The 72089-nt window shown below is 45.4% G+C and overlaps 1 protein-coding gene across 1 annotated transcript; it reads right to left on the bottom strand.

The window, feature by feature from the left end:
• Positions 1-15715: 15715 nt before the first annotated feature.
• AEN (apoptosis enhancing nuclease) lies at positions 15716-27866 on the bottom strand. Its single transcript, XM_066592813.1, has 4 exons — positions 27781-27866; positions 23075-23728; positions 20743-20943; positions 15716-18814 (listed from the first exon to the last, which is right to left on the bottom strand). Exons 2-4 carry the CDS (start codon positions 23714-23716, stop codon positions 18635-18637), a joined length of 1023 nt encoding a protein of 340 aa, XP_066448910.1. The 5' UTR covers positions 23717-23728; positions 27781-27866; the 3' UTR covers positions 15716-18634.
• Between the last annotated feature and the right edge of the window lie 44223 nt (positions 27867-72089).

The following is a 72089-nucleotide window of genomic DNA, read 5'->3' on the forward strand; positions in this document are numbered from 1 at the left end:
TTTAAACAATTTTGTAGGTTACACATATTTAACTGGTGTTTTTTTTTTTTTTTACCATCCGTAGTTTAAAAAAATTCCTGAAATTTTTCAGTTTTCACATTGAACCTTACAATAGGCTAATACTTCCTGTTCTGTACAGATCACTTTACAGCAGTCATCTCATAGCATTGGATGATACTATGGAGAACATGTGATGGGAAGAGCTCAGCTTCTTCTTCTGCTTACCATACACCTCAATGCACAGTGCTGTTAGCAACAGAGCGTGCTCACAGCATTCTCTGAAGTCAATGAATCAGCACCTCATGGCAATAACGCTGCTATAAAGCAAGTCTTTGAATTGTTATTCACAGCTCAGAATAGCAGATTATTGCAATGGGCATCCTGCGCTCCATAGTATAGTGTAAGGTGCCCGCAGAGGACTTGTTCAAAGTCACAGCACACTTAGGAAGAAATCCACAGCACTCTATATCCATGCAATTATTCAAGTTATCTCTCCAGGCTTTGACGTAATATGACATATCTTCTGGGCTTTAAAATAATCTGCAGAGAAAAGCCGTGCGGGGCCGAAACGTTTGGTACTAACCAAAGAGTCTCATTAATACTTTCACTGTATGCATTTACAAGTCACATCTGGATGTTTGTGCCTCAATAAAACATTTTCTTGTGAATGATTGAGTGAATATGAGAGTGCAAGGGATTTCTTCCTCTGCATAGCAGATTAGGCAAAATTAAAGGCCTCTTAATTATGTTAAAGTAAGCAATAAAAATAAACAATCAGCAATTACAGACAAGTTATAGATTTTTAGTCTGTGAAAATATTATGAATAATATGATACATTCCCTTTAATGGGAACTAACTATTCTGATTCAGCATATGGGTAATTAAACCCTGATATAGTAATAACTGCTAAAGTTACTTGTCTTGTCCTTTCCTTGTGACCAAAATCGACATGTAACTCCAAGAAGGTAACATAGTAACATAGTGTGTAAGGCTGCATTCACACGAACGTATATCGGCTCGGTTTTCACGCCGAGCCGATATTTGTCATCCTCATCTGCAGGGGGGGAGGATGGAAGAGCCAGGAGCAGGAACTGAGCTCCCGCCCCGTCTCTGCCTCCTCTCCGCCCCTCTGCACTATTTGCAATGAAAGGAGGCGGGACAGGGGCGGGGCTATGTTTCCCCTGCCCCGCCTCTCCCCATTGCAAATAGTGCAGTGGGGCGGAGAGGAGGCAGAGAGGGGGCGGGAGCTCAGTTCCTGCTCCTGGCTCTTCCATCCTCCCCCCCTGCAGATGAGGACGACGTATATCGGCTCGGCGTGAAAACCGAGCCGATATACGTTCGTGTGAATGCAGCCTTAGGTTGTAAAATATTTTTGTCCATCTAGTTCAGCCTATTACCCCCCAATGTTGATCCAGAGGAAGACAAAAAATTCCATGAGATACAAGGCAGTTTTCTTAATTTTAGGGTAAAAAAGTTCCTTCCTAACTCCAAATCAGACAATCAGAATAATCCCCGGATCACCGTCCCTTCTGAAGTGACTATAACATGTAATATTGTTTCGCTCAAAAAAAACATCCAGGCCCCTCTTAAACTCTTTTATCAAATTCGCCATCATCATGTTTTCAGGCAGAGAGTTCAATAGTCTCACTGCCTGTACAGTGAAGAACCCCCTCTATGTCGGTATAGAAACCTTCTTTCCTCTAGACGTAGAGGGCGTCCCTTTGTTACAGTCATAGTCCTAGATATAAATGGATGATGGGAGAGATCTCTGTATTGATCCCTGATATATTTATACATAGTTATTACGTCGCCCCTTAGCCATCTTTTTTCTAAAGTAAATAACTCCAATTTTGATAATCTCTCTGGGTATTGTAGTCCGCCCATTCCATTTCTTGCTTTAGTTACCCACCTTTGAACCCGCTTAAGCTTTGATATGTCCTTGAGTACCGATGCCCAAAACTGTACACAATATCTCATGTGTGGTCTACCCGTGACTTATAAAGAGGAAGAACAATGTTCTTGTTATGTGCCTTTGTATGTCTTTTGATGGACCCCATGAACCTATTTGCCTTGGCAGCAGCTACCTGACACTTATTGCTCCGATGAAGTTTACAGTTAATTAAAATCCCCAAGTCCTTTCCCATGTATTGTCTGTATTCTTCTTTTTGAGGACATTGTCCCAGTCAATAAGGTTAAGGTTATCTCTAAGCAGATTGAACTCTGCCTTCCTAACGCTTAGTATTTTTGTAGCTCACTGATAAAACACCCTATCAAAATACACGTGGAAATGTATTACATTTTGGTCAGTATTTTCCAGGTGCCCCCTGACCTCTATCTGTTATTCTGTCAGGTCTATTAGTTAATACTAAGTCCAAAATGGCCGTTCCTCTAGTTGAATCCTGCACAAGTTGGATAAGGTAATTATCTTTAGTTATTGACAGAAACGTGTTACCTTTATGAGATCAGCAGGTTTCAGTTTCCCAGTGTAAATCCAGGTAGGTTAAAGTCCCACATAATAATTACCCAAGGGTTTAACTATGTATTGCATTAAACTAGTTTATTCATATCCTCCCACAAGTGTGGGTTTTCTGAATAAAGTGATAACAATATCTAATCTCAGTGTCCCTTTAACATGACTATCATGCCTCCATGGTAGTGTTGGATCAGGACCGGGCTGACATGAAGGCATCAACCATTGCCCACGTGATCCACAAGCTGGCATATGCTTAGTGTCCTTCCAGCATTGGATGCCGACATGAAAGCCTCTCTGTTGGTCTGTGGATGGATTGGTCAACTGGGAAGTGTATACCCCAACTGCCCAATCAGCACTTGCCTGTACACAATTATGCCAGCTTTTCCTCACTGAGGTGATGGTTATACTTCTGGTTTGAAGGCATTTCTAGTCAAGTCAGCGACTCCTGTTCTGTCTCACAGCTCAGATAAGCCTGTTTGGTGTTTTTGTTATCTAGGGTGTAGCAATATCTATTTCCTCAGTATTGCTATCTTTTGCATTGAACAAACACCTGATTCATAGTGTGCTTGCTTAAAATCAACTCACATTGTTGTTCATTGTAGCTAGCTTTATCCCTATTTCCAACTTAGGAGAGTCACAGTTGGCCAAGTTTCCTGATGTGTTGTCGCCCTCATCAGGGTGTGTGCTCTGCTTTTAGATAAGGTCTCCTGGCATCTTTAGGTTGGGGTCTGATTTTCCTTTTCACACTTTTTGATTGTTATTAATATATTGTGTCCTCCACATTAATATATTATGTGTATATCCATCCTTTCAGGATAACAAATTACACTAATCCGGACGAGGCATTTTGTGTCCACCTCAGACATAACAATTAGTTTCAGATTCAACATACATCCTTTCCAGGACCTTTAGTTAAAATAACATCTGTCCACTCTAAGGAAATGATGACTATATATTCTGATATACTTCATTTTTGACATTCGACAATCTCTATCAAACCTTCACACCCTAATGCCAGGAGTCTGGGCCCTTTCTATAGGTGTTTCATGTGAAAGCTGATAAATTTTTAAAAAAGCACCAAAGCTTGTTAAAGCCCGACTTCCTTTTTGCAGTTTACTTTGTGTTGCTAATTGACTTTACATTAAAAAAACGGTTTGTATCCCCACAGGGAGCGGAGGCAACAATACAAAAAGATTTTTATTTATTTATTTTTGTAATTTTTTTAAACCTACTTTTAAATAGACTTTTTTTTATCATTTAAATGCATTTTTAATGAAGTAATTTAACAGCTGCTCTGGTTCTGCTTATGTGATTAGAAAAGAGAGAAAATAAAATCAGGAGCTGTTGAAAACAATAGGTATTTGACAAACCAAATTACAACATAATTAGTCGTTTTTAGCTCTCTAAACACGACTAGCGTGGTTAACATTTTGCATCTGCATAATGCTTTACCACAAAAGGATTCCACATTTTTCTGAGCAGTCAATCTGCAAATGGAGAGGAAGAAGATTGTGGTTCATGCTACTGTGCTTTTTAGATTAGCGGTGAGTATCATGGTGTCGCTACAAGGGGGGAATACAGAAAGAAATACAATTTTCAGGATTAAGTATGTTGAATTAACATAAATTGTTTATTTCAAAAACATCTACAATGTTGGATGAACAAATAAATATAAGAATCCCCAAGTCAAATACTCATATGAGTGCAGTTCGTGAAACTTCAGGTCTAATAATAATGAGATCATTTTATTTTTAATTATCAAAACATATCCTGCGATGCATTACAGTCATGAAATGTAATAGATGTAACAATCAAACGCATCATTTTGTGTGCTTGAATTTGCTAAGTGTGAATCCATTGTTCAAGTGGACCATGAATTTCAGCGTCGATTTCAAATCCAGCCACCTTGTCACAAACACATTTTTACGAGTGGCACAGAAAATTTGTTGAGCTTGGTTGCATATGAAAGAAGAAAAGCACTGGTCGCCCACGCACTGTAGAACCAGACAGCCAGTGCTGCGATGTGGCAGAAAATGGAAACTTACGGGAATGTCATTAAAACTTTCAACCTTCTTCTTCTCAATGATGTGCAGATTGTGCACCTGTCCTTTGCAGTTTGTCTAGAATTAAATCTCCATTTGCGTCTTCTTTTTGAATAAGGATGGTTTTACACCATCACAGATGCAGATGAAAATGCCGGAAGAAAGAGCAGTGCTTTTTCCTCCATCCAAAAGCTGGCTAGCTGCATGGAAAGCGGGTAGGACTCTATTACAGTCAATAGGGTCCGCCCGGGGTTGTTCGGTTCCGTCTTTGGAAATAAAGCAGGAAAGCGGAATCCCCAGATGTGAAACCACCTGTTGGGTCAGTTTGCGCTGGACTGTTCATTTAGTCTTCTTTGACTCTGATGGTTGTGTCAGCTGTTGCTGCACACCTGGCGCATTTAGGGAGGGCTTTTAGTTCCTTCTGGCCTGGGTTCTGTGCTCATCAATTACAGCGCAGTCTCCTACTGAGTGAGGACATCTCTGAATCTGGTTTCCCTGATTATTTCAGCTGCTCTTTAGATAAGTTCTGAGATTTATTATTGAGATTTATTCTTTGAGGTTTTGGATTACTCTTATGTACTTCTTTGTTGTAACTTTTTTCATTCTACATCTATTCCACCATAATATCATATAATACCGCTAGGGTACATTCATGCTGCATTTCTGTTTATATTTCACACTTTTCTACTGTAACTGGAGCATACATAGTAGCCCCAGTTACAGGGGAAAACACCCCATAGTGTGATAGTAGTCACTGTCAGAGCTGGTCAGGGGTCTACTAAGATCCTGCTGCTCTGACATGCTGGGGGTCACCAGCTGTCATGTGATTGCCATGTCCCATGCAGGAAACACTAGTGCCACTTCCTGCATTCTCTAAATAGCTCTCACTGAGCATTATATAGCTTATAGAGGAGAAGGAAGAAGCTGTAAAAAAACACTTCTCCTCTAGGTCCTTGGCTGTGTGACAGACAAGAATTCAACTTGCAGGAGCTTTAATTCCGTGCTGTATTTTTTTTTTACTATTGGCTGTATAATTACAGCGCTTGGTCAATAATGGGTTAAAGTATCAAAAATGTCAAGAATACTTTAGAAATCTCTATGTGGCTTGTACTGTAAGGGCTCGGTCAGACGAGTGTGGTTTACACTCTGCTAAGCAACGTCTAAATCATGCTGCTGACATGCAGGGATTAGGCGCGTGAACGAGTTGCCCCTACCTCCGTGGAGCCACCCAATCACACATCTGTGGTGCGGGCAGCCTGCTTCCACGGCTCCTGTAGGAGCCTATGGAAAGCACCCTGCACCGCTACGCACCACGGAGCTGACAGGCGAGTCGGCACTTGCTGTTCATTCTTTTTTGGAAGTGCAGATTCTGCGCTTCTAAAAGGAGTCCATGTGAGCTCTTCCATAGCAACCTAGTGGGTTATATGAGCTGTAGCAGCGTGTAAAACACACTTATCTGACCAAGCCCTAAGGGTGCTTTTACATGGGATGATCTATCGGGCAACAGATAACAGGCTATCCCAGCGATAAATGATCTTGTGGTTTTACATGGGAACGAGCATCGCTAGTGAATGGAGGTGGAGAGGGTCGGGGATTGTAGCAGGCAGTGAACAAATATCTATATTTACACGGAACGATACATCATTCAGTTTTCTGCATGCACTGACACTGAATGATTGCGGGAATCCCAATGATAATCATTCTGTGTAAAAGCATCTTAAACCTTTCCACTCCAATGACTGACCTGTTCCGACATCATGAAATTCCTCTATAGTTCTGATGTCGGAACAGGCCCGCCACTGCAGGGGTGCATCTGCACCCGCTCGTAAGAGACGCATCGGATGCAGATGTACTCCTGCACTAGAAGGAGAAGGTAGAAAGGGTTTTTAACCCCTTCTACCTTCTCCTTTACACATTACATAGCGCTCAATTAGCACTACGTAATGCAGAGAGAATGCAGAAATAACACTTCCGCATTCTGCTTGGCGATCATGTGACCGCCGGGAGCCTCCTGTCCTCAGCTGTCACTCACAGCTGAAATCAGGAGGATGAAGAGAGAATGCGTCATTCTGCCTGGCAATCATGTGACCACCGACACCCTCCTGATCTCGGCTATCAGTCACAGAGATCAGAAGGGTGAAGGGAGAATGCCATTTTCTGCAGCTCCAAATAAATTGGAGCTGGGGAGAATGGAGGAAAAAAAATTGGATTGGAAAGGGTTAAATGGTGCGGAATTACTGGAAATCCCACAGCATTTACTCTACGTGTGAAGCTGTGTTTATAGTTTTAGTGAACATTACAAATACTTCTTAATAAGAATAATTTCATCTTGGTATTTTCTTTAGGCCTTCATTTGAGGTAGAGAATCTGACACTCACTTTCAAGGCCAATAGAATGACATTATTGTTTCACCAAGTAAAGCAGTGTGCTGTTTGACATAACTTCCTGATCATCTATCATTTCAGTCATATTACAGTTACTGTTTAATAAATAGCCATTTTGTTTGGAACATTGACCACTGCTCTTCACATTGAAAGAGCTGTCTTCAGATCAAAATATGCCACTCCACCCAAATGCAACCAAAAGATTGTTTGTGCTGAGGTTTCTGTCCAGTAATGGTGCGTGCTGTGTTAGAAATTAGTCGTAGTAGTGGCTTTTTGCCAAGCATATTATGACTACTCCTAGATGGTAAATGTGTGCTATTTCAGCTTCATAGCTAAGGTACGGCATGTGGTATATGTTCACCACACCCTATCACACACTCTCAAATGAGATCTCAAAAAGTGAAAAAGAACACTGTACTCATCTAAATGAGACCCTGTAAAGGGGGTTACGAATATAAAAACAAGAACTAGAAATATAAAAATACACAGAGCCCTCCATAGGCTACAATTACTTGTTTTTGTGTTTTTTTTACAAATTTTAAGTACAAAGACTGGAATGGGGTTTAGCAGAACTCCTTTGACTTCTGGCCGGAAAAACCTGCCTAGAATTAAAAATAGGCAGGGTTTCGAAAGATGAAGATATCTCCTTAAACTTATGAGAACATGATTGCAAACCAAAAGGAGAGTATGGATCAGTTTAGGAAGAACTGGGCAGCATGGCCCCAGATCTTGCCATTCCACTGTTCCTTGGGATTACCTTCCCAACTTGCATGTCCCCTCCAGCCCTCACTGTGTATCGATCTTCAGATCATCTAATTTAAAAATTTAAATGGCATGTCATATCTTGGACATGACCTCCTAGCACGTTGAAGTCTTTCCAGGAGAGCTCCCAACTATTATTTGTTCTATTATATGGAACCCTCTCTATTTAAAGAATGGTATAAATTAAAGAGGTACTTTCAAGGTGACCTCAACAACATGCAGTTCAGTGCTGAACGGATGCTGCTTACAGTGAATGGATGCGGGCAGGGTGGAGAACTCTCCTCCAGACGCCTCACCTCCCTGCTAGTTGCACTGTGAGTGATCAAGTGATACTTGCTCCTGTCTAACAGCACAGGAGCAAGTATACACAAGGATGAGCGTCGGGCATAGTTCGCCCAACACTCGTCCTGTGTAAAAGGGCCTTTAGAAAAAGTAATTGAAAAATTCAAGACAAGACCAAAAACCATAATATTAATGAAGAATCACCTTTTGAGATTAGATGCAAGTGATAACAATGGCTTTTGTAAATATAAGGCAAGTGTCAGGTTGTGCTTCTGGGACCTGCAGTTCTATGGGTTTCCAGGAACACACTGCCATAGGTGTGGGATGATAGGGCTGGCTGGGTGTGGAGTGCTCCAGCCAATAACCACTGATCTGTTGCACATGAATACCAGCCCCTCTGGCTTGAGGGTGCTGGTTTGCTAATTCCCCTCCTAGCACCCTTGTGTTTGCAATCATGCATGTTGTTCTGTAGGTGTGAACAGCGACATGATCTGTGTGTCTGTGCAGGTGGCTTGACATGCAGTGTGAACAGTCCAGTTTCATGTAGTATACATTCCCTAGTGTGTTGGTGTGAACTGTGTCTTGATCTGCTTGGATCGTTTTCCATCTAGGGACAGCCAGGCCCTTAGGTTCCAGTGCGTGGCCGTCCTTTTTGGAACGATCGCCCCACTAGCAGGCAGGACTCACAGGGTTGTTGTCTTGTTAGAGTAGGGACCCACAAGATTACGAGGACCCTTGTCACTGGCTCATGGGCTTACGTATATTGGCCAAAATACAAACCAATCCCTCGTATGTACTGTAGCAATTTTATCTGTTTGTGCATGCAGGTGTGCTAGGTAAGTGTTTTGGGTGTTTCTCAGTCGTTTTGTTATGTCTGCTCGCAAGTTGCGTTTAGAGTTCATAAGTTCTTTCTTTTGATGTCTTAGCAGGTATGCAGTTGCATGAGTATCCAAGGATTATGGATCCAGTGCGTCCTGTTTGAACGTGACAGCAAGTAATTTTGAGTAAGGAAAATCTTCGGCTTACAAAAATTTTATTTTTTTTCAATAGAAAAGTAACTGTACGTGCACAAACCCCTATCCGCTAAAAAATGGATTTGAATTCAGCAGTTCTTGAAAGCAACCAAAGTGCCCAATTCCCATGTGTCAAAAAAGTATTTTGTTCGAACACCTCTTTACTGTAGCAAGTTAGCAACACTTTCTATTTTCAACACTTCCATAGACATTTTAAGGTGTCCATATACAAAAGATAAAAGAACCTGAAATGGCTCATTTTGACTATTCTGGGCAACCATTGTCTAAAAAATGTAAAGGCCAGAAGACTTAAAAAATTTAACAACTTGTACTTACCCATCCTCAGCCCCAATGATCCAGTGTTGCAACACCGCAATTCTCCTGGTTTCTGTTCACAGCAAAAGTCAGGTGAACACTGCCTGCCAATCAGAGACAGCAGCATCCCCGTTCCGAAGTCCTGGCATCATAGTGCCCAGGATGTAATTGCAGATGCCAGGAGAACAGGCAGTGATGGTCTCTGATTGGAAGGCACTGGTCACCAGACTTTTGCTGGTGCAGCGCTAAATTGTTGGGGCTAGGTAAGTACACTTTGTTTTATAGTTTTAAGTCATTTGGCTCTAATTTAAAAAAAGTATGATATGTAGCCGGACAACCCCTTTAATGTCGCAGATGAAATCGCTCATACCAACAATACCATAGATGGGTGATTGGCGACTGATCATTATCTTATCTGTATCGCCGGCTTTATAAACTACTTTTCACATTTGTGGATTGAAAAGTACATTTCATTTTATGTACTGCTCCCTGGATTTAATGGGGCTTAAAAATAAATGATAGCAATTATAGCTTCTATTAGCCATCAATAGAAATTCTGTTACTTGACCCTTAGAAAATTCTGTTGCCCTGTTTGACCTTGAGCAAGTGGAGTATTTATTCCTAATTATGGGTTAGGTTGCTAATTCAATTAGCTACAGAAAGAAATTCCGAAAAGCAGATGTAATGCGTCTCCTTTAGATGACACCATAAAACAAGGATTACAAGAAAATATTTCATGCCATGTTAAGTATATAAAGCAAGGTAAATTATAACAGTTAAGTGGTTTTCAACATTTATACTAAAATCCATGCTGAACAATCCATGTGGATATCTTGTAACTGGTGTCACCGTGGATCAATAGCCTTCTTCAGGACCAATACTGTGCACAGATTTATGAACTGTGAAATGTAAGTTCATGAAAAGAAGGTTGATTTGCTGCAGTTGTTTGTGCAACTCCTTTTTTTTTTGCATCGGAACAACTAAAAAAAAGATGAAATGGGGTGTGCGAAAACACAAATGGTGCAATGAGTGAAAAACAGCAGGTATAACTGCGTCCTCTGTACTGTGCATGTGCGCTGGCTGGCACATCAGCAGCAGAGGTGAAGACAAGGTAAGCTGAGGTCACCGTCCGGGAACCGGGTTGAACTCCACTGCGGGAATCTTGTATGCGGGGTCCGACCCGCCCATGTGCAGGCGGCCATAATGATTACAGGTAATGTTGTTTCTGCTTAGAGTCATCTTTATTCAATTTTCTTCTCTCTGGCTCCACTGAGATTTCTTCCAGCCATGATTTACTTTTGCACTCCTTCCCCATCCTGCTGCTGCAACCCCTAATAAACTTCTCAGTGTACCCCTATCCTACTAATTAAAAGTGCCTATGCTGTGGTGCCACTAAATAATAGTGCCTTCACTTTGGTCCTATTAAGTAACAATGCATCCGCTATGGTCACACTAGGTGAAAGAACCTCTTTATGGCCCTAATCAGTTATAGTATGCCCACTGTGACCTCACTAAAAAAGTGCTTTTGCTGTGGTGTCATTAAATAATAATACTCCGGCTGTGTTCTTACTAAGTAATAGTGCACCTGCTGTGGTCCCACTAAGTAATAGGACCACTCTGTGGTTGCAATCAGTAATAGGATGCCCAATGTGGCCCCACTAAGTAATAGTGCCCCCAGTATCTTACACACACATACTAGACTGCTGTCTCCAGTCTCCTGCTATCTTATATACAGTGTTACCTCACTCCTCATCCCCGCTCTCATGTTTACTGTATTCTGAGTAAGGGATCTGGGGAAAGGAGTAGAATCATAGAATGGTAAAGTTCGAAGGGACCTCCAGGGTCATCGGCTCCAACCCCCTGCTCAGTGCAGGAGTCACTAAATCATCCCAGACAGATGTGTGTCCAGCCTTTGTTTGAAGACTTCCATTGAAAGAGAACTCACCACCTCCCATGGTAACCTGTTCCACTCATTGATCACCCTCACTGTCAGAAAGCTTTTTCTAATATCTAATTTGTGTCTCCTCCCTTTCAGTTTCCTCCCATTGCTTCTAGTCTTTCCTTATGCAGAGGAGGGGCTGCGGTAACAAGGAGTAAGGTAACACTGTATGCAAGATAGGACAAGGTGGACAACTAGAAACAGCAGTCCTGTATATGTGCCTAAGATATTGCAAGTGCAATATCTTAGACACAATATCTTAGATACATATACCAGCAATCAGATTTTTACAAGCAGATTGTATTAAACACTTGCTGGGGGTCTGGCCCTGCCTGCCCCTGGTCACCAGGTTCATGCTGCCTAAACAACAGGACATATGAGGCCTTAACAGGAGCCCACAAGACAGGGATGTATGTTTTATTCTGAAATGTTTCAAGTTTCAGAAAAGACCATACGTTAAAAAGCTGCCTTGAACAGGGGGAAAAGTCATGGGCGGATCTCTGCTGGCTTCTTCCCACCCAGATAAGCTGGATAGACAGGTTCTTCTCTTTACACAAACTAGCTGATCCTTGGGAGCTAAACCTCATGACAGGTCTACCTTTTTCCAGTGGATTTTTAAAGCATGTTTTTTTCTGAAATGCTGTAGCAATTTAGAATAAAACATACATCCCTGTAATGTGGGAGCCTGTTTGGGCAGCATGACCCTAGTAAGAGGTTCCCTTTAAGTGGGTCGTCTACAAGATATTTGTTGACCGAATGCTTGTTGAGCCAACATCTATCTCTCAGACCCTCCCCATATACATGCATGCTTGGCCCAATTACCTACACCTCATATCAAAAAGATCTCTGTATATCTATAAATGAATCCATGCAATAATGGTCACTTCATCCCCGAAGAAGCCTTAGCGCTGAAGTCCTAATTAGGGGGCCATATGTTATCAATTTTTAGATTGCTCTAAAATGAGAAATCCAGAGGGAAGGTCCGCTATAAATCAGAATAATTAAGAAAAAAAACCTAAAAACTGTGTTTATTAGGTGTCGTTTGTAAATAGGTTTGGAAAAGTGACTGCATGTTCTCAGATCACAAAGGACTGGCGAAGTAATACAAACCTGACCTGGCTGCCAGATACAGAAAAGGAATGTATCTGCAGAATAGGCTAATAATGGTACATTATTGTACACAATGCTTTATTGTGGATTTTAAGTGTGTGTTCTTGCAGTAATCGCAGAGACTTTTTTTTTCAATTGGAATCCCAGTGTGTTTTACTATAAGGCACAGTGTTCCCCGCAGCAACTCATTTAACAACAGGGACTGCAATAAGTAGAAAACATTGAGCAAAAATAAAACAGCTTTGTTTCACACATCTTGGCATGCTCTGACAGTTGGGTTGCCAGAAACATTGAAGTTATGGCTTCAAATCATCCAAGATGTAGTGAACATGAAAATACAAAAACGACTTGATAACATATTTATCCATTTTCTTCTTTCATTAATTAGTTCATTTTGTAGCTCATTATTCTAAAAGTATATTTTGTTGTTTTTTTTTTATTAGACATAGATGTGATCATCCTGAGTCGGTGGAATTTACTCCAGAGATAGAGATCATATTTGCCAAATCCTTTATTCAAAAGGGATTTACATGAACACGATAATTTATGGCTAGGTTCAGCGTCTCTTAACCACTTAGTGACCACCCATGCGTGTTTTCACAGAATAAATGTAGGAAAGAAGAAAAAAAAAAAAAAACGGTTGTAGGCGCAATCCCTTTTCTTTTTTTCCCCCCTACATTTATTCCATGTCATTGCACATCCTCCTGGGAAGGTGTGATGTTTCGGGGAATGGCTGCACCCTCTCAAACTCGCCAAGAATCGATCAATCTCGCTGCCAGATATAGTATCAAGGGAGGAGAAAAAAAAATACAATTCCCAAACCGAAACATCGGTTTATAGACTTCAGAACTCTCAAGTACATGCTTCGCTCCCTTTTTTTTTTCCTCATTAGATAGGTGTTTTCACGTCCTGGGTGTCTGGGGTTAACTCGACAGGGCCATAAAAAAAAAAAACCCTTGGCGATCACCTAGAAGTGTTAAAGTTTAAAAAGTTAAAGTTTTATCTCCCCTCACTGATTTGATTGGGGTAGGGAGATGAAACGGCTTACCCCAGGCCTCTGGATTTATCCCCACAAGCAATCATCCTCCATGTACCTTCCCTGGCTTCTGCTCATTCACTTGCCGGTAAAATAGCGGATGCATGCACTGAAGTCGGGGATGGCCTTGGAAATTTAAAATCTCCTTGCTCCCGACTACTTAAGGTAGCTGAGAGCCTGGAGCAGTGACCGAAGGCCATGGTGAGCAGTCCCTAGTCACGTGATCGCCAAGGGTATAAAAAGGGGATCTACCTTAGGGCTTATTCAAATGACCGTATATCGGCCGGGTATTCATGCCGGCCGATATACGGCATCTCTCTCTGCAGGGAGAGGAGGCTGGAAGAGCCAGGAGCAGTGCTCTGAGATCCCGCCCCCTCTGCACTATTTGCAATGAGAGGGGGCAGGATGGGGCTGGGCTAAGTTCAAGGAATTAGTTCCGCCCCCATCCTCCCCTCATTGCAAATAGTGCAGAGGGGCGGAGAGGAGGCAGGAGCTCAGAGCACTGCTCCCGGCTGTTCCAGCCTCCTACCCCTGCATAGAGGGACGCCGTATATCGGCCGGCGTGAATACGCGGCCGATATACGGTCGTCTGAATAAGCCCTTATTCAGATTAACTATAATGCCTATGTATTATACAAGAAATCCCCGGGAACACTCCACGAGCAGCTTCTTGAGCGCTCTGTGCGAGACCGCCGCATCTCAGCAAGCTAAATCGGAGGAGGTGCAAGGCTCACAGAGTGCCACTTTCTACACCCAATCCCTGCCACGGAGGTCAAGAAATACTCCCCCAAAAAAGATTCAGGTTTGCAGCAAGCATGGGAGGAGAAGGTATACCTGATGTTATTGCCTCATGTGCGCATCCCAACCAGGACTCCGTAATTACCCCTATTTTCAGAAATACCACACCGTTTTAAAGTTATTCATTTTATCTAAAACTTGGGGAATGCTAGAAGAGATGGAGGGGGAGGGGGGGGGGGGGGAATTGTTTTTAGGAAGTCTTTTTTTTTTTATTTTATTTTTTTTTAAGTGTGCAATGGGGCCTGGGATTTATTCAGTTGTGCCCTGAAATCCAATGGGTGCTCCCTCCATTATAGGCCTTGCAATGTGAGCTATAAGAAGATTGGGGCTACAATGGGGGGTATTGCCAAACACAGAAGAACCAGTGCTATAAACTTCTGGTGTGTCCCACCAGTTTTTTCAGATCGGATCCATGGGGCAACTGAAAAGCCTCACCCCGATCCTCTGTGAAGTCCCACAGCGATCGAGACCTGCTGTGGGCTTCTGCGCATGCGCCGCTATGGCGCATCTGTGCAGAAAGCCGGAGCCCAGCAAATTTAAAATCCGCCTGCGCCAGGCTGTCAAAAATAGCCTAGTGTAATGAGATGTCACCAGGGACTGCTGGGCGGTTCCCGGTCATACGATCACCGTTATCCACCGGATAACTGTGATCATGGAAGATTTAAAAAGAAAAAAAAAAAAAAGTTAAAGTTTCATCCCCCTTTACGGATCCTATCTGTAAGGGGAGATGAAATTACATAACTAAGGTTCCCGGATTTGTCCCACAAGTGGATCTTTATCCGCAGACTTTACCCTGGCTTTGGCGCATGCACAGGTGAGCAAAATGGTGGACACATGCGCAAAAGTCAAAGCTTGCCCAGGAAATTTAAAATCTCCCTGTTCCTCGCTACTGATGGGCTCACCACAGAGAACCTTCCGTTCTCTCCGCCTCACCCGTGGCCAGGTGGCCTTACGCGACCGGATAGGAATTACGGATTCCGCATGTATCTGATCCGCAGTGATACGTGGATCAATGAAATGCACTGGATTACAGAATTCCGCCCACATTAGTGGGTCGGAATTACGTAATCCACTCGCAAAAAAAAAAAAAAAAGGAAACAAGGTCGAACGGAGACCAAAGTTTGCACTCTGTCTGCCCCATTAGGGTGAATGGACCCGATGTAGGATACATTTGAATATAGTTTGAGTATTTAAATGTAACCCCCTGCCAGGAAACCAAGCTAAAATGCTATGTGAACCCAGTCTAAGACCCAGTTAACTCGGCGGAATGTTTGCTGTGGATTTGATGTAACACGGCGTTAGCACTTGTTCTACATCCGCATCCCATTACTTTTAATTTGAATCTAAGCTGTAGTTTATACAGCGTGCATTTTTCTGAAGGCCGATTTCAAGAAAAGAAAAAAGTGACAATGTGCAGGCAGATTTGCCCACTGCAAAGTACTTAATCCGTGTGCACATCCGCAGACATGTATAGAGAACGCTTGTGCGAGAGGGGCCTTACAGACACCAACACCAAGCGCCTCCACCACAACTATAGAAAACATAAAGCAACACACGACAATAAGTCAGCAAGTGTTTAATAAATTAACATGTGCATGTCAGTGGTCGTCCATAAATAACAAGTAAGAGCAGACACTGGTTCAGTAGCAGCAATTATAGTATTCAACCAAGTTCTAAAAGACATTTTCTTGGCCCCACAACCGGGCATCAACATTGGTTCACCCGATCCCTTAGCTGACGAATGAGCAGACCCATTGTTGATTGCTAAAAAGCAGCTATCAGCCAATCATAGAAACACCTCCGTATTCATCTCTCCATGCACACGGGAAGACGTAGAGCCGGCTCCATGGGGAAGAAAAAAACGTTAGTAGCTGCCGATCGCCCCAATACCAACGACTTTTAGCAGGTGTAAAAGAAATGTAAAAGGATTGTGGCCATACTTTATTGATTGGGGTTCGCTACATCTTGCTAAGAATTGGCCGCTGTAGGATCCCATGATCTAGTGGTCTGTAAAGTGCAGTTATCTTTATAAAAGGAGGGCAGGGTATCGGCTAATCACTTGGCATATGGATGATGCAGTAGGTCCTCTAGAGAGCAGCATCTATACTGGAGGGGGGCTTCTGATTTGGGAACTTATAGTCTATCACATACAAACCACTTCCTAGGGTGTATGGATAGGGGTTGTCTAAACTTTTTTAAAATATATAGAACAATTTTACCATTAAGTGAAGGGGAAACTGTAAATTTCTTCGGTACTAGTAGAGACAATTTATAAATACATGCATATTAACCATGTTACATAAGGCATTCAAACAATATATTATACAACTAACTCCTTAAATAGGTTTTCCAAGGTAATTTAATTTTTTTTTTTAATAAGCTGACCATTTAAAAAAAATTATATTCTATACTAAGTCGTCACAGGCCCGCGCAGCATCTCCCAGGTAGGTTTACATGCTACAGTCTGTGAATGGAAGGTCATAGAAGGCTACAGCCAATCACAGACCTCATCATTGGACCGTGGAAGTCTGATTATAAGTGTAGTCATGATTATAAGTGTACTCATTAAGTGTACTCATTAAGTGTACTCATTAAGTGTACTCATTAAGTGTACTCATTAAGTGTACTCATTAAGTGTACTCATTAAGTGTACTCATTAAGTGTACTCATTAAGTGTACAAGGCATGTCACAGACTGCTGCAGCCAAGTACTGGCCTCTCCCTCACAGTGTCTGCGTGCAGCATCCTGTACGCAGCGCAGATGCCGAGGGGAGAGGTCAGCGGCCACAGACTCAGCAGTGGCTGCCACTGCCGGAGCGGAGCTGCAGGCTGGCTTGAGTGGAATGCCTGTAGCGATGCTGGCCGATTACAGGCCAATAGGGGAGGGGATATTACTACTGGGGTCAATATAGCGGACACCACTACCACTACTGGGGCCACTATGAGGGACCTCATTACTAACTGCCCCCCCCCCTTTTGTTTTTCTTTTTAAACATGGCCAAATTAAAAAGACCTTGAAAATCCCCCTTAAGGAAACAGCTCTTTTGAGCCTTGAAGACGCAACTTCTTTTTTTCTATTGCATTTAACCTTCTACTGGTGTATCTGAATGAGCGCTTATGTGTTGTGGGAGGAGTTGTCATATTTAATGTGACCATTTGAGTGTACATGTAACTTCTTGATTAAGTGTAGACTAACTTTTTACACAACTTAAGCTCCTCTAACAGCCTATATGTGTATCACAACTGTTGTAATATATTTGCATAGAAAAACAAAACAAAACAAAAAAACAACTAATTTTATGACTGAAGATAAAGTTTGAAGTGGCTGCCACTAGGAGTCTCCCTTACAGTACCTAGCAATCCACAGCCTGTCATTAGGCATTTGGCTTCTCTAGTAACAGGGACATGGGGATTCTGATAGTCCCTACATGCGATAGAGGGGCAGGCAATCAGATGTTACCTTGCATTTGATGGGAGCAGAGCTACATAAGGCAGCATGGGAGAGGAAGTCCCAGGCAGTACAGTACTGGCAGAATGGCTGGCTTGGTACACAGCACCCAACTGTAAGTGGATTGCAAACAGAAGAGAAACAGAAAAGCAGGAAAATCTAATGATTGAGCTCAAACTGTGTGCAAAAAAAAAAAAAAAAACAGCCAATGAAAACCAGAGCTGCTTTTGAGAACTTTTTGAAAACTCAGGCACGCTTTAACTTGCATTAAAGGGGTATTCCCATCTTACAAGTTATCCCCTATCCATCAACTGTGAGATCCATCTTGAAAGAGGTGGTTATACATATGTGCCACTACTGCATTCACTTCAAATGGGACCACCAGAGATTACGGAGTTCAAGTACTCGGCTATTCTATGGAGGCACCATTGAAGTGAATAAAGCAACAGCACGGCCATAAGGAGTAAAAATCCTGAAACGGAACAACCCCTTTAACTCTTTCAGCAGCAAATGGAAGAAAAAAAAAACCAAACAAAAAAAAAACACTTTTTGGCAAAGTTTTAAATGTTGTCTTGTTTACCATACTGCATAAATTATGTTATCTTTATTCTGCGGGTCAGTTTGTTTACGGCAGTGCTATATTTATATAATTTATTTTTATATCTTTTACTACTTTTGCATAATAACATTATTTTTGTATCACCATGTGTAACTTTTTAAATGGGCTGAGGTGTGTGTCTTATTAGTACCATTGTGAGGGAACCAATTCTGTAGCTTTTCTTTTAAATAGTGTTCATTATGTGGGATACACCAAGCAGGTTTATAGTTTGGGATGCTACCAATTATGTGCAATTTTTTTTAATACATAAAACATTTTTATAATGGGAAAAGGGCGTTTACCAGTTGCTGCCATATAGCAGGGTGTTACCTGCATGCTATATCCCAGCATCATACATGTAAGCTGGTCTGCTGAAACGACTCCTTTGTTGTGCAGCAGAGGGAGGATGTTATGGAGTCAACAATCTAGTCCAATCATTTACAGTCCTCCTTGAGATCAGATGGCCAGTACTGATCATCCATGTATTGGTCATCTGGTTCACTGTCTTCATCCAAGTCACTCAGGTCAACTTGCTCCACCTCGTCCTCCACCAACCTAAAAAGCTCCATGCATGTCTGAGCGTCTTCAACTGAGGAGTGTCCCCGCTTACCAACCTGAAGTAGTGAGAATAGCAGAAAAATGTATAATATGAGACATGGGAAATGAATGTAGCATGCTACATCCAAAATGCATAAATAAATTACACTAGAATGCCACATAAATATTTTTTTTTTTCTGGTGGCCCAATTACTGAATTCAGGGCATGGTATCCACCTGCAGTCTACTCGGCCTGTGCAAAGCAAGGTATAGGAATCTGGTGGATATGAGGTCCAAATAGCTTCGAGCAGACTGCAAAACCTAATGGAACATGTATGGCTTCTTAGCACAGAGAAGTGCGGCCAACATGCTCCACCGTACAGACAGGTCTGTGGAGTCGGTAAGCAAAACGTACAACTCTGACTCAATTTCCCACACTCCCACCTAATTCACAAATAACCCATTATAATAATTACTAATAAATTTACTGTAGTAATCCGGCAAGATCAGGCTCAATATATATCAATTGTTTGCCATTTTGAAGTTAGAATTGGAGTTAGTATTGGTACATTTCCACAGACTACGACCACACCCAAAAGGCTCTCACACTCCACTATGCTGCTTATAGACTTCATATAATGCTTTTAGAGGAAAAGTGTCTGATCAGTGGGAACTGGCTGTCGCATCTCCCACCATGTTGTACCTATAAAGATGTTATCAGGGGACACACTTTTCTCCAAACTGGCTCAGTCTACTCTAGTAACATAAGACAGACATACCACCGTTGTCTTTCTCCCACATGTGGTCCCTTCTGCTTTTCACTTCCAGCAAATGACATCACCAATATCGGGACTATGTGATTGCTACAGCCAATCGCCAACTCTCTTCAGCTGCAACAGTCACATGACCTGGGGTAATTTCATCATAACTGTCCCCCAAAAGCGAAAATCAGTGGGGACGAGCAACAGCAACCAAGGGAGCAGGGAAGAGGGATATGTCTTGTGGTATGTTATTAGAAAAGTATTCACTGGAGGGTTCGAGAAAAAAAACGAAAATATAACTTTTAATAAATATATTAAAAAGGAACTTGAATCTCAAGTTTCCGAGGGACACACGAAAAACATAAACTAATTGCTTCTTCAGTAGGTAATCCCCACAGAGCTTAGTGTAATGAGGGATACCGTATCACCTGAAGAGCAAAGAAAGAGGGCTCATAACGCGTAAAAGCGGCCAAGGACGATAGTCAAAAGGCTACCCTATAATGAAAAGGTGTAACCACAGCCGTTTACTGAAAGGGTCAACCCCACTAATATACTTAAACTTTAGTATGAGGTTTCCTTGGTCTACTAGTGAAAATTATGATCACAATATTGTGATCATAATTTTCACTAGTAGACCAAGGAAACCTCATACTAAAGTTTAAGTATATTAGTGGGGTTGACCCTTTCAGTAAACGGCTGTGGTTACACCTTTTCATTATAGGGTAGCCTTTTGACTATCGTCCTTGGCCGCTTTTACGTGTTATGAGCGCTCTTTCTTTGCTCTTCAGGTGATACGGTATCCCTCATTACACTAAGCTCTGTGGGGATTACCTACTGAAGAAGCAATTAGTTTATGTTTTTCGTGTGTCCCTCGGAAACTTGAGATTCAAGTTCCTTTTTAATATATTTATTAAAAGTTATATTTTCGTTTTTTTTCCTCGAACCCTCCACTGAATAGTTTGAACTTATCATCAGGTGTTCGTCCTGCTTCAGTGATTTTATTAGAAAAGTATGTTCAAGGATAATCCCTTTAAGGGAATGGTGGGAGACACTGCAGCCAGACCTCACCGATCAGACACTTAACCCTAAGAATCAATGCACCAAATGTATCACAGTGGCCTGTACTGGATGACCAACTTCCAGGTCTTTAACCATTTTTGTCTAACTTTACACCATCGTATTTGTTTTAGCCCAAATGAAGCCAGAATGCATTTAGTGTAGCAGATCTCACCCATTGTTTTTACCTGTATCTCTTTTCGGAGGATATGGAATGCTAGCCTTTTCAAAGAAACGCTTGGCCTTGGTGGAAATCCTGCCATATGGTTCAGTAACGGGATTCTACTGGTGTCTCTTATTTGCTCGCTGGGATGGAAATATTCCAAAACTGCTAAATCGTTGTGTACGGCATGTCCGATCACCAACTTCCCCTTCAGAAGCTTCATGATCTGAGAAAACAAGAGGAAACTTTACTATATATTAAATAGGAATGTTTGGTAGACTTTCCTATAAGTGGTAGATTACAAGATGTCCATATATTGCACCGTAGGTATTCAATGCCGGACTAGGGCAATATGGTTAACATTTGGCCAAAAAAAAAACAAAAAAACAACCACTCCAGTAAACACTTTTTCCATCACGTGATTGTACTCTTGTGTCCAGGGTATGACTGACAAAGCGTTGGCTTCATCCACAGACCCAGAACAATGACTGCTGACATTTTTACAAAGGGCGTAAGAATCTCTGACCCGAGTTACAACGCTTACCTCCTCAGTGTATGGGGTAATGACATCAGATTCTACAGTATAATTATTGTCACTCCCCCCGCCCTCCTTTATTGGCTGTCAATCTAGCGCTTCTCTTCTGCAGTCTGATCTACATCCCTTCTTATGGCGCTTGAGCTACTTTCTATGCAATAGATAAACCAATGGCATGTACAGATGTAGCAATCGTTAACATGACTGGCAAATCAAGATAATGTGATTTAGAGCATCATAGTTAACTTGTCACAACACATTAAATGTCAAGTTAACATGGTTATCTGGATCACTATCCTCAGGATGGACCATCAATATCGGCTTGCCACTCAGGATCAAACATTCGTCAGGCTGGAGCGCTCCTGCACTGAGCCCATTTCTACAGGAAACGAGACAGGCCTGTTTCCACTGCAGTGGCAAGGCTTGGTAATGCAGGCCATTAACTTCAATGTGAACTTTGTCTGTAATACCATGCCTGGCCACTGCAGTGGGAACGGAGCTGTCTGCTTCCTGCAGAAATCAGCTCAATGCTGGAGCGCACAAGTCCGGCCAACACCCCATCTCAGGTGGCAGACCCTCGCTGATCTACTATTGATGGCCTTTTCTACAGATAGGCTATCAGTAGTTTATAACTGACAACCCCTTTAAACTTTTGCTAGGCATGTACTTGTGATGAGGACCAGTTCACATTAGCATTTTGCCTCCGTTGTGCCCTTCTGTCTCTTTGTTCTGTTTTTGGAGCAGAGAAGAACAGAAGTAAAACGGATCAGTTTTTTCTCCTATTAATTTCAATAAGTTTAAAAAACACTGAATACTCTCAGTCCAGTTTCAGTAAAAAGTCCAAAAGAAAAACGCAACTGAACCAAACTTAATTCCTTTTTTTAAGCCCATTGAAATCAATAGGGAAAACAACCCATCACTTTGAGTTTTACTTCTGTTTTTCTCTGCTCCAAAAACCGAACAGAGACAGACACAATGTAGGCAAAATGCTAGTGTAATCATCAACTTTTTCATGTTCCTAAAGGCCTCATGCCCACGGCCATGACTGACTCCACCAGCGATATATCGCAGCGGAGTCTGCCACGGCGCCCCCACAAAAGCCCCATACTTACCACTCCATATCCACCGTACGCTTCCCGCATGGAGAGCCGGCGCGCATGCGCAGTAGAACGCGTGACACGCCGGCAGTGTCTGGTGGGGACGAGTATTCACACGATACTTCCACTGTGCTCACAGCAGAAGTATATAATGACGGCCAGCTTCCATTGACTACAACGGAAGCCAGCCGCGCATATTCCAGCGGCATTTACAACATGCCGCGGTTTAATTCATGCTGCTGAATTCTGCAGCATAAACATTTGAGCTATTAGGTTCAATAGAACCCAATACCCTGTTTCCCTGAAAATAAGACATAGCATGATTTACAAGAATTTTTAAGGACGCAAAATGATTTTTCAGGCTTTTTGAGGATGCTTGAAATATAAGCCCCACTCCAAAATTAAGCCCTGCTAACAGTTAATTTAAAAAGTCAATTTAAATAGTGTCCAGGCAGCTATACATGTAAAAAAGTTAAACCTTTTTGAACAAAAAATTAATATAAGACACTGTCTTATTTTCGGGGAAACACGGTAGCTGTGGGGCAACGCCGAGAATTTCTGCCACGTAAAATGCAGCAAAAATCCGGCCATGGGCATTAGCCCCAAAAGAGGAAGAAATCCCAAATATGGTGGAAACTACTCTAGTTTTGGAGAACATGTATCATAAATACAGTCCTGCAAACCGTCTAACATATTGAGCATGAAACACAATCTGCATTATTTACCTCTTCCTGGGCCGTCTTGAAGGGAATGGCATCTACCATATGACGTCTCGTAATGCCGCTCCACCTCGTTCTGTAGTCAGTTATTGGAAGGTCTGGTTTAATATACTTATCGTAGATCACTTCTCCTCGATAGTTGACCACACTGCATCGGCCTATTTTACTGATCTTTGCACCAGGACCCGTACCAACCATTTCACAATCAAGGGCGACACATTTACCAGGTTTTAGCCAAGAGCTAGGTGAAGAAGCTCTACTAGATGGACAGCTGCTTGCCACGGACAGACCACTATCGTAATCACTTGCCGGAGGAGAAGATAAGCTAGTTGGCAAAGCACTTAATGAGGCCTTCATCTCTTCGAGTCTTGTCAATTGGTTAGCTCCATTTCTCTGTGAACAACTTGAAAAACTGCCTTCTTCGTGGCTGGAGCTTGAGCGTCCCTCAGATTTGTTTTTTTCCCGTAGGCCACGTTTCTGGAGAAAAGATTTGTGTAACAAAAAGCGCTGATGCTTTCTGCTCTTCCTGCGATTTCTGGCACGTATATCTTTAGGCTCAGGCGTAGGCACATCTGTTTGAGGAACTTTCAAGGAGTGACTGGGTCGAGGAAACCCATGGAATGGTACAGTGGATGCCATACTTTCCATTTTGTAGAAAATCTTAAAGAGAAATTGCAAGAAAACAATAAGGTCAATGCTAAAATGGAGAAAAATGACTCAAGGAGGTAAGCATCATATAAGGGGAGGCTTGCACTGTCCTTTAAATAGGTGCAGCACAGTACGCAATCACAGCCTTTGGGGTACTTTGATGTAATTTTAGTAGTGGGTACTTGCCTTGGGGACACTGGGAAATATTGTTCTAGATCAGGATAAGCAATTAACTGCTACTCACACTGACACCCACGGGCAATAGCTGCAAATCGGCTGTGCGACCAATCGTGGCTATCTATTATCTCTTTAGCCCTTTGCAATCCAATTTTGGATTCAGGGTTTCCTAGGTGGCTTTCTCTTTCTGCCATTATACAAAGGCGCTGTCTGATGGCTAGAGCCAATACTGCAGTATGGGTCATGTTGGAGCGCCCCCGACAACAGAGCGGCCAGTAATATGCAGTAACACCACCCTGCCGGACATCTTACAACATCAGAGCTGTACAGCCTTCAATAAGAATGTCTTCAGACGTCAGACAGTGGATTGGAAAGGGTTTAATGTCGTTATGACATTCTGGCAGCGGCATTTAAATCCCCCGACCGATGTTTGGGGGTCACGTATGGCCCCTCCCCATCAGGGAGATCGGGTGAGCCGTGCGGGTGTCATGGCAGCCGGGGACCTTCTAAAAAGGCCCCATGGCTGTCTTGGCAGACTGCCCATCAAGCCGTCTCCTTGGGGTGGCTTGGTAGGCTGCCTGTCAGAATGCAGTATGACGTAATGCTATAGCATTATGGCATACTGCAGGAGTGAGCAAAGCATTGCTGGCTCGGGACCGCCCCAGGGACTAAAAGAAAGTGTAAAAGTAAAAACGTTTTAATAATTATAAAAAAAAAGGAATAAAAAAAATGTTAAAAAACAAAACAAACATTTTTGCCATATTTGCAATAAAAAAATCTAAATAATAAAGCAAAAAAAATGTATTTGGTATTGCTGTGTCCGTAAAATTCCGATCTATCAAAGTAATGCATTATTTACCCTGCACGGTGAATGTCCTCCAAAAAAAAGAAAGAAAGCTCTATTTTTGGTCATCCTATCTCCAAGGAAAAAAACATAATAAAAAAGGGATCAAAGAATTATTTTTATTCAAAAATGGTACCAAGGGAAACGACAGGACGTACCGAACAAAAGGAGTCCACACACAACTATGTCGACGGAAAAAAAATGTTATCGTGCGCAGAAAATGGAGAAAAATAAAGTAGTACAGCAAAAAAAAACAAAAACACTATATAAAAGTTTGGCATCTCAGTAATCATATTAACCCATAGAATAAAGTTATCAGGTCATTTTTGTTGCAGTTAAAGGACTTACGATTTTTTTAAAGGGAGGAGGAAAAAAAGAAAGTGGAAAAAAAGCTCTGTCACTAAGGGGTTAAAAGTTCTACTGTGTCTTTTTAACTGCAACAACAGTATTTGCAAAATGCATTTTAATACAGTAATGCCTCCTGCACACGGGCGGATTTGCATTGCGAAACCGGGAGCAGGATTCCACCTCCGGATTCTGCAGCAAATCCAGCCCATAGCATGCTGAGATAATGCGATTCCCTGCCCATGAGCGTGCAGCGATTTTGCACGGGCTACGCACAGCGGGCTTCCATTGAAGTCAAAGCGTCAATTGCAGAATGATGCGGCTGCTGTGACTATCGCCATAGCGATCTCACAACTGCGCATGTGCTGGCCAATGCTTCGGCTGGCACATTTGCAGCAGAGGAGAAAACACCGGACAAGTAAGCAGGGGTCACCGGGTCAAACTCCGCTGCCCGAATCCCGCATGCGGTCTAAGGGTACTTTTAGACGATCCGATTCATCGTTGAACAAGCGAGTGACGTCATTGCTGTTTCTACAGGCAGGTACATAGTTGGCTCCTTCAGTCGCTCACAGTCGCTGTATGAGTGATTGAGGACAACTGGATGATTAGTATTTAAGCAGAGCGATAGGTGAACGAGCCAACGGTGATCTTTACATCTGCATAAAACAAAAGATTATCGTTGGCTGTTGGCTGCGTCTAGAGTTTAGACTGAATGATTATTGTTCGCTTTCGCTCAAACGATTTAACAAAAAACTGCAGCGGGGCTGTTGATCCGGATCTTACAGTCAGGAAGGAACTTTCAAACGTTGATCCAGGGATTCGGACTGCCATTATGGAGTCGGGAAGGAATTTATTTTCCCCTGTCCCTAAACTGGGCATCTGGATGGAAAGCGAGTAGACCCCATTATAGTCAATGGAGTCCGCCCGGCGCTGTTCGGCTCCATCCAACGACGGAACCATTCAGCCACGGGGATTCCCCTTTCATGCTCTACAGAGCAGGAAAACGGAGTCCCCAATGCAAGTGTGAAAACACTCTAAGCGATCCTATAGCCCCCAAACCCAACGGAATCTTTGTTTCTGTAACCACCATGCTCTCACCTCTATGCCCTAGTGACAACTGTTTCTTAAGTAGTGCTCAGAGACAAAAGGAACTTCCTTTCCATTAGACCCATCCAGGCTTAGAATTAGGCCCCCTGTCCACGGACGTGATTTAGCCGGCAGTAAATCGCCAGCGAATCACGCCGTCTGAAGCTTTCCATAGCATTGCTATGGAAAGCGCCGCCCTGTGACCACGAGCAGAGAATCACTGTTATTCTCCGCAGTCAGCCTGTCAGATAGGCTGACCGGCGGAGAGTCGTCTGCTAGCACCTGCTCCCAAGCGGCAGCTCCCGCGGGACTTTGCAACGCCCTTGGACAGGGGGCTTTAATGTGCTGCGGTGCCACATAGCATCTGTAAAGAAGGGGGTTCTTTACTGTAAGAGCAGTGAGACTATGGAACTCTCTGCCTGAGGACGTGGTGATGGGGAACTCAATAAAAAAAAAAAAAAGTTTAAGAGGGGCCTGGACACCTTTCTTGGGCAATACAATATTATGATATAATCATGAATAACTTCAGAAAGGTCAGTGATCTGGGGATTATGCCGATTGCCAGATTGGAGTAAGGCCGCCTGCAGACGAGCGGGTCGGATCCGGCAGCGAGAATTCTCGCCGCTGGACCCGACCCGAGAGCCTGCAGGGACGAGTGCGTACTCACCCGCGCCTGGCGGCCCCGGCTCTTTCATGTGCCGGCTGCGGCGCAGCCGGCGCATGCGCAGACCGGAGCCGGCGGCCGGGTGAGTGTGTGCCCCGCACAAAAATAGGACATGCCGCGGTTTGTTTGCCGCGCGAGATTTTGCGCGGCCAAACCGCGGCCGTCTGCATAGGAGTGCGTATTGTAATGCACTCCTATGCAAACTTTCAGTGGTGGAAATCCCACGGGAAATCCCGCCGCGGGATTTCCGCCCGTGTGCAGGCGGCCTAAGGAAAGCATTTTTTCCCCTTAAATGAAGAAAATTGGCTTTTACCTCATAGGCATACGCAATAGGCTGAACTGGATGGACACAAGTCCTCTTTGTGGATATTACATACTATGTCACACGTATTGCACAAAATAAAGGTTGCAGCATGTTCCCTCTTGATGCGTAATACATACGCAAATAGAGCATGACGATTGGCACACAGCAAATACACAATTACATTACATTGCATCTTGCTGCGCGCCATGCGATTGTCTCATACTCGCGACATGCAACGATTTACGCCCGTGTGAAGCCACCCTTAGTCTCATATCTATCATTTGCTGGATCGGCCCCATATTCTTTGGCATGTGTCTATTATAATCACACAAGCGGACTGGATCCACATTATAGTCACTTTTGCAACAGAAAAGCTGTAAGTAAATTCCTCTGAATTACATTGTGGCGTGTTCATCCGTGGCCAATCCACGGCAGAGATCAATCACATATGTGGACTCCCTTATAAAACCACAAGCACATGGTGAGCATGGCACCGGGGGTGCTTTTTAAAGCACCACCACTCTACCTGGATCCATATGGTAAGTGTAGGAGGAAATGCTCATTAACACCACTGCTGGCCGTTAATGGGCAGCTGCAGGTAAGTAGTACACGGGCAGTCTGCGGTCAGTACTTCTATCACTCACCCGTCCACCGATCGCTCCCCGTAGACGCTTATTACAGGAGTCTATCACCACGTGTCACAGTGCCGGCTTCTCCGCACACATGCCCGGGCATGTTCCTGGGCTGAGCGCCTGTCATTGGCCATTTACCACCAGGTCCCGCCTCCATACTGTTCTGATTGGTTAGTAGTAACTACTGTATTTGGAATGTAGGAAATAGAAGCGAAGTGACGTGATCACACTAGAGGTCAGGCTGCGTCACGTGACTGTACACGTCACGTCGCTCTGGTACGGGGCTGTGGCGGCGTGTAGAAGACGTCATGTAGGCGGGAGTGGTCGGACGGCTCCTGGGTATCACACAGCTGTAGTGCAGTGGGGCCTCGGTGGCTATAGCGCCCCTAATAGAGTTGGCAATGGAGCCCACCTTCCAGTTACAAGGAAATACGACCTGTTCATCTTTAGACCATCAAGTTGGTCTTCGTGTTTTGGCGCATGTCAAATACCATACGTTTTTCAGTTTGCGTAGCCATACAATATGAGACGCCTTCACACGGCGTATGTGAGCGTGCCATTTGGATAGAGGAGAGCACGGCCGCAGCGGAGGAAGAAAAAGAATGAGCATGCTGTGGCCGCTAATCCGCGCCGCAGTGCCGGCTTTGCCGCAGCTGATTCGCCGTCCCGTGTGGACGAGATTTCTGAGAAATCTCAATCACATGGCTGGCTAACCCTGGGATTAGCGTCCGCAGGCGGATTTGCCGCGGCAAAACTCCGGCCGGAATTTCCGCGGCAAATCCGCCCCGTGTGAACCCAGCCTAAGATGGTATGCGCATGAAAAATCATAGTACGTTGCGCTTAAGCATGCGCAAATGTGCATACGCTCGTATGAAGGAGCCTCGAGGGTTTTGAGGGACAGATCATTTATTGTTTTTATTTATTTATATACATACATATATATATATATATTTTTTTTAATTTTTGTGAGGGGGGGGGGGGTGTATAAATAAAATTGTAAATTACTATTTTTAGTATGTATTCAGTGTTTTTTTGGCATGCACCGTGCCGTATAATTAACATAACTGTTCGCATTATTGTAATTGTGCAAATACCAAATACGTATCTTATTTCAGATTTTTATGCTTCTGTACAATAAAAATGTGTTTTGTTTCTCCGCATTCCAAGAGCCAGAATATATTTATTTATTTTTTTATGGTCCAGTGTAGCTGAATTGGGGTATGTATTTTGGGGGACAAGTTGTAGTTTTTATCACTATTTGGAGGTACACATAACTTACTTTCGTTATATTTTGGGGGGTGGGAGGTGAATAGTCGGGGTATGCTCACACATAGCAGAATTGGTGCAGAAAATCCACACGAAAATCCCCATCAATTTCAGCACCAAAAACCACATCAAAATGCAGATTTTGGTGGCGATCCACAGAAGAATATTTAGCACAAAACATTTGTGGCGAAGATGGGAATACCTGTCTGTATGTAGTGGCCAGAAGTATGGAAACAGTCAAGCTGGCTGCTGCTTTCAGATGGATATGCGCATCATAGCCATAATTGTCTACGAATGGAATATCTATTTAATGTACGAAAACCAAGATGATTGCATATTTACAGCTCCTGGAACAGGCTTAGTACATAGATAACATCTACAGAGATACATCACCAGAACCAAACTCATAACATATTTCCGACACCAGAAGCAAGCTCAGTACATATCTACAGCAACAGAACCAAGCTTATTCCATAAATACAACACCAAACCCAAGCTCAGTACATAGATACAGTAACAGAACCAAGCTTATTACATAAATACAACACTAAACCCAAGCTCAGTACATAGATACAGCACCAGAAGTAACTTCATACCATAAATACAGCAACAGAATCGTGCTCATAACATGAATACAGCACCAAAACCAAGCTCGGTACATACATCCAGAACCAATCTCAGTACATAAATTCAGCCTCAGGACCAAGCTCAGTATATAAGTATCACACCAGAACCAAGCTATGTACATAGATACAACACCTGAACCAAGCTGAGTACAGAAATACAGCCACAGAAACAAGCTCAGTATATAAATACAGCATTGGAACCAAGCTCAGTACATATATACAACACCAGAACCAAGCACTTTATTTTGATAATGTGAGAGGTTGTGGAAAGGCAGATGCACGTGAGAGGTTGCGAACAGTCAGAGACACTTGAGTGGTTGAGAGCGGGCAGAGGCACGTGAGGAGTGTGATCTAGTTTATTTTCGTTACTTGTGTAAGTAAATTTGTAGATTCCCACTAGAATGTGCTCCATGTGCTCAATGTTGTCCAGTGTGCTACTTGTGCAATGTATGCGCTCCTTGATCAGCAGATCGAGGGTGCATACTGTTTGACAAGATGCATGAGTGTCGCACATTTGGAAGCCCAAATCCTGGATCTAAATGAGCGACTGGCAACACTGAGATCTATTGACAATACAGAAAGGAGTTTGCTGCTCACTGACCAGGCACTTGCTAGGATAGAGGCAGAGGAGGTCTGTAGTTTGGAAGAGTAGGGGGAGCAGGCAGCTAGCTGGGTGACAGAAGGAGTAGAGGGAAGAGAACAAGGGAGGCTGAACTGGCACACCCCAATAAGCTTGCAAAGTTGGCAGATGAGGGGAATGCTATTACCGAGCCAACACCGCTGCAGCATGACTTGCTCTCTGAACGCCAGGGAGATGACTGCTCTAGTAAGAAGGGGGGCAGGCTAGACAGGTCCTAGTGGTAGGGGACTCAATTATAAGGGGGGCAGACAGGGATCGTCGAACGGTGTGTTGTCTTCGTGGCACTCCAGTTCGACACATCGTGGATTGGGTTAACAGATTACTGGGAGGGGCTGGTGAGGATCCAGCAGTCATGGTGCACATTGGCACCAACGACAAAGTTAGTGGTCAATGGAGGACTCTCAAAAACGATTTAAGGGACCTAGGATCTAAGCTTAGTTTTAGGACCTCCAAGGTAGTTTTCTCGGAAATAGTACCTGTACCATGAGCCACACCAGAAAGGCAGCAAGAGCTCAGGCAGGTAAACAAGTGGCTTCAGGATTGGTGTAAGAAGGAGGCCTCTGCGCTCCTGGAGAACTGATCTGACTTTGCTGTTGGATACAGGCTCTATCGTAGGGATGGGCTGCATCTCAATGGGGAGGGTGCAGCTGTGCTGGGGCAGAAGATGGCTAAAAGGTTGGAGGAGTGTTTAAAGTAGGGACTGGGGGGTAGGCAAAAAGAGTAATAAGGGGAAAGACAGTGTAGGTAGTGACCTGGGACCAAGTATTGGGAATGGGGGTCGAGCAAGGGGAGGGGTTAGTACAGTTAGAACTGATAGAACAGCTAATAGGACCATAAGTAGCATAATGAATTCAAAGAATAACAACCATTGTATAAAATGTATGGCAAGAAGTCTGATCAGTAAAGTGGGTGAGCTTGAAGCAAGAATGTCTGCAGAAAATTATGACAATAATTGAAACATGGCTTGATGATAAGTGCGATTGGGCGGTGAATTTACAGGGTTACAGTCTCTTCAGAAGAGACCGTGGAAATCAGAAAGGGGAAGGGGTATGTCTGTACGTTAAATCCTACTTAATGCTGAAGCTACGGGAAGATATAGCTGTAGGAGATGAACACGTGGAATCTCTGTGGGTAGAAATACAGGAAGGGAATAATAACAAAATCCTGATAGGGGTTTTCTATAGGTCACTCCACCACAAGGTCTGACATGCCGCCGTTTCTTTCCTTTATTTGATTTCAGTTTTGGGTCCTGACCTAGGTGCGAGTTCCCCGTAACTACTTACTTTGGTTGCACTTATCCACGTATCTAGCAACCAAAGTTAGCTTATATCTGCTAGGTAGTTATGCTCTATCTTTAGGACCATAGGGACTGTAGATCGTGACTCCATCTAACGGCTTTAGGGCTTGGGATATATCTCCCTGCCCTTTTCTTGTACTAAGAGGATAGTTATGCTCTTTTTGTGACCATAGTGGTGACTATTCTTGCGTCACGCTTAAGGTCAATTATTTTTTGGTCTGCTCTTACCTACAACGCACCTTTATTTCCTCGGTGCTCGGCATCCGCAAATGGACGCAAACAGACCACATTCTGGCGACCACTAGCGCGCTTTTGCTACTCGGGACATCTATGTGGTCTCCATAAGTAGACTTTAGCCACGACCCAACACATCAGTTGGGATTAGCGTACTGTAACCCCTGAAGAACCCACTAGGTGGGGGAAACGCGTTGGGTGACGCGCTCTTGATGAGCTAATTTTTTCACGTGCCAGTCATTTCCATCCTTTGACGCACGTTGTTATACCTGACCAAGTACGGGATTCGTCTTCTTATTAGACTGAATCACCTTCACTTGGACTATGACCAATGATCTACACCAACAGAGTCTCATTGTATGACTCTAGTTTTTCATTGTTCATACTATATGAGTGGCAACTGCTTTTGTTCTACAAGTCGAGCGTAAATTTACGTTTCGAACTTTCTTTTGATCACCAGTTATAGGTGTCTATTTACATCATAACTCCTCTTTTGATTGTTTGTGTGTGTTTTGTTCTTCTTTTCTTTTAAGTAATTTAATAAAAGGTATTTTTTAACTTCATTAGTTTGGAAGGTCCTAGTGGTAAACTTTCCATAGGTCTAACTGGGACCCTACTGCCCTTGTAAATTTGGGGTTTTCTATAGGCCACTAAAAATAAAAGAAGAAACTGAAAACTTATTAATAAGGCAAATAGAAGAGGTGTCAATTAATTAATTATTATAGGAGACTTTAACTATCCAGATATAATATGGGAAGACAAAACCTGCGAATCTCGCAAGGGTGATAAGTTGTTGAGAACAATTAAAGATAATTACCTGACCCAATTTGTACGGGAGCCAACTAGAAGGAAGGCCATCCTGGACTTGCTATTAACTAACAAACTGAACAGAATCATGGGAGTGCAGGTTGAGGGACACTTGGGAAATAGTGACCACAATATAGTTAATTTCCAACTGTCATTCAATAGGAAGCCTTATCAGTGAGCAACAAAAAAACTAAACTTTAGTAAAGCAAAATTTGATCAGCTCAGAACTACTATTGATAACATTATTTGGGATAATGTCCTCACAAATAATAGTGCAGGCGACAAATGGGAGAAGTTTAAAAACTCCAAAGGAGGAGGCAGGCAGACTGATCACCAAAGAGAGCAAAAATGACCCTAAACTATTTTTCAGTTATCTAAATGGTAAAAGAATTTGCAATGGAAGCACTGGCCCTTTAACAAATAATGCAGGAGAAACCATAAAAGATGATGGGGGAAGGCAAATCTATTAAATAGTTTCTTCTCAAGTGTATTTACAAAGAAAAAATAAATGTCACGCTAGATACAGGGGGATAAAATGAACCCCCACCCCCCAAAAAATATCACCTGCCTAACTCAGGAAGTGCAGAGACTGTTAAAAAAGATTAAAATCAACAAATTGACGGACCAAATGGAATATACCCAAGGGTTCTAAAGGAACTAAGTGACGTGATAGAACACTATTTCTTATATTTAGGGACACTATTAAGGGTGAAGTCACACGAACGTATATCGGCTCGGTTTTTACGCCGAGCCGATATACGTTGTCCTCGTGTGCAGGGGGGGAGGATGGAAGAGCCCAGAGCAGGAACTGAGCTCCCGGCCCCCTCTCCGCCTCCTCTCCGCCCCTCTGCACTATTTGTAATGGGAAGAGGCGGGACGGGGGTGGAACTTAGCCCCGCCCCCATCCCACCTCTCCCCATTGCAAATAGTGCAGAGGGGCGGAGAGGAGGCAGAGAGGGGGGCGGAAGCTCAGTTCCTGCACTTGGCTTTTCCATCCTCCCCCCTCTGCACACTAGGACAACGTATATCGGCTCGGCGTGAAAACCGAGCCGATATACGTTCGTGTGACTTCACCCTAAGACTGGGGTTGTACCACTGATTAGCGTATTGCCAATGTGGTTCTAATTTACAAAAAGAGGTCAAGAAGGGAGCCTGGTAACTACAGGTATTCAAGGGGCTTCTGAGAGATGCCACCGTGGAATACCTCAAGCAAAACTCATCCGCATGGGTTCACCAGGGGTCGATCGTGTCAGACCAATTTGATCAGCTTCTACAATGAGGTAAGTTCTAGGCTGGACCTGGGAGAGTCTATTGATCTCATATATCTGAATTCTTCTAAAGCATTTGACACCGTGCCACATAATAGGATGATATACAAAATGAGACAGCTTGGATTGGGTGAAAACGTGTGTATCTGGGTAAAGAACTGTCTCGGAGATAGAAAGCAGAGGGTGGTAATAAATGGTTCGTACTCTGATTGGGCCACCGTTGCTAGTGGGGTGCCACAGCGATCAGTAATAGGCCCCATTCTATTCAATATATTTATCAATGACCTGATAGAGGGGCTGCACAGTAAAATATCAATATTTGCAAATGATACGAAATTACACAAGATAATTAATACAAATGAGGACAATGTATGGCTACAAAAGGACCTAGATAAACAGGGAGTTCGGGTAGAAAAATGGCAAATTAAGTTCAATATTGGTAAATGTAAGGTTATGCACATGGGCAGGAGAAACGGATGCCACCAATATACACTAAAAGGGGTACTGCTAGGGAAAAGTGATATGGAAAAAGACTACTTTTTTTTTACATTTTTGTATGTTAATATGAGAAACAGCACCTAAAAAGTTTTTTTTAACATATTTCTTTGTTGCACCTTATTTTTCTCTTTTTTTTTTACACCATTTGTAACATAGTAACATAGTATGTAAGGCTGAATGAAGACAATGTCCATCTAGTCCAGCCTGTCTATCCTCCTGTGTTGATCCAGAGGAAGGCAAAAAAACCCTAAGAGCAGAAGCCAATTAGCCCTTTTGGAGGAAAAATTCCTTCCCGACTCCCTAATGGCAATCAGACTGTTCCCTGGATCAACCCCTAATAGTTCCTACCTGCCTGTATACCCGGATTGACAAATAACCTAAGATTTATATCCTATAATGTCCTTCCTCTCCAGAAAGACATCAAGTCCCCTTTTAAACTCCTCTATGGATTTTGCCATCACCACTTCCTCCGGCAGAGAGTTCCACAGTCTAACTGCTCTTACAGTAAAGAATCCCCTTCTATGTTGGTGATGAAACCTACTTTCCTCTAATCGTAGCGGATGTCCTCTTGTTACCGTCGCGGTCCTGGGTGTAAACAGATCATGGGAGAGATCCTTGTATTGTCCCCTCATGTATTTATACACAGTTATTTGATCACCCCCTAGCCGTCTTTTTTCTAGAGTAAATAATCCCAATTTTGATAGCCTCTCTGGGTATTCCAGTCCCGTCATTCCATGTATTAGTTTAGTTGCCCTTCTTTGAATCCCCTCAAGCACTGTGACATCTTTCCTGAGCACCGGTGACCAGAATTGTACGAAGTATTCCATGTGAGGCCTGACTAGTGCCTTATATTTGTGTCCCAGTAGGGGACTTTCACCATAGCATCGATGATCGCTGTGATAAGGCATTGTAGGATTTTAGTCCTGCAATGCCTTATTGCTTGTTACACCGATCACAGGCACTGACAATACAGGACGCCGGTATCTGGCATCCTGTTGCCATGGCAACCAGTCAGGCTCTCTGCGATTATATCACGAGAGCCCAATAACGTCACAGAGGGAGCGCACTTCCTCTGTGAACCCTTGCTATGCTGCAATATACATAGATCGCGGCAGGGAAGGGGTTAACAGTAGGGGTCACATGTCTGATGCACCCTCACTGTTGCAGCGCGAGGCTGGCTATCACTGACAGACGGCGCCCGCTGCCAGATAGCGGAGATCGCCTATGATCTCGTCCTATCCCCAGGACGTAAGTTTACGTCCTGTTGCTGGAAGTACCCCACTGCCAGGACGTAAACGTACGCCCTGAAGTGGGAAAGGGTTAAGACATGAAGGGGGGGGGGGGCAACCACAATGCACAGGAAAAATACAATAGAACCTCAACTAACGTCATGAATCCGTCTGGAAGCAATGGACTTTAGTAGAAATCAATGTTGGTTGAGGATATTATTTCCATAGGAATTAATGTAAATCCAATTAATTTGTTCTAGGCGTTCCAAAAAACGCACCAAACCCCATTTAATAGAGAATAACTTTGGTCTTTAATACCAAAAACAATAACAATACTGAATGAATATAAAACACAACTGTAAAGAATAAATTAACTTTGCAGGGACATCATTATAACAGTACGTATCACTGTGTTATCTGTGGTTTGACATAGGACTGCAGGGACATCATTAGCAGTATGTATCACTGTGTTATCTGTGGTTTGACATAGCACTGCAGGGACACACCCCTTCACTTCCAGTTGCAGGGTGTGGTTCACTTGTGAGCAGGTGCTAGTGCGAGGGTATATATATATATTGCCATATGTTTTTTTATGTTTTATACCTATATGCAAGTTTTATTCAATTCCAAATGAAAAAAACTTATATGTCGCCTTACATCAGATATTCCAAGAGGCCTTGCCAGGCGAAGACAAAAACGTATCTTGAACAAAATGTATCTTAAACACAGCAAAGAAGAACCAGACATGAAGGCCGCATGTACTTGGCCGTTTTCCCAGAAGCGCTGGAACAAGATATCAAGATGTTCCACTATGTACATAATTTTCACTGTCAGGCCGGAAATCCGGACTGCCCATATATGGTTATAAGCCCATCACCCCTTGTTGGTGATGGGACAAAGGGTATAAGATCTCATGTAATCTGTAATAAAGAACAGCCGAGAGCCATGTCCCGTGTGAGGAATTATACCAGACCTCCGTGTGTGGTGTCTCTTCTTACCGCCGGCAACGGGGCAAGTGGGGTGGGCCCGATTGGTGCTGTACTTAGAATTTTATTACCCTGATACTAGCAGCTGCAGGCCTCTCTCTCTTTCTCCTCCAGGGCCTGGGACTTTTTGCTCTCTCCTACCCAGGAGGGAGTGAGGTCCTGGGCTATGGCGAGAGGGAGGACTACTACCCCCACCCTCCGGAGCCAGCCGGCGGAGGATGGGGATGCTTCGCAACCGGCTACCCAGGAGGGGCTGAGGAGATCTAGCAGGAGACGCAGCGATGTGTCTCCTGCACCCCTCCTGGAGACCACCCGAGGTGGCCGTCGGGCTAGCCAGGGTGAGGGACGGCGGCCCTCCGGGACCTCGGCTGCTGGGACTTCCAGCAAAGGCCCTCCTGGAGCCAGGCCAGGTACTCCTGGGGGAAACCCCAGTCCTACCATCGAGCACTGGGGGACACTGCGGCCTAGGGAGGATGTAACCGTCTTTGCTGCCAGGCTCGCTTCAAGGACCCAGGAGTACCGTGAGGCCGGTGGCACCATCAGAAGGCTTCAGGAGGAGTTAAAGGCAGCCAGGTCCCTGGCCAACAATTCAGGTGGGTCAAGGAGGGCCCAATACAACCAGGCCGTCCAGGAATTGAAAAGCGAGATCCTCACCCTGGTTGAGAGGAGGGCGGACATCTTAAGGGGTGCAGGTCCGTTCGCAGAGAAGTTGGTGAATGGTGACCGGTTTGAAGGGTCTCAGCCGGCTCTGGCTGGGGTCTGTGAGGATATGAAGGGCCTAGTGTCCAAGATGGAGCAGGCCCCTGCTGGAGAACTGCAGACAGCGGATAGTCAGCAGTCCCTGTGCAGTGACCTTCCAGCTGGGCAAGCTACTATTATTTCAAGCTCAGACTCCTCTGGGGAAGAGGGTGAGGACAGCGGCCCAGGGGGGCAACTAATGGCGTACATAAGTCACCTGGAATCCCCTGGAGGCCTGGAGGGTCTCTATTTTGGCAATGACCTTCCTGAGCGAGACCCCCAGGCTAAAAAGAAGAAAAGTGGCAAAAAGATCACCCAGGTGGAGTACAGGTACGTCAGCCTCCCTGGGCAAGCCTCTGAACCAGGGGAGGGGGGTAGCTGCATGGGTAGCCCCCAGGTCCGACCCAGCCTGGACTCTGCTAATGTGGGTTCAGTGCAAAGGAAGGGGGAGAGTACTAGGCATCCTGATCCAAACACCCCCTCGGTTCGTAATAAAAGGAGGGGTGACGGGCAGAAGCTGGTGTCTGACAGTGAGATTCCTAAGAGTGGGGGTCATCCGGCGTCGGATGATCTAGGTAAAATATCAAAAAAGGCTGCGAAGGTGGGGGGTCATCCGGCGTCGGATGATCCAGATACAATGACAAAAAAGGTTGATCCCAAGAGTTCAGGGAAGGTGGAGGAAAAGATGGGGGGTCATCCGGCGTCGGCTGGCCCCCCGAAGGGCCCTGCGGTGGGCCTGGATAAAGGGGGTTGCCCGGCGTTGGGTGGCCACCAGAAAGGCCCTGCGGCGGGCCTAAGTAAGGGGGGTCTCCCGGCGTCGGGTGATCCCAAGAGTTCAGGGAAGGTGGAGGAAAAGATGGGGGGTCATCCGGTGTCGGCTGGCCCCCAGAAAGGCCCTGCGGCGGGCCTAAGTAAGGGGGGTCACCCACCAGCAGGTGATCCCATAAGTTCACGGAAGGTGGGGGGTCATCCGGCGTCGGGTGGCCCCCAGAAAGGCCCTGCGGTGGGCCTGGATAAAGGGGATTGCCCGGCGTCGGGTGATCCCAAACATCCTGGGAGTTTGGGGGACCATCCAGCGTCGGGTGGCCCCAATAAGGGCCCTGCGGTGGACCCTAAAAAAAGTGGAGACCCAAAACGCCGGAATTCTTTTGCTGGGGTTACACGAAATATGATGGCAGGAGGCGGAGCCAAAGGTCGTGAATGCGTGGCTGGAAGTCCCTTTCCCCCCAGTGCTAAGGGGGGTGGGTCTGGAGGCTCGGAGGGGACTATATTTAAGAAACCCACCCTGGGTTGCTCCCCTGCAGGCCAGGGGGGAGCGGCTGGGAAACCTCCGAGCCGCCAGGTGCCCCTTACTCTTCCGGCCAAGAGAGAAGCCATTACCGGTCTGGTCGCAAAGAATAGGGAGAATGATGAGCGTGAGAGTATGGAAGGCATGGAGGTGTGTGAAAGGGATGAAGGGAGCAACATCATGGTGAGAGGTGTGCGTGAGGGAGAGTCCAGGGGTGTGGGGAATCTAAATAATACAAGATTAAATGTTGGGGTGTCTGCTGGTGGAGGAGTATCGGAGGGAGGTACAGGTAAACTTACAAAAGTCACAAGTGAGGGTGGAGTGTCTGGTGGTTTGGGGAGGAGTGGGGGCCCTGGTCCAGCTGCCGCCCCGGCGGTGACTGCTCCTAGAAGCTACGCTAGTGTTGCCGCCGGGGTAAGTAGGGGACCTTCACCTCCCGGCTTCAGGGACCCCAGGTCACACGAGCTATTCCTATCCGCCTTAAAGAGGGGAGAGAGGTCGGTCACTATAGAGGGTGAAAAGCGCGACCTATCCTTTTGGATAGATAGGTTTGGCACAGGGGCCTTCCGAGAGCAAAGGCAGGGAGAAGAGGCATGGTCGCTTCCTACAGCCGGGCAGGGGGGGTCCAGAAGGAATGTGGTTCGTCTCCGATGGGGAGGCAGTGAAGCCTGCCCTAACCGTGCTAGGGTGGTGGAGCTTCTCCTCGGGATGGAATTCAGGGTGAGTGACATCTTTGCCCTGATCCACCCCTTTGGGACCTCCCTGTTTGATGTTAGCTTCGTGAGACCAGAGGGGCTCGAGCTCTTCTGGTCAAAATACGAGCTGGCTCAGACGGAGCCCGAGTGGCGGGATTTTGCAGTTCAAGCAATTACCCGCCAGAATGACACTAAGAGAGTGACCGTTCTGACTAGTAACGAGTCTCTCTCTTATGTTGACATCATGACCTGGATGGGCAGGTATGGGGAGATTCTCCATCCTCCCCAGAAAAACAGGGATGCACACGGTATCTGGTCAGGGGCCTGGACTTTCATGGTAAAGTTGAAACGTGCAGGTAATTCCGTTACCCACATCCCTTCTTCTGCATTCCTGGGAAGGGACAGGATTCTGGTTTTCTACCAGGGGCAGCCGAAGGTCTGCCACAGGTGCGGGGACCCCACACATTTCAGCGCACAGTGTAAGGTGCTGGTGTGTGCGCTGTGTGGGGGCAGAGACCACCCATCCTCCTCCTGTGGCAGCATTCGGTGTAACCTGTGTGGTGCTTTAGGGCACCCATTCAGTCGTTGTCCCTTATCCTGTGCCAACATCGGCCGAGCCCAGTCAGAGGGCCAGCGGGCCCGTCGCTCCGGGGGCGAAGCTGGTGGCAGCAGGGAGGAGGAAGAGCTACGGGGTCTCGGCGGGGTGCCTGGCCAGCCAGGGCAGGAGGGGAGTCGAGCTGCTGAGGCCCCAAGGGATAGCGATGTGGATGAGGAAACCAGAAGGATGGAGAGAGAGGAGGTGGCTGCCAGTTCTGCCGGATCCTCCCGTGAAGAAAGTGCGGACGAGGAAAGCGAGAAATGGCAAAAGCAGAAAAAAAAGGGTAAGGGAAGAACAAGAAAGAAAAACAGGGGTTCTTCCTCTCTAGAGTGGGATGACTCGGTCCCACTCACTCTGGTGCAGATACCAAAGGAAGGCCCCATCAGTTCCCTTACGGTCGACCTCTCTAACCGGTACCAAGCTCTCAATAACACCTCCTCTTCCCTGCCAGGGGGAGAGGCTGGGGGTGAGGTACCGGAGGTGGTGGCGGAGATAATTGAGGAAGGAACCCCGGGGGACGCTGGGTCTCTTTCTGTGGGGGACCCGGTTTCTTCCGGGAAGGGGGCCACCCTGAAGCCGGAAGGTGAAGGTAAGGATGAGTGTGGTGATATGGATGTTTCAATTTCATTAAAAAGAAATAAAGGAGAGACCTCTTCTTCCGACAGGGAGGAGGGGGAGAGTAAGAGGAAAGCCATCCAGCTCGATCACCAATGATGGCGGCACTCACCCTGTTGACGCTGGCATCCATTAATGTTGCCAGCATTAAGTCAGATGCGGCTAGGTTTGCGGCCTTTGATTTTCTCAGCCGAGTTGAAGCTGACATTTTATTTTTGCAAGAGACCAGGCTGACAGATTTGTCGGTCATGAACAAAGCCAAGCGTGAGTGGAGGTGCGGAGCCTCCTATTGGTCTCTTGCGGCCGAGCCGTATAGCGGGGTGGCGGTCCTTTTTAAGACCGCACAGGTAGAATGCAGACGGGTTATCGAGCTGGAAATGGGGAGGTGCCTGATCTTGGATATTCTCATGGGAGGTCAAGAGTTGCGTCTTATTAACATCTATGGACCCCAGTCAAAGGAGGGGCGCAAAGACCTCTTTATGAGAATTAAGCCTTTCCTTTTTACAAGCCGGCAAGTGGTCTTTGGAGGAGACTTTAATAATGTCACGAGGCTCTGTGATAGAGGAGGTTCCAATAACCAGCCAGGCTATGATAGCGTCGCGTTAAATAGAGTAGTTAGTGAGGCACGCCTTGTGGATGTCCACGTTCGGCACACCCCAGGGCGCACGGGATTCACTTGGTTTAGAGGTAGTTATTGCAGGTCTAGGATAGATAGGTTTTATTTAAAGGAGGAAGCCGTCTCCTCACCGTTATCGGTGGTGGAGGTGGAGTTCTCTGACCACTGTATGATTCTTTTTTCTCTGAATGTCACAGAGACCCCTCGGATGGGCAAAGGTTTATGGAAGTTGAATTCGTCACTCCTGGAAGAAGCGGAAATAAGACGGTCCTTTGAGGATTTTCTTCAGAGCCAGGAACCACTACTGGGCCTATGCAGCAGTAAGTCAGAGTGGTGGGAGATGTTCAAACATCGGGTAAGAAGGTTCTTCCGACAGATCTCCAACCTCAGAAGCCTGAACAGAAAGCGTATGTATCAGAGCCTGAGGAGGAAACTCGAGCATTTGGTCTCGACTGGAGGTAGCCGCGAGGAGATCTCCAGAGTGAAATCCTTGCTCAAGAGATGTCAGTATGATAGGCACGCATCTTTGGTTCTTGAGAGGGACTTTGGGAAGTACCGCTCGCCTGACCCCTACAAGAACTGTAAGATGTCAGTGAGTTGTAAATTGGTTACGGGTCTGCTAGACAGTACAGGCTCCCTGAAAAGGTCCAGATCAGGGATCCTGGAGGTCATCAGATCCTTCTACTCACATCTCTTGGGCGGGAAAGAACTTAATCGGGACGAAATCTCGACTTTCCTGGCAGAAACCGTTCCCGAACCAGGAGTAGACCCCTCTCTTGGCGTTTTGACAGAAGCAATTACGGAAGATGAAGTCGGACTGGCGATTGATGGGCTCCGGTCCAAAAAGTCGCCAGGCCCAGACGGCTTAACATCTGAGTTTTATAAATCCTTTAAGGAAGTTTTAGTTCCCCTCTTGACCGAGGTTTTTAATGAATGTCTATCCTTGGGCGTTCTGCCAGAGTCAATGAGGAAGTCGGCCCTAATAATTCTGTCAAAGGGTAAAGATCCGCTCCGTATTGAGAATTGGCGTCCCATAGCGCTCCTCAATACGGACAGAAAGATTTTGGCAAAAGTGCTGTTCAGTAGGTTGGTGAAATTTGCACCCCAGCTCCTTTCTGGGGCTCAGCACTGCTCTGTTCCCGGTCGAAGCACGTTTAGCGCCGTGCTGAGTGTCCGGGAGGCTGTGGAACGGGGCAGGGCGGGTCTCTGGAAGGGGTTTTTACTTTCCCTGGATCAGGCTAAAGCTTTTGATCGAGTAAACCACGAGTACCTTTGGTCTGTCCTTTTGAGATACGGTCTGCCGATGGGGTTCGTAAAATGGTTAAAAACATTGTATTCAGGGGCTGAGAGTTTCCCGCTCGTGAACGGTTGGGTTGGCCGTCCTTTTGTAGTCGGGTCTGGAGTTCGTCAGGGATGCCCTCTGAGCCCCTTGCTTTACGCGTTCGCTGTCGATCCCTTCCTCAGAAGGGTAGATGGGGGACCGTTGACGGGGGTGAGGATGGACCCGGGGGTCCCGGACCTGGCCTTGAGGACAGTGGCGTACGCTGATGACGTTACTATCTTTGTCTCCTCTCAGGAGGAGGCGGGGTGGGTGATGTCGGAAGTTGTCCGCTACTCGGAGGTCTCCGGGTCAAAGATCAATCGGGAAAAGTGTGAGAGTCTCTGGCTGGGAGGGGGAGATCCTGCTTTTGATCTTCCGGACGCTCTCCCAGAACCCCAAGATTCAGCTAAAATTTTAGGCATCGATTTCGACCAAGGGAATTATCCTGAGAAAAACTGGGAAGGCAGATTGAGGAATGCCGCTCAAAAGGTGGATCAATGGAAAGGGTGGTCTTTGACCCTGAGAGAAAGGGTTTGCTTGATCAAGACTTACCTGCTCCCTTTGTTAATGTACCTGGGAAGTGTTTGCATTTTGCCAGAACCTCTTTGGTCACGGGTCTACAGCCTGTTCTTCCAGCTGTTATGGGGGAATAGGCTGAACCCAGTCAAGAGGGAGGTTACTTACCGTACGAGGAGACTAGGCGGGTTGGGTATGGTCAACCCAGTGGTATTCCTCGTGAATACATTTTTGAAAGCTAATATCGCAAACCTCTGGAAAGAGAGGGCTCCTCCGTGGGTATCCTCCTGTAAGGGATGGTTTTGGCCGTTCTTCCAGGAGTGGGAGACAGGAGGCCGTGTGAAGGACTTTCGTACACCGCACGGACATCTTCCGGCTTACGTTGCACCGGTTCTGAAGGTTTTACGCCAATGGGGGCTGACCGTGGGGGAAGTCAGGACGCTGGCCAGGCGTGTGCTGGACCAGAGGGTCTTGGCAACCCACTTTCAGAATCCATTGGCCCTCAGAGACTGCCCAGGTGGGGATTTGAGGGTGGGTTTGTCTCTTTTAAATTCGGTAAGAATCCCCTCAAAGTATTGGGACTTGACCTGGCGCTGCTTCCATGGTAAGCTATATGTGGGGGACAACTTGAAGCACAAGAACACCGAGGACAGAGGTTGTCCCCGGGAGGCATGTGGCAACACTCTGGAGAGCATGGACCACTTCCTGCTTCATTGTCCCTTCAATATAGAGGTATACAAGAGGGTAGGGGCTTCCATCGGTTGGCCTCGGCTGGCTGACCTTACCTACGCTGAGTGGTGTTATGGAGCATTCAGAGATCTGGGTGGCAGGGACCGCTGCACTTTATTTTTAGTAAGTCTAGTGGTTAGGTATCACACGTGGAGCGCACGGTGTGTAGTATCGACGCAGCATAAAATCCTCCTCGAGGACGAGGTAAGTAGGAATATTCTCGGTGACCTGGTGAAGGTGCGTTCTCTGGAGTTTGAAAGGTTGGGTAGGCCTCGAGCAGCCTTCCTTTGGAGGGGTTTTTGCTTTGGTGTTCCCTAGCCTGGAGAACTGTTTCCCGGTGGGGGGCTGGATTCTTTCACCCTAGCTTTTTGTTTTGTTTTAAGTTAAAAGTTGACTAAAAGGCTTACGGGACCCGAACCAGGGCTGGAGGTAATGGTTATATTTTTTGTTATTTATATATTTTGCTGTATATTTAGGCTGTGGATTATTATACATTATATGGGTTTGTGGGTGGTATTATGTTTGTTTGTTTGTTTTTTTTTTTTTTCGTGGGTGGTTTCATGTTTCATGGGTGGTATTATGTGTTTTCGCGGGTGGTATCTTTATGGGTGGTATTATGAGTTTTTGTGGGGGGTTAGTATTACGTTCTGTGTATTTACAAAAAAAAAATGTATATGTGTATATATAGGTATGTATGTATATGTTCATAAGCATGATTGGCAGGTATTGGCAGCGGACCAGGGGATGGGTAGAGGGTAATGTGTGTGTAGTTTAGAGGGGAGGGGGGGAATAAATAATAATAAAAATAATAAAAAAATAAATAAATAAATAAATAAATAAAAATTAAAAAATAAATAAATAAAAAAAAAACAAAAAAAACATTTATGTATATTCTTGTTTTACTAATGTGTGTTTTTTTTTTTTCTCTATTTAGTAGGTTGGAATATGCAGCACCACGGGATTATGGAATAGGTTGTCTAGTTTTTGTTGTGATATGTTTTCTTATGTCAATTTTGTAGTGTAAATGGGACGTGTGAGATTGGGGATGCGGCCAGACCGGTAAATTTCAGTCCTGTACAGTTTTTGTAAAATTTTGTAAATATAAATGTTTGGCTATTAGTTCTTGCAAATATTTCTGTTAATTTCTGTTATTTTTGCAAATATTTCAGTTTTGTAAATGTGTGTGTATATATGCTTCTTGTGATTGTATTTGGCAAATTTTTCTGTTATTTTGCTATTTTTGTTATTACGCCCTGTAATGTTTTTTACTTTTATAATAAAAAGATTATCACTGTGTTATCTGTGGTTTGACATAGCACTGCAGGGACACACCCCTTCACTTCCAGTTGCAGGGTGTGGTTCACTTGTGAGCAGGTGCTAGTGCGAGGGTATATATATATATTGCCATATGTTTTTTTATGTTTTATACCTATATGCAAGTTTTATTCAATTCCAAATGAAAAAAACTTATATGTCGCCTTACATCAGATATTCCAAGAGGCCTTGCCAGGCGAAGACAAAAACGTATCTTGAACAAAATGTATCTTAAACACAGCAAAGAAGAACCAGACATGAAGGCCGCATGTACTTGGCCGTTTTCCCAGAAGCGCTGGAACAAGATATCAAGATGTTCCACTATGTACATAATTTTCACTGTCAGGCCGGAAATCCGGACTGCCCATATATGGTTATAAGCCCATCACCCCTTGTTGGTGATGGGACAAAGGGTATAAGATCTCATGTAATCTGTAATAAAGAACAGCCGAGAGCCATGTCCCGTGTGAGGAATTATACCAGACCTCCGTGTGTGGTGTCTCTTCTTACCGCCGGCAACGGGGCAAGTGGGGTGGGCCCGATTGGTGCTGTACTTAGAATTTTATTACCCTGATACTAGCAGCTGCAGGCCTCTCTCTCTTTCTCCTCCAGGGCCTGGGACTTTTTGCTCTCTCCTACCCAGGAGGGAGTGAGGTCCTGGGCTATGGCTAGAGGGAGGACCACTACCCCCACTCTCCGGAGCCAGCCGGCGGAGGATGGGGATGCTTCACAACCGGCTACCCAGGAGGGGCTGAGGAGATCTAGCAGGAGACGCAGCGATGTGTCTCCTGCACCCCTCCTGGAGACCACCCGAGGTGGCCGTCGGGCTAGCCAGGGTGAGGGACGGCGGCCCTCCGGGACCTCGGCTGCTGGGACTTCCAGCAAAGGCCCTCCTGGAGCCAGGCCAGGTACTCCTGGGGGAAACCCCAGTCCTACCATCGAGCACTGGGGGACACTGCGGCCTAGGGAGGATGTAACCGTCTTTGCTGCCAGGCTCGCTTCAAGGACCCAGGAGTACCGTGAGGCCGGTGGCACCATCAGAAGGCTTCAGGAGGAGTTAAAGGCAGCCAGGTCCCTGGCCAACAATTCAGGTGGGTCAAGGAGGGCCCAATACAACCAGGCCGTCCAGGAATTGAAAAGCGAGATCCTCACCCTGGTTGAGAGGAGGGCGGACATCTTAAGGGGTGCAGGGCCGTTCGCAGAGAAGTTGGTGAATGGTGACCGGTTTGAAGGGTCTCAGCCGGCTCTGGCTGGGGTCTGTGAGGATATGAAGGGCCTAGTGTCCAAGATGGAGCAGGCCCCTGCTGGAGAACTGCAGACAGCGGATAGTCAGCAGTCCCTGTGCAGTGACCTTCCAGCTGGGCAAGCTACTATTATTTCAAGCTCAGACTCCTCTGGGGAAGAGGGCGAGGACAGCGGCCCAGGGGGGCAACTAATGGTGTACATAAGTCACCTGGAATCCCCTGGAGGCCTGGAGGGTCTCTATTTTGGCAATGACCTTCCTGAGCGAGACCCCCAGGCTAAAAAGAAGAAAAGTGGCAAAAAGATCACCCAGGTGGAGTACAGGTACGTCAGCCTCCCTGGGCAAGCCTCTGAACCAGGGGAGGGGGGTAGCTGCATGGGTAGCCCCCGGGTCCGACCCAGCCTGGACTCTGCTAATGTGGGTTCAGTGCAAAGGAAGGGGGAGAGTACTAGGCATCCTGATCCAAACACCCCCCCCGGTTCGTAATAAAAGGAGGGGTGATGGGCAGAAGCTGGTGTCTGACAGTGAGATTCCTAAGAATGGGGGTCATCCGGCGTCGGATGATCCAGGTAAAATGTCAAAAAAGGCTGCGAAGGTGGGGGGTCATCCGGCGTCAGATGATCCAGGTACAATGACAAAAAAGGTTGCAGAGGCGGGGGGTGCACCGGCATCAGGTGGCCCCCAGAAAGGCCCAGCGGTGGGCCTAAGTAAGGGGGGTCTCCCGGCGTCGGGTGATCCCAAGAGTTCAGGGAAGGTGGAGGAACTGGTGGGGGATTATCTGGCGTCGGCTGGCCCCCCGAAGGGCCCTGCGGTGGGCCTGGATAAAGGGGGTTGCCCGGCGTTGGGTGGCCACCAGAAAGGCCCTGCGGCGGGCCTAAGTAAGGGGGGTCTCCCGGCGTCGGGTGATCCCAAGAGTTCAGGGAAGGTGGAGGAAAAGATGGGGGGTCATCCGGCGTCGGCTGGCCCCCAGAAAGGCCCTGCGGTGGGCCTAAGTAAGGGGGGTCACCCACCAGCAGGTGATCCCATAAGTTCACGGAAGGTGGGGGGTCATCCGGCGTCGGGTGGCCCCCAGAAAGGCCCTGCGGTGGGCCTGGATAAAGGGGATTGCCCGGCGTCGGGTGATCCCAAACATCCTGGGAGTTTGGGGGACCATCCGGCGTCGGGTGGCCCCAATAAGGGCCCTGCGGTGGACCCTAAAAAAAGTGGAGACCCAAAACGCCGGAATTCTTTTGCTGGGGTTACACGAAATATGATGGCAGGAGGCGGAGCCAAAGGTCGTGAATGCGTGGCTGGAAGTCCCTTTCCCCCCAGTGCTAAGGGGGGTGGGTCTGGAGGCTCGGAGGGGACTATATTTAAGAAACCCACCCTGGGTTGCTCCCCTGCAGGCAAGGGGGGAGCGGCTGGGAAACCTCCGAGCCGCCAGGTGCCCCTTACTCTTCCGGCCAAGAGAGAAGCCATTACCGGTCTGGTCGCAAAGAATAGGGAGAATGATGAGCGTGATCGTATGGAAGGCATGGAGGTGTGTGAAAGGGATGAAGGGAGCAACATCATGGTGAGAGGTGTGCGTGAGGGAGAGTCCAGGGGTGTGGGGAATCTAAATAATACAAGATTAAATGTTGGGGTGTCTGCTGGTGGAGGAGTATCGGAGGGAGGTACAGGTAAACTTACAAAAGTCACAAGTGAGGGTGGAGTGTCTGGTGGTTTGGGGAGGAGTGGGGGCCCTGGTCCAGCTGCCGCCCCGGCGGTGACTGCTCCTAGAAGCTACGCTAGTGTTGCCGCCGGGGTAAGTAGGGGACCTTCACCTCCCGGCTTCAGGGACCCCAGGTCACACGAGCTATTCCTATCCGCCTTAAAAAGGGGAGAGAGGTCGGTCACTATAGAGGGTGAAAAGCGCGACCTATCCTTTTGGATAGATAGGTTTGGCACAGGGGCCTTCCGAGAGCAAAGGCAGGGAGAAGAGGCATGGTCGCTTCCTACAGCCGGGCAGGGGGGGTCCAGAAGGAATGTGGTTCGTCTCCGATGGGGAGGCAGTGAAGCCTGCCCTAACCGTGCTAGGGTGGTGGAGCTTCTCCTCGGGATGGAATTCAGGGTGAGTGACATCTTTGCCCTGATCCACCCCTTTGGGACCTCCCTGTTTGATGTTAGCTTCGTGAGACCAGAGGGGCTCGAGCTCTTCGGGTCAAAATACGAGCTGGCTCAGATGGAGCCCGAGTGGCGGGATTTTGCAGTTCAAGCAATTACCCGCCAGAATGACACTAAGAGAGTGACCGTTCTGACTAGTAACGAGTCTCTCTCTTATGTTGACATCATGACCTGGATGGGCAGGTATGGGGAGATTCTCCATCCTCCCCAGAAAAACAGGGACGCACACGGTATCTGGTCAGGGGCCTGGACTTTCATGGTAAAGTTGAAACGTGCAGGTAATTCCGTTACCCACATCCCTTCTTCTGCGTTCCTGGGAAGGGACAGGATTCTGGTTTTCTACCAGGGGCAGCCGAAGGTCTGCCACAGGTGCGGGGACCCCACACATTTCAGCGCACAGTGTAAGGTGCTGGTGTGTGCGCTGTGTGGGGGCAGAGACCACCCATCCTCCTCCTGTGGCAGCATTCGGTGTAACCTGTGTGGTGCTTTAGGGCACCCATTCAGTCGTTGTCCCTTATCCTGTGCCAACATCGGTCGAGCCCAGTCAGAGGGCCAGCGGGGCCGTCGCTCCGGGGGCGAAGCTGGTGGCAGCAGGGAGGAGGAAGAGCTACGGGGTCTCGGCGGGGTGCCTGGCCAGCCAGGGCAGGAGGGGAGTCGAGCTGCTGAGGCCCCAAGGGATAGCGATGTGGATGAGGAAACCAGAAGGATGGAGAGAGAGGAGGTGGCTGCCAGTTCTGCCGGATCCTCCCGTGAAGAAAGTGCGGACGAGGAAAGCGAGAAATGGCAAAAGCAGAAAAAAAAGGGTAAGGGAAGAACAAGAAAGAAAAACAGGGGTTCTTCCTCTCTAGAGTGGGATGACTCGGTCCCACTCACTCTGGTGCAGATACCAAAGGAAGGCCCCATCAGTTCCCTTACGGTCGACCTCTCTAACCGGTACCAAGCTCTCAATAACACCTCCTCTTCCCTGCCAGGGGGAGAGGCTGGGGGTGAGGTACCGGAGGTGGTGGCGGAGATAATTGAGGAAGGAACCCCGGGGGACGCTGGGTCTCTTTCTGTGGGGGACCCGGTTTCTTCCGGGAAGGGGGCCACCCTGAAGCCGGAAGGTGAAGGTAAGGATGAGTGTGGTGATATGGATGTTTCAATTTCATTAAAAAGAAATAAAGGAGAGACCTCTTCTTCCGACAGGGAGGAGGGGGAGAGTAAGAGGAAAGCCATCCAGCTCGATCACCAATGATGGCGGCACTCACCCTGTTGACGCTGGCATCCATTAATGTTGCCAGCATTAAGTCAGATGCGGCTAGGTTTGCGGCCTTTGATTTTCTCAGCCGAGTTGAAGCTGACATTTTATTTTTGCAAGAGACCAGGCTGACAGATTTGTCGGTCATGAACAAAGCCAAGCGTGAGTGGAGGTGCGGAGCCTCCTATTGGTCTCTTGCGGCCGAGCCGTATAGCGGGGTGGCGGTCCTTTTTAAGACCGCACAGGTAGAATGCAGACGGGTTATCGAGCTGGAAATGGGGAGGTGCCTGATCTTGGATATTCTCATGGGAGGTCAAGAGTTGCGTCTTATTAACATCTATGGACCCCAGTCAAAGGAGGGGCGCAAAGACCTCTTTATGAGAATTAAGCCTTTCCTTTTTACAAGCCGGCAAGTGGTCTTTGGAGGAGACTTTAATAATGTCACGAGGCTCTGTGATAGAGGAGGTTCCAATAACCAGCCAGGCTATGATAGCGTTGCGTTAAATAGAGTAGTTAGTGAGGCACGCCTTGTGGATGTCCACGTTCGGCACACCCCAGGGCGCACAGGATTCACTTGGTTTAGAGGTAGTTATTGCAGGTCTAGGATAGATAGGTTTTATTTAAAGGAGGAAGCCGTCTCCTCACCGTTATCGGTGGTGGAGGTGGAGTTCTCCGACCACTGTATGATTCTTTTTTCTCTGAATGTCACAGAGACCCCTCGGATGGGCAAAGGTTTATGGAAGTTGAATTCGTCACTCCTGGAAGAAGCGGAAATAAGACGGTCCTTTGAGGATTTTCTTCAGAGCCAGGAACCACTACTGGGCCTATGCAGCAGTAAGTCAGAGTGGTGGGAGATGTTCAAACATCGGGTAAGAAGGTTCTTCCGACAGATCTCCAACCTCAGAAGCCTGAACAGAAAGCGTATGTATCAGAGCCTGAGGAGGAAACTCGAGCATTTGGTCTCGACTGGAGGTAGCCGCGAGGAGATCTCCAGAGTGAAATCCTTGCTCAAGAGATGTCAGTATGATAGGCACGCATCTTTGGTTCTTGAGAGGGACTTTGGGAAGTACCGCTCGCCTGACCCCTACAAGAACTGTAAGATGTCAGTGAGTTGTTAATTGGTTACGGGTCTGCTAGACAGTACAGGCTCCCTGAAAAGGTCCAGATCAGGGATCCTGGAGGTCATCAGATCCTTCTACTCACATCTCTTGGGCGGGAAAGAACTTAATCGGGACGAAATCTCGACTTTCCTGGCAGAAACCGTTCCCGAACCAGGAGTAGACCCCTCTCTTGGCGTTTTGACAGAAGCAATTACGAAAGATGAAGTCGGACTGGCGATTGATGGGCTCCGGTCCAAAAAGTCGCCAGGCCCAGACGGCTTAACATCTGAGTTTTATAAATCCTTTAAGGAAGTTTTAGTTCCCCTCTTGACCGAGGTTTTTAATGAATGTCTATCCTTGGGCGACTTCCAGAGTCAATGAGGAAGTCGGCCCTAATAATTCTGTCAAAGGGTAAAGATCCGCTCCGTATTGAGAATTGGCGTCCCATAGCGCTCCTCAATACGGACAGAAAGATTTTGGCAAAAGTGCTGTTCAGTAGGTTGGTGAAATTTGCACCCCAGCTTCTTTTCTGGGGCTCAGCACTGCTCTGTTCCCGGTCGAAGCACGTTTAGCGCCGTGCTGAGTGTCCGGGAGGCTGTGGAACGGGGCAGGGCGGGTCTCTGGAAGGGGTTTTTACTTTCCCTGGATCAGGCTAAAGCTTTTGATCGAGTAAACCACGAGTACCTTTGGTCTGTCCTTTTGAGATACGGTCTGCCGGTGGGGTTCGTAAAATGGTTAAAAACATTGTATTCAGGGGCTGAGAGTTTCCCGCTCGTGAACGGTTGGGTTGGCCGTCCTTTTGTAGTCGGGTCTGGAGTTCGTCAGGGATGCCCTCTGAGCCCCTTGCTTTACGCGTTCGCTGTCGATCCCTTCCTCAGAAGGGTAGATGGGGGACCGTTGACGGGGGTGAGGATGGACCCGGGGGTCCCGGACCTGGCCTTGAGGACAGTGGCGTACGCTGATGACGTTACTATCTTTGTCTCCTCTCAGGAGGAGGCGGGGTGGGTGATGTCGGAAGTTGTCCGCTACTCGGAGGTCTCCGGGTCAAAGATCAATCGGGAAAAGCGTGAGAGTCTCTGGCTGGGAGGGGGAGATCCTGCTTTTGATCTTCCGGACGCTCTCCCAGAACCCCAAGATTCAGCTAAAATTTTAGGCATCGATTTCGACCAAGGGAATTATCCTGAGAAAAACTGGGAAGGCAGATTGAGGAATGCCGCTCAAAAGGTGGATCAATGGAAAGGGTGGTCTTTGACCCTGAGAGAAAGGGTTTGCTTGATCAAGACTTACCTGCTCCCTTTGTTAATGTACCTGGGAAGTGTTTGCATTTTGCCAGAACCTCTTTGGTCACGGGTCTACAGCCTGTTCTTCCAGCTGTTTTGGGGGAATAGGCTGAACCCAGTCAAGAGGGAGGTTACTTACCGTACGAGGAGACTAGGCGGGTTGGGTATGGTCAACCCAGTGGTATTCCTCGTGAATACCTTTTTGAAAGCTAATATCGCAAACCTCTGGAAAGAGAGGGCTCCTCCGTGGGTATCCTCCTGTAAGGGATGGTTTCGGCCGTTCTTCCAGGAGTGGGAGACAGGAGGGCGTGTGAAGGACTTTCGTACAGCGCACGGACATCTTCCGGCTTACGTTGCACCGGTTCTGAAGGTTTTACGCCAATAGGGGCTGACCGTGGGGGAAGTCAGGACGCTGGCCAGGCGTGTGCTGGACCAGAGGGTCTTGGCAACCCACTTTCAGAATCCATTGGCCCTCAGAGACTGCCCAGGTGGGGATTTGAGGGTGGGTTTGTCTTTTAAATTCGGTAAGAATCCCCTCAAAGTATTGGGACTTGACCTGGCGCTGCTTCCATGGTAAGCTATATGTGGGGGACAACTTGAAGCACAAGAACACCGAGGACAGAGGTTGTCCCCGGGAGGCATGTGGCAACACTCTGGAGAGCATGGACCACTTCCTGCTTCATTGTCCCTTTAATATAGAGGTATACAAGAGGGTAGGGGCTTCCATCGGTTGGCCTCGGCTGGCTGACCTTACCTACGCTGAGTGGTGTTATGGAGCATTCAGAGATCTGGGTGTCAGGGACCGCTGCACTTTATTTTTAGTAAGTCTAGTGGTTAGGTATCACACGTGGAGCGCACGGTGTGTAGTATCGACGCAGCATAAAATCCTCCTCGAGGACGAGGTAAGTAGGAATATTCTCGGTGACCTGGTGAAGGTGCGTTCTCTGGAGTTTGAAAGGTTGGGTAGGCCTCGAGCAGCCTTCCTTTGGAGGGGTTTTTGCTTTGGGGTTCCCTAGCCTGGAGAACTGTTTCCTGGTGGGGGGCTGGATTCTTTCACCCTAGCTTTTTGTTTTGTTTTAAGTTAAAAGTTGAATAAAAGGCTTACGGGACCCGAACCAGGGCTGGAGGTAATGGTTATATTTTTGTTATTTATTTATTTTTCTGTATATTTAGGCTGTGGATTATTATTAGAGATGAGCGAACGTGTCCGTAACGGACACATCCGCACCCGGACACCGGCTTTAGCGAACACTGGAGTGTTCGCGCGTAAGTGTCCGGGTGCCGCCGGGGGGCGGGGAGATGCGCGGCGGCGCGGGCGGCAGTAGCGGGGAACAGGGGGGAGCCCTCTCTCTCTCCCTCTCCCCCCCGCTCCCCGCCGCACCCCCCCGCGCTGCCACGGCGGCCCCCGAACTTTTTCGCCCGAACACCGAGGTGTTCGCAAAGTTCGGTGTTCGGGCGAAAAAGGGGCGGGGCCGAACGTGTTCGCTCATCTCTAATTATTATGCATTATATGGTTTTGTGGGTGGTATTATATGTTTGTTTGTTTTTTCGTGGGTGGTATCATGTTTCATGGGTGATATGTGTTTTCGTGGGTGGTATCTTTATGGGTGGTATTATGTGTTTTTGTGGGGGGTTAGTATTATGTTCTGTGTATTTATATATAAAAAAAAAACTATATGCTCATAAGCATGATTGGCAGGTATTGGCAGCGGACCAGGGGATGGGTAGAGGGTAATGCCTGTGTAGTTTAGAGGGGAGGGGGGGAATAAATAAATAAATTTAAAAAAGAAAAAAAAAATTATATATTCTTTTACTAATGTGTTTTTTTTTTTTAAATGTTTCTCTGTTTAGTAGGTTGGAATATGCAGCACCACGGGATTATGGAATAGGTTGTCTTGTTTTTGTTGTGATATGTTTTGTTATGTAAATTTTGTAGTGTAAATGGGATGTGTGAGATTGGGGATAGTTTCTGTAAAATTTTGTAAATATGAATATGTTTGGCTATTAATTCTTGCAAATATTTCTGTTATTTTCTGTTATTTTTGCAAATATTTCTGTTTTGTAAATGTGTATATATGCTTCTTGCGATTGTATTTGGCAAATTTTTCTGTTATTTTGCTATTTTTGTTATTACGCCCTGTAATGTTTTTTACCTTTATAATAAAAAGATTATCACTGTGTTATCTGTGCTTTGACATAGGACTGCAGTACTACTCATCTGTACAGTACTTACATTTTGCAGTACAGTGGGGATTCAGGAGGCAGGCAGCGTTCAGCCGGCCCTTTTGGGGGTTCAGCTGCTGTACTGTGTCAGGAGGCAGGCAGACACAGCAACGTTCAGCGAGCACTGTGGAGAGGGGAGGAGTAGGCACGTGCTGATGCAGGAGAAGCAGGAAGTGACCGGCATCAGCTGCGCGCCGACTCACTGAGCAGCATCCGGGGTCATGAAGCGGTTGGTACCCTTATCTAAGGAATGCAACTTTATTTGAGTGACTGCCGCTGCCCTGACACATCGACTTTAGTTGAAAACAGCGTTACTTAAAAGCAATGCTACTCAAGGGTTTCTGTGCACCCATGTGAACAAACCCATTAAAAAACAATGGGTTCTATTCTCTGCGTATTTTGTGCAGACAAACTTTTTTTTTTCTGTGACTCAATTTTAATTCCACAGCAGAAAAATACATGTCATGAAGACAGCAATGCAAATTGACATTGAAGCTAAGAAGATATAGATTGCGTCGTGCAACCCGAGCCAAAAAAACTAAATCTGCCGTGTGAGCATACCCTAAATTCCATTGCAGTGCAGAAATTCCACAGCTTTTATAGTACAAGTTACATGGATGAGATCTTAAATAAAATCTCGTCCACATGAAGTGTAAAACTTCCACCCGGAATCCGCAGTGTACAGAAATATACTCCTAGCAGACATTGTGTGGATTTTAAGGCAGATCAACATTAGATTTTATCCTTTCAATGGTTGAAGTCTGCTGTGTATCTGCAGTATGTCAATTTATGTTGTAGATTTTGACCGTGGTTTTCAACCTTTGTAAGGCAAAGGTTGAAACCTGTGTTGAATGCGGTTTAGTTCTGTGGAGAAATTTGCGCCATCTAGGTGTGGATTTGCTACTGATTTTCTGCTGTTAAAAGTCCCTTTAAATGCCCTTTGTGTCCTCTCAGTAATAGTACTTGTTAATGCACCCTTTACATTAAAAGGATACATTTAATGTATTAGATGAGATGCAGTTTGTGTGGGCAGACAACCGTGCAGAAAAAGTGTACGCCTTTGCATAGAAAACATAGTAACTGTTTGCTACACTTACAGCATATATACTGGGAACAAAGTCAAAATATGCAGGTGTGAAATAAAAGCTGCAGGTGCATATGCTGCATGTATACACTGAATAATCATTACATTAGGAATAGTTGGTGGGAGCGGGGTATCTTGTGATCAGTAAGCAGTACCACATGATGGGCACGTCATGATCTGTTTTCTGATAATGTGCTGACCTCTTTACTGCAAAGGGCAAAATTTGTCATTTATGGGTAAACATGGTGACTTAAGAGACTAAGGCCTCATGTCCACGGGCAAAAGAAGAATTAAAATCCGCAGCGGATTTTAACTCTTCTCCCGCGCGCGGATCCGCACCCCATAGGGATGCATTGACCACCCGCGGGGTAGATAAATACCCGCGGATGGTCAATAAAAGTGATTTTAAAAAAAATGGAGCATGAAAAAATCTGGACCATGCTCCATTTTCATGCGGGTCTCCCGCGGGCTTCTATTGAAGCCTATGGAAGCCGTCCGGATCCGCGGGAGACCTAAAATAGGAATTTAAAAGACATCCGGAGCGGACCGGGAAGGTCTTCTCTTCCTCACGGCCGCATCGTTCTTGCTTCGGCTCGGCGGATGTGCCCGGCGCATGCGCGCGGCACGTCGCTGACGTGCCGGCGACGTGCCGCAGCCGTGACAAATTCATCCGCCGGCCGAAAAAGAAGATCTGGCCGTGAGGAAGAGAAGACTTTCCCGAACCGCTCCGGATGGGTAAATTCTTTTAAATTCCTATTTTCAGCGCTCATGTCCGCGGGGCAGGAGGGACCCGCTGCCGATTCTACATGTAGAATCCGTAGCGGGCCTGATTTTCCCCGTGGACATGAGGCCTAAGCGTGCTCAAATTATTGGTACCAGGTGGTGGGGTGCTAGTATTTCTGAAAGTGGCAGGTAGCGTTGTCAGAAGGGAAGCCAGGGGTCGATATCAGAAGGTATCAGTTATTTTCTTCTGGGAGAAATGACCTTTGAGAAGTCTTTAATAAATCTTCTGTAGAAATTCACAAAACTAATAAGGAGCTATACTTCTTGCAAATTTCTTGGAATGGACCAATCTGGGATGCCTTTAATCATGCTCGGATCCATACTTAAGCTATCTAAGGAGATTACGTATCCCAAGAATTACATTTGAAACTGTTCAAACTCACACTTCTGTAGTTTGATGTAGAAATTATTCAGTTGAAGTCATTCCAAGACCACCCAGTTGTGCCTGCGATGTTCCTTCAAAGTAACAGAGAAGATAAGGATGTCATCAAGATATGCCACTACGAATTGGTCCAACAGGTCTTAAAATGCGTCATTGATAAAGTGCTGAAAGCTGGCGGGAGCATTGCAAAGGCCTAATTGCGTCACTAGGTACTCAAAATGTCTATATTGGGTTCCAAAAGCAGTCTTACAATAATCCCCTGGGCAAATCCATAACAATGTTATAGGCCCCTCTTAGATCTAGTTCAGTGAAGATATTGGCGGAGCCAAGTCTCTCTAATAATTCAGGAATCAAGGGAAAAGGTTAGCGATTCTTGACCATAATCTTATTTAACTCCCTGTAATCAATATATGGTCGCAAGGTTAAATCACTCTTTTCTACGAAAAATATGGGTGCCCCTCAGTCTCTCCTTTCACCGCTTGGAAAGTCTTTGTTCAATTCGGATACATAGCTAGCCTTCTAGGTTATCTGGGGTCTCCACTCAAGCAAGTTCTTTCTTTACCCACTCAGATATTCCCCAGCAGAGGTGGATCTGTTGTGCAGCTGGGTTCCACATATAATTCACCCAGCAATGAAATTCCACCGTATACTTTGCATCGGCATGTCGCCCTTGTCTTAGGTTACCTAACCTCCCTTTGGCCATGGCACTATGGTTCGGATCATCAAAGTTTAGATCTATAGTGGTCGTGAAGGCATCAAGGAGATTACTGTTGGTTGCTACGTATGGAGAGGCTCAGGCAAGCGCCTCATCAGTGGGGAGGTTAATGATAAAAAATACCTTTTTTCCAGTCACTGGTAGACTAGGTGGGCTGCACCTGAAAATAAATCCGGCATTGATTTAGGAAACCACGGTGTTGGGTGCACTGTTCAGACACAATCCTCTGCTTCTGTGTCTGGTAGATATGGGCATCTTCCTCTTCTCCCTGTTTACTGAACTTACATTTATTCTCTTCCAGCACTCCAAGGTTTAATTGCTTCCGGGCCTCCTGCTCAGCTGATACACCTTTTCTAATCACCGCCCCATATAGCTGCCCTGGGGCTTTTAGACAGTGCTGTAGTGTTCTTGTATGATTTGTGTCCATAACTCCATGTTTAGCTGCTGCTCCGGCAGTTACCTTGCTACTTTGCTATCTGCTCTTGTTCTGTATCCTCTGTTCGTGTATCATGCTGACCGTTATCCTCGTAAGTCTGCTTCTCTGTTTATCCTTGTCAGCCTGTACCTCCTTTGTTCCTGTACTCCTCGGTATTGTTCTGTCATTTGTTTTATAGGTGTTCTGTCCTGTCAGAGTCAGTCAGCGCCTAGAAGAAGACCATGGGGTATTCCTTATCAGGACGCCAACCCCGCTTTTAGGCCTCATGTCCACGGGGAAAATCAGATCCGCTGCAGATTTGTAACGCGGATTTGGGCTGTGGATGCCCTGTAATTGTCTTTTATTTTTCATGCGGGAGATCAATTGAGCTATGTGCTCTATGAGCTCCCGCACGCGTGATCCGCACCTAAATGGAGCATGTCCATTTTTTTCATGCTCCAGAAATTTTTAAATTCACTTTTATTGACCATCCGTGGGTATTTATCTACCCGCAGGTGGTCAATGCATTCCTATGGGGCGTGGCTCCGCATGCGGGAAAAACGCTCCGGATTTTAATTCTTAATTTGCCCGTGGACATGAGGCCTAAGGCAGGGGTTTTCCTCTCCTGGTTATCAGCTCAGGGCAAGATACTTTCCCTAGTTTCCATCTGCATATGCGGTTTGCACATTTGGTATCTTGCCTCCCACGCTGGGGTCAGCTGTTAACCATGCTGGATTGGATCATCACCTACCCGGTAGGTTGACACAGTGGTTTCACATCCACAGTCATTACACTCGGTATTGGCAACAATCTCCTGCAAATTTCACTGGCAGAGTCATGTGTACATCTGGCACTGAATTGCACATTTCCAACAGTTGCCTCTGTAACTCCCCAATCTTTCATTGCATACTAACAACCTTTTCCTGGTGGAAGGCACAAAATTCCTGGAGCTCCCTAATCAGTTTTCTCTGAGTGGCCACTACAGAATCCATGTTTTGGTGTGATTATTTTGTAGCAATTTCACGCACTGGGTTGGAGCCTCATATGTAGTAGCCGCAGGTCTGGTGAGAGTAGTCAGGAACGAGACAGAAGTCAGCAACGGTTGGTCTTGTTTGCAGTACAAATGGAGGAGAAGGTCTCAGTGTCAGGGTACAAATGAAGAAGGTGGGTAGCAATGTCACAAGAGAGAAGCCAGGGGTTGGTATCAAATGGTCTCAGTTGAATAGTAGAGGAGCAGGCAGAAGTGGAGCTTGATCAATGGCTAGTAGGGCACAATAATCACATGCTGGTGCAGTGGCAGGGTCAGGCTTTTATAATAAGCCTAATCAGGAACAAAGGCAAATTCAGGACCAGAAAGCAGGAACTAGATCACTGGCATCAGGTAACAAGGCTGAGAGTCATGCAGTGGAACAGTATAATAGTGACACCCCACAGCAGCCCACAATATAATAGTGACACCCCACAGCGGCCCAAGTATAATAGTGACCCCACAGCAGTTCTTAATGTAATAGTGACACCCCACAATGGCCTCCAGTGTAATAGTGACACCCACAGTGGCCCCAGTATAATAGTGACACCCAACAGTGGCCACCAGTGTAATAGTGACACCCCACAGCATACTCCAGTGTAACAGTGACACCCCACAGTGGCCCCCAGTATAATAGTGACATTCCACAGTAGCCCCCAGTATAATAATGGCATCTCACAGTGGCCCTCAGTGTGATAGTGACACCCCAAAGCAGCCCCCAGTGTAATAGTGACACCTCACAGCAGCCTCCAGTATAATAGTGACACCCCACAGCAGCCCCTAGTGTAATAGTGACACCCCACAGTGTACCCTAGTATAATAGTGACATCCCACAGTGGCCCCCAGTATAATAATGGCATCCCACAGCAGCCCCCCATTTACCCCCGAGACCCACATACTTACCCCCTTCTCCTTGTGGAAGCTCCGCTCCTCCTCTGCTCAGCATTGCTGCTCGGCGATGATCCCGGTGCACACTGTGACGTCAGTGTGCTGCCAGACGTCTCCTTCCCCTGCTCTCGCGAAATCTAAGAGGAGACGTCAGGGGAGGGGGATGAGGATCCTGGCTGCACACTGACATCACAGTGTGACCAGGATCAGCGTCGCTAGCAGTGCTGCTGAGTGAATACCGGCAGGGAATACACGGCCCCTGTCGGTATTCACTAACGTGGTGAGCAGCCGATGGCGGCGCATGCCAGCAGGAAGGGCTCTTCGTGCCGCAGGTTTGCCACCACTGTCCTAGATCATCAATTGCAGGGCTGTGGAGTCAGTAAGCCAAACTTCTGACTCTTCATTTTTCTCGGACTCCTCTATGACTCATTGTTTAAGTGATACATTTATTGTTTTAAAATGGTAATATCAGGTTTTGTATCACCATTATGATAAAATAATCAAGCTATTTAGCTGGAAGAAAAAATATATTCATTGAAATTGGAATTTCAGAACACACAACTTTACTAAGTTGTAAATATGCAATACATTGTGTGTTTTCTATTTGGACATTTCCAAATTCTGGAAATCTGACGTGTCACTTGAACAGAATAACTCCGTAAAGGTTCTGCATATCCAAGTGATTCTGACATTGTTTTTTCACCACATATTGTACTTCATTTAGGTGGTAAAAATAGGCCGATAACATTTGTGAATATTTATTAAAAGCGCCAAAATTGGTAAAGTTTTTCACATTTTCAACCGCAATATCTCAAATATGTGCAAACATACTGCACACATTTTTGATCATATATATATTTCCATCTGTTTACTCTATTCTGGACTCATATTGGAAAAACTTTCTTTAACCATTTTTAAGATTTTGTACAAATTTAACATTGGTATTTTATTTACATTTTGAGGAACATTTTGTTTTCCTACACCAAGCCAAGATTACAAAGGCTCATAGGTGTCAGAATGATAGATACCCTCACAAATGACCCCATTAAAAAAAATAAACATTTAATTGAATTTACTTAAGGGGCGTCATGAGTATTTTGACCCCACAGGTTGTTTTTTTTCAGGAATTAATGCAATTCAGAGGAGAAAAAATAAAATGTAATATTTTTGCAAATATGTCATTTAAAAGACAGGATTTTTTCCTGTATTGCACATGAAAATGAGGATTTACACCCCAAAATGGATACCCCTGTTTGTGCCGTGTTCAGAAACATACCCATTGTGGTCCTACTCTTATGTCTGTATGCTCAATGGGGCTCAAACTCAAAGGAGCAGCCGGTGACTTTCAGAACAGACGTTTTCTTAAAGATGTTTGAGGCACCATTGCACACTTGAGCGGCCAAAACAATGGAGATCCCCCACAAATGACCCCATTTTAAAAAAATACACAAATTCATCTAGGGGTGTACTGCGTATTTTGACCCCACAGTTTTTGAATGAATCTAAGCAGAACAAAAGGAAAAAATTAAGATTTCAATTTCTTTGGCAATTATGTCATTTTAAAAATAGTTGTTTTTATACAGCACACACAAGAATGAAAACTTTCACCCCAAAATGGATCCCCCTGTTTCTCCTATGTTCAGAAACATACCCATTGTGGCCCTAATATTATGTCCATATGCACAACGGGGCTCAAACGGAAAGTAACATTAAATTTTAACTGTGTTTTAACTTTTATGTAATTGCCATTATCCATTGGATAACAGTGATCACATGACTGGGGACCGCTCAACGTGGCCCTCGGTAAATATTCCAGGCTCTCAGCTACCTGGAGTACCACAGAGCAAGGAGACTTTAAATTTCCCATGCCCTCCCCAGCTTCTGCGCTTGTGTCTGCCATTTTCCAGATAGACACTTGCTCCAAAGTTGGGGAAAGGTCCACGAAGGCCTTGGGTGAGTAATTTCACCTCCCCTCATGGTTCAGATTCATAATGGGAAGTGAAACTTTAACTTTTTTTTACTTTTACGTGATCGCCATTTTCTATTGGAAAACGGCAATCATGTGACCAAAGACCGCATACTGCGGCTCCCCATGAAATCTCAAGGCTGTTGCTATGTTTGGTAGTCAGGAGCAGGAAGATTTTAAATTACCCGCGCAATCCGCCACTTTGGTGATGGGCGCGTGTGCAGAATCCATGGTGAGGTCTGCAGATAAAGCCGGGACCCTTAGGTACATAATTTCATCTCCCCTCTCATGAGGGGAGATGAAAAAAACTTTTCTTTCTTTTTTTTTTTTTACTTTACATGATTGTTGTTATCCATTGGATAGCAGGGATCATGTGACCGACAACCGCATACAGCGGCTCCTAGTGATATCTCTCTGCTCTGGGCTACACATGCTACACATGAGATTTTAAATTTCCTGGGCCGCACGCCCTTCTGACACTGGGCGCCTATGCACAGAATGCGCCATTGGGACTGGGAGGTCAGAACGCCACGGGACATCGCGGAGGACAGGGGTGAGTACTTTCAGCTGAGTACATTCAATCAATCAGGGCATCTGAATCTTTAACTTTTATTTACTTTTCATTGAGTTTCACATGATCGCCAGCATTCGGTAAATGCGGGCAATCATGTGACCAGTGGGGTTTTATTGCCTGCAGGGAGCATGTTTTTACATCCCTGGGGATTAAAGCCCAGCAAGCCAGGATGTAAAAAAACTATGGGGTGGTCAATAAGGAGATAATAACTATGAGTGCACTACTTCCCTTTTCACCTTGAGACCTAATACATTTGTTAAGCCAATCTATTTGCTTAGAAATCCCTTATGGGTGCATCTAAAAGTAAAAAACTGTGACCAAGATGTTCAATAACGCATAGAGTACACTAGTAATGCATTTGTGTAAAAAATTGGCTGAAAATAACAAATAATTTGGCTCAGATCTTGCAAATTAGAACAGAATGCATAGAGTGTGTTATAAACCAAGGCAGACTATCAACTCTGAATTGTTCCACTGAACCATTATCTCATAAATGGGATGCATTTTGTTATTATACACTTAAGAAGTGAGAAAACATGAAATCTACAAGGTTAAAACTGCATGAAATGAAAAGCTGAGGAAGGTTGGAAGAAAGTCAAGGTTAGAAGTTGTGAAGGGGAAATTCTGCTTTTATAACTAAAGGCTTTAGTATCAGTTACAAGAGGGATCTGTATTCAATGGAAATATGGAGACGTGTTCTTACAAGGAGCGGCGCCTTGTTGTTAAGCAGAGAGGCAACTTATGTATCTGTCCTCTTAAATCACGCACCAGTAAAATGAAAACATCTATATACCTCAAGCTTCATATGTATATGGAGGCATTTGGCGCTGCATTGGATGGACTACAAGTCCCATTGTGTTGGAACATGCTACTGTTTTTCAATAAAGAGAAAAAAAGTTTGGCATTGTGTTAGCAAGTAGAACAATTGCTATTGTATTCTGTAAGAGAAACAAAGTAATGTTGTAAATATGATACTTGGGACATTCACATGTTCTACATCCAATATGGTGTACATCATCCTTGTCTATTGGTGGTCTTTATGTTAGAGATTATAGGCAGAAACTTAATGCTAGATGAGGACTCATCACTGCCGAATTAAAGAGAAAACATTTTTGTAGCCAAGGACACAATGTAGAACATGTGAGGGTTGTCATAGTAAAGCCGGTCTCACACAACCAGATGAGAATTGTGAATTCTGCTAGCGCTTGGTCCAGGGTAATACGCCGATCGATCAAATGCATTGGATTATGCAGTTCTGCTAACATTATTGGGTCAGAATTGCGTAATCCACTTGTTGAAAATAGAACAAAGCATGCGATATCGCGGCGATGCCGTGTCGGCCGTGTGAACGAGGCCTAAATCAAATCTGTCATCACTTTTTCCACACTAAACCAAGCACGGCGTTAGAATTATCACCTGCACTTGTTTAGAAAACTTATTTTTCTACGCTGAACAGGATTTTGCAGCGCTGCAGAGAAGAGAGACGGTCCGGCCCACCCAATGGACTGCCCTACCTGCTGCTCAGGAACTTTTAAAATAGTGATTCGTCAGGTTTGGATTTATAAAGAGACATAGAAAATAAGTTTTCAAAACAGGTGTAGGTGATAATTCTACTGCTGGGCTTGGTTTAGTATGGTAAAAAGTACTGACAGGTTCCCTTTAACCCTTTCCAATCCCATTTTGGATTCAGGGTTTCCTAAAAATCTTTCACTTTTTGCTGTTATACAATGGTGCCATCTGCTGGCTAAAGCCAGTGTGTGTGCGCACCAGAGAGGCTCTGACAGTGGAGTGGCTGGCAATAGACGGTAAGAATACCCTGTCGGATGTCTTATGACATTGGAGCTCTACAAGCTTCAATCAGAATGTAGGAAGACGTCAGACAGTGGATTGGAAAGGGTTAACACAGGGGTGCACAACTACAGTCCTCAAGGGAGTCCAACAGGTCATGTTTTCTGGATTTCCTGAGGTGATGTAATTATCATCAGTACCTCACACATTGCCTTAAACATTCTTACTATAAGATATCCTGAAAACATGACCTGTTGGTGCCCTTGAGGGCTTGGAGTTGTGCACCCCCTGCTTTAACATAATTTCTTTTTGTTATCTATTTAAAGGTATTTAGTTTCTGTTTCTGAGAGCAATAATACTATTTTTGCTCATTGTATCTATAAGACAAAAACCTTAATGTGCCTCCAAATAAAATCAGAAGAATATATGAGATATGTGTGCAATAGCCAGGGTTTGTGTGATCCACATTCCAAATATGGCCATATCGTCAAATGTCCTTAAGGCCGCCTGCAGATGGGCGGATTTACCGTGGGATTTCCGCCGCTGGAAGCCTGCATAGGATTGCGTTAACAAACGTAATCCTATGCAGATGGCCGCGGTTTGGCCATGCAAAATCTTGCGAAATCTCACGCGGCAACGTCACTCACCCGCCGCCGGCTCCGGTCTGCGCATGCGCCGGCTGCCGGCAGCCGGCACATGAAAGAGCCTGGGCCGCGGGGCGCAGGTGAGTACGCACTGCTCTCTGCAGGCGCTCAGGTCAGGTCCCGCGGCGAGAATTCTCTAGGCCGTCTGTAGGTGGCCTTATTCTTATTTTTCTATTGATTTTTTACTTTATTTTTTTACATAATAATGATCGATGAGACATATTGAGGAAATACACACTCTGACTTCCCTAACTAGAGCACTCTGCTGGATGTTACTGTTGCTTCACAAACAACAATTAAACTGCCAGCAAAGTCTATTTAGAAACTGCATGATACAGATCTTTGTAATCTTTACAGTAATCTAGTTCACTTGGTTTTCTTATTCACATGCCTACCGAGGCAAAGCTGTAAGCGGAATTCTGAACATTTTACAAAATTGGGTAAGATTGAAAGGAAGCTACCACTTCCATTAAAACTTTTAAAACCAAGCCATTTAAAGCATGTTTGTTTACAAGTTGCAAGCGACTAAAGGCCCATTTAGACCCAACAATTATCGCTCAGAATTTGCTCAAAAGTCATCTTCTAAACGATAATTGGTGGGTCTAAACATGCGACCATCGTCTACTGTTCCTGCGCTATTCATTCCTCGGTGATGACTCTTATCAGCGCCACATGCTGATTTTCTCAGTGGGTGGCACTGATAGTATTCTTTTAGCTGGTATCTTGCTGGGATTCCTCTGTTTCTCAGAGCTATCAGTTCAATGGGACACCGCTGATAACTGTGAGAACAAAGCAGCTGTTTGCATATACAAAACAGCTGCTTTGTTCTCACAATCAGCGGTATCCAGCTCCACCTGCACTTAGCTCTTTAAGTAGCTAATTAGCTACTTAAGATTTATGCAAAGATGATCGCTCAAAACTGTCACTCAAACTGCAGTTTGAGCGATTTTTGAGCGATTATCTTTCAGTGTAAATGCACCTTAAATCTTAGATAATAGTTACATATGCCAGTTTTGCTCTAATTTTAAATTATTGTAGCAGCTAGATGTTTGTATAGTCAGAGTCTGTCTAGCAATTTTAGCTAGCACATAGTACTTATCCATGAGCTGGGACCCATCCTTAACTCATTTATCTCTGCTTGCCATATAAAGGTGGCAGAGTCATAGAGTTGGAAGGCACATCCAGGAACATCAGTTTCAACTCCCTGCTCCCTACAGGATTCACCGATTCATCCCAGACAGATATTTGTCCAGCCTTTGTTTGAACACTTCCATTAAAGGAGAACTCACCACCTCCTGTAGTAACCTGTTCCACATATTGATTGCCCTCACTGTCAGAAATTGGCTTCTAATATCTAATCTGTGTCTCCTCCCTTTCAGTTTCATCCCATTTCTTCTAGAATAGGATTGATCCCTCTGGACTGTGACAGCCCTTCAGAAATTTGTAGACAGCTATGAAGTCTTTTCTTAGCCTTCTTTTTTGAAAGTTAAAAATTCTGAGATCCTTTAACTATTCCTCATAGGACAAAGTTTACAGATCGCTCACCATCTTGGTAGCTCTTCTGTGAACTTTCTCTGGTTTGTCCATGTCTTTTTAAAATTGTGGTGCCCAGAACTGGACACAGTATTCCAGATGGAGGTCTGACTAAGAAAGAGCAAAAAGGGATAATTTTCCCGATCATCCCAGTCTGTGATTCTTTCATAGATGGAAAATAGATACATCTGGCATGACTTGTTTGTTACAAACCCATGCTGGCTCTGGTTAATTACTACATTTTCATCCAAGTACTTGCATACATGCTGCTTAATAATTTGTTCAAAGTTCTTATCCGGTATAGAAGTTGGGCTCACAGGCCTGTAGTTACCTGGGTCCACCTTCTTCCCTTTTTGAAGATAGGGACAACATTTACCTTTCTCAAGTCTTTTGGGACTTGACCTGTTCTCCAGGAATTTTCCAAGATCATGGCGAGTGGTTCAGCAGTTACCTCCACTGCTTCCTTTAGTTTCCTAGGTTGTAATTTATCTGAATTTGAAGACTTGAATTCATGTAAGTTAGCTAAGTGTTCCCTCACCATCTCTCTGCTTATAGATAGCCTGCATTCTCCCAATAGCACAAGGAAGATCAGTAGGTGTTACATCTACTCTCTGTGAGAAAACAGATACAAATTAGGTATTTAAAAGTTCAACCTTCTCAACATCATTTTTAAGCAATTTACCATTTTCATCCTGTAAACATCCTATAGCATCTTTGGCTTTTTTTTCTGCTTTTAACATACCCCCAAATTCTTTTTTATTGCTTTTGGCCTCTCTTGCAAGCCTTGTCATTATTAGCTTTAGCTATTCTGACACTTGGCCTACAGTCTATGCAGATTACATTATATTCTTTAGATATGCCCCCATCTTTCCATTTCCTTTTTAGCATATCTTTAAGTTCTGTGTTCATCTATTCTGACCTATTTAAATGCTTCCTTGTTTTAGGGATTATTAACAATTGCACTTTGAGAATCTCATTTTGCAAAATTTCCCAACCTTCTTGGCCACTTCTGTCATTAAGAGAACAGGTGTGTGATATATCAAAATGGCAGAGAATTCCACTAGAAAAACAATTGTTATTCACTTTAACATAATTCTTTTTATGTTTTATTCTTTCCCAAGTTAACAGTGATTTTTCTTCATTACAGGCAATGTGAATGATAGCATTATCTCAAGCAGAATGTGTTGAAATTGACCTCCGTTAGGTGTTACAGCATTTGTGGTTTGTAAGGATGCCAATTTTGTGTAGACAAAATTTGCTGTATGGAGGCAAAGCTAACCCTACATTCTTGAGATGGACAACGAGTGTTTGCTGAATGAGGCCAGAATAGTAGTTGCTGATGCTTCATCAGTAATGGGTTTTGGTTGTCCAGATTTTGGTTTATCAGTAACAGGACCTGTTTCTTGAAACTTGGGTAATGGGAGGTCTGGTTGGGTGGCGTTGATTGAAATCTGCAATAATGACATGTGTGCTTCATTCACCTGGCATTAAAGACGATCTCAACACATTCTGCATGAGAAAAACCATCATTCACATTGCCTGTAATGAAAAAAAATTAACTGTGTTAACATGAGAATGAATAAAGTTATCTTAAATTCTCTGCTGATTTTGCTGACCTAGTCTTACACTTTTCCCCTTCCCTGCTTGTATGCAAAATTGAATCACAGTCTGCCGAACCGTTTTCCCCTTTATTTGAGTGTTTTTGTCGGATTTAGCCAGCTTTTTATTTGTCACATATCAACATATTTTTAAGTTCAATATTTTTCTTTATCTTTATTTTTTTGCACAGAATTGTGATCCTTGTAAGTATTGTGGGTTAAGTGTATGAGATCTGCTCTTGCCTCTAGGTATTTTAACCTTGTCACAAAACTGCATATGATAAATTGCTTAACTCTTTGTTTTTATGCATAAGGAGGTATGACATTAGCCAAGGTCTGTTCAATAACATGGTGTCAATTATAACATACTGCCAAAACATTTTCCTCTTCCCTAGATGTATGACATGTATCATGTCTGGCTGCCCTAGTGGCTTGGCAGGTTGAGATGAGAGATTGAGGAGTTATTGGAGCATAAGGATCAGTTGTTGAAAGCAGAGGAGTAACCCAGAGTGAAATGCTCAGTGAGCCCCTAACACTCTAGGAGGCAACAGAGAATTTAATTTGCAGCTATCCCCATGCCACATGAGTGGGAAATTGAATTTTGGATTATGTGTGATCTTCCTGTAGCAAAAAATGACAAAGTTGAATCTGTGTTTCTTTTGTTCTACAAATACTTTTGTGGAAGAATTTTTTTGCTTTCTGTTGAACCCCACATACTCATCGTAGGAACTAGAATATAAACATAAAGAATAGTGTGTCTTTTATGGATAAAAATGAAATGTCTTGGCTTTTGGTCATGTGAAATGGCGCTCACTCCATTGTTTGTTGTTCCAGTAACAAGGGGTTTGAGGTTCTATTTAAACTTTATTGGTCCTCTTGTTCTTTGAGTACGTCAGATATGTATCAGGGTCTTTGTCCATTGCATTTGGGAGATCCATTTTCCTGTACATCTTTTTATATTTCCTTTAAAGGGTGTTGTATCAGTTTAGAATCTAACATAGCTGGGTTTTTTTTAAACTGCAGTATACTTGTCTATGATGTGTGTCTGGTATTGGAACTCAGCTACATTGAAGTGAATAAGACTGTATTGCAAAACTACACACAACCCCTTAATAGGTGTGGCACTGTTTTTAAAAGAAAGGTGTCATGTTTTTCTAAACCTGTATAACCCTTATTCCCCTTCAAAGACCAACTTTATCTCATCATGGTGGAGGAGTAAACTGCTTTGGGGGGGGGGGGGGGATCCCATGCAGACGAACATCCAGCAAACTACTCCCAAATCACATTTCAGAATCTCTGTCCCCTCATTTGTGACATAACTTTAGTTTCTAGGGCACAGGTTCCCATTAAGTGACTGCTAGCATGATCATACAGCACTCAATTATTGAATATGACAAGCAATTTGCTTTCCAATATACTTTAGGATGTCAGTCATTACTAGCCTTACTGAATGATTAACCCTTTGCAATCTAATTTTGGATTCAGGGTTTCCTAGGGGGTTTTCTCTTTCTGCCATTATACAATAGCACCATCTGCTGGCTAGAGCCAGTACTGCAGTGTGGGACATGCTGGAGAGAACCCCCCCCCCCCCCCCGACAACAGAGCGGCCAGTTATATACAGTAAGAATACCCTGCCGGACGTCTTCCGACATTGAAGCTGTGTACAGCCTTCAATCAGAATGTCTTCAGACGTCAGACAGTGGATTGGAAAGGGTTAATGCTGAAATTGATTCACTAAAGTTAACTTTGATAAAATTCTGCTGAAAAAAAAGTTAATAATACAGTAATTGCAGAAGTGTGCTTTATCTTATCCATAAAGCTTCATTCTCCCATTGGAAGATTGTTCTTTTGGCCTCCTTTGGGACGGTATTCATCGGTATTCCACAAAAAAACAACACATGGAATAGAATATTTATTACCTCCGACATGAGATTGTACAACATGGCAAGGCGCATCAATTAATCACTTCCTTCTCAGATTTTTGCAGTAGCTCCCATAAATCTTTAAACAAAAAAACACAATCGAGTCATATACCATCCACTTAAGGTTTATTATCTTTATTATTACATATGTTTCAAAATTAGTTTTGAAATGAAGGCATTCATATAAATTGCACAACGACACATATACAGTACTCCAGTTCACCAGTTGGTAGATAAAAATGTTTAATTACACATTAGTATACAACTATCATAAATGTGTCTATCGCATGCATAAAGGAGGCGTCACCGTGTATCAATAAAGTAACCCAAAATGTGTAACAATAATGCACACAAAATATAAATCTCTACACGAAGGGAATGCCAGAATATGCATGCCCACAGACAGATCCATGTAAGCTTCACATACACATGCTTGTCCACATGAATAAACCCCACAGCATACCTGTAAGGGGTAGAAATCTTAAAAACATTTTAAGTAAAACCCATTATGGGTCCCCAATTAATTTTTTTGTGGTGTTAGTAAAGTTAAGCATGGATCTGAACAGGGCCTAATGCAATGTTTTCTGTAGCCGCACAGTCTACACTTCCCATTATGCCTCTAGTATTCAGAACCTGAAGGGTAGGGTCTCATCACATTGTACTTATTCTGCTCTGAGTCCTGGGCACTGGGCAACCAGTGATAGATTAATAACTCGGAACTATTCTCCTTTAGCTATAAAATTCCCCTAACTCACACTGCAAAGTATCAATGTATTCAATGTGATGCAGCTTCACACTGCTCTCCTCTGCTTCCTGCTTGTGATGGGGTTCTTTCTGCAGGCTCTAACAAGTAGCAGTATGAAGCTGCATCACACAGAAATACACCGGAGGTTTTGCACACAGTACACAGACAGTATGGAAAGTTGGTGGGAGTCAAGGGAGATTTATTGTTGCTGTTAGCCGTTTAGTTGTTCTCGACCCTCGGCGATTCTAAAGGCGAGTTCCCTCCATGTTTTTCGAGTTTTGCACTGCGTCTTGCCAGTATCAGCTCTGACAGTATCAGCCATCATGTCCTTTGGCGGCCAGGTCTTGTTTTGCCACTGATTTGTCCGAGCATTATAGATTTTTCTAGCTACTCTGCTCACATTACATGGCCAAAATCCGTGAGCCTGGGACGATCATCTTGGCCTCCAGTAATATATCATGTCTTATACAATTCTGGGAGTGTTATAACTATGCAGCAAATCATTATATGGACTCCCCTACCATATCACTGCACTTCTGGTCCCTTATACAGGGCAGAAATGATATCTTCAGCAGAATTTTATACATGAAGGGGCATACAGATGAAGAAGGAATGGGAGACTTGGTTTGGGAAGAGGTCTAATTGCTGTAGAGAAACCAGTACTTAAAGGAGATGTCTCGAGGAAGCAGTGAATTTTTTTTTTTTGCCCAGTCCCCCTAATTAAGCATACATTACTAAGCCCCCCTGTAAATGACTTTTCTAGCTGGTTTCTACTTACAGTTCCAGCGTTTCAGCAACTTATAAAAGTTTCCCCAAGATGGCCGCCGGCTCTTTTCCCTTCGCTTGCTGCAGCCCGACGTGCGCGCTCCCGAGACGCTACCAGCTGTGTCTCCCTGACAACCAGACGCCCCGCAGCCGCCGACCGGACCCCTGGATTGAACGCCGCCGACCAGTCACCCACCGCCAGGCAGCAGGTAACCGGCGCTAGCCCCCGGCTCCCCAGCTCTACGCCCCGGCTCCCCAGCGCTAGACCCTGACAACAGATGAAGGCCCCTCGGCCCAGCGCTAGGTTCCGGAGCCCAGCGCTAGGTTCCGGAGCCCAGCGCTAGGTTCCCGAGCCCAGCGCTGGGCCCCGGAACCCAGCGCTGGGCCCCGGGGCCTAGCGCTGGGCTCCGGGGCCTAGCGCTGGGCTCCGGGGCCTTCACCTGTTAGTGAACATCACCCCCGACCCATCACTTACCTGGGCGGCTTCTCGGGACAGCTGGGCGGCTTCTCGGCTGGGCAGCTCCAGTTTCTGCACCTTCCTCTAACAGAGGATGGTACAGAATGGCCGCTCCAGCGCGTTCCCGAGCAGTGAAGCGGCTCGTGCTGAAAGGAGAAGACCGGACTGCGCAAGCGCGTCTAAAAAAGCAAGCTGCCACCGAATTTAGACGGAACCATGGAGACGAGGACGCTAGCAACGGAGCAGGTAAGTGAATAACTTCTGTATGGCTCATATTTAATGCACGATGTATATTACAAAGTGCATTAATATGGCCATACAGAAGTGTATAACCCCACTGGATTTCGCGAGACATCCCCTTTAATAGAAAGTCGTCTGGATAGGGGAGACTAACATCCTTTCTATACAGGAAAGCAAGCTCTGGACTGGTTGTTAGACTGGAGATCTTATGACACTGGTGCCAAATGGAAGGGTTCATAATTAGAGATGAGCGTACTCGTTTAGGGCGATTTCGCAATCGAGCACCGCT

Source organism: Eleutherodactylus coqui, chromosome 2 (genome assembly GCF_035609145.1).
Source record: "Eleutherodactylus coqui strain aEleCoq1 chromosome 2, aEleCoq1.hap1, whole genome shotgun sequence".
Classification (NCBI taxonomy): Eukaryota; Metazoa; Chordata; class Amphibia; order Anura; family Eleutherodactylidae; genus Eleutherodactylus; species Eleutherodactylus coqui.

Coding starts and splice junctions, on each gene's coding strand:
- AEN (XM_066592813.1), bottom strand. CDS start 23,716: ATGGAAAGTATGGCATCCACTGTACCATTCCATGGGTTTCCTCGACCC. Junction 20,944..23,074: donor TCAAGACGGCCCAGGAAGAG/GTAAATAATGCA, acceptor TTGTTTTCTCAG/ATCATGAAGCTTCTGAAGGG. Junction 18,815..20,742: donor TCCTCCGAAAAGAGATACAG/GTAAAAACAATG, acceptor TCACTACTTCAG/GTTGGTAAGCGGGGACACTC.